Genomic DNA, 60,870 nt, shown 5'->3' with positions numbered 1-60,870 from the left:
CATCTGCTTTCGGGCGAAATTCGACCAGTCAAGAACTGTATAGTTTTATGCAGGAGCAGCTGCATCCCTCCCTGTAACTCCTTGAATATACCTCGCAGATTCATGAAAAATGCGGGGAACTTTAAAAGGATCAGTCATCCGCATTTAATGTTTTTGGACACTCCCCGAACGATAATCTTAATCTGTAACTAATCTAACCGCTGTTATTTAAAATATTCTTTCCCACAGATATCATTTTCCTTATGACAAAATAATATAAGGAAAGAATATTGCTGTTATAGAATAATTGTATGTAAAAGATACACAAAACGAAATATAGGACCGGTTCTGGGCGGGATGGGTCCTGACTCGCTGTCAACCCCGTAAGGAAATAGGTATAATGATATATTGCAGATGTGGATAAATGAGTTTTTGGGGAACAAAAATTGAAATTCTAGAAGTTGGTATTTTCGTTTTTCGACGAGGTTATTACTTTTCTGGATAGGTTTACTTATTTTTAGAAGTAATAAGCTTAAGATTTTAAAAATAATTTTAAATTTTGAAGCTTTTATTTTTTATATTGTTTTTAAAGAAAAATTAGTTTTAATGTAGTACAAAATGTACTGTACCATTCATTCGGAAAATACTACAGAAGTTTCTAAAAATCGATGATTTTAAGAGAATTTCTGCAATGAAAAATGTTTACAAGAAAAACGTTAAGATGTTTATTTACATCATTTATATTACAACAGACTTCACATTCATTAAATTAACAATAACGACAGCCTTATCCGCAGATACACTTCAATTTTGTACATCTAAATCTGCGAATTTTTTTTATAGCAAACAATATACAGTACAAAATTCATATTATTGTTCCATCTTATTAAAACCCACAATAGTTTTTACAAACATCAATCTAAAAATTTACTCTACCCATAAAAATACCGAACATCACGCACAAAACTTTTTTTCCGTCTCATTCTCTTAATATCCAGAACACGAAGAGTATCACAATGTTTATAGTGGAGCTTGACTGACAACTCGATGACAAGTAAAGTGCGTGTGGTATTGGATTGAGATGGTTATCCGAAATATGCCGACATTGTACCAGAGGAAGCTGGTACGAAGTGGGGCGCCTCGATGGACTAGTGGGCCTGAAATCGGTGTCCAACTTCCCTAGATATAACAGTGAATTGCCGTGATGATCTATGTCTATTCTAACAACATTATACTCCAGGCTTGGTATTCGTATGCCGAGGTTCAAGCATCCTCCCGTTGATGTCACATCCTGAGTAACGTTAGCCTCCCAGGAACCGCTTCGACCGCATAGATTTCCACTGTGCCTATTGACACCGGCCACGAAAGAATCTTTTTGAAGAGTCAGAAAACCCCTATAAACGTTAAAGTTATATTCGGTAGCACCCGCGAATTTGTTGGATGGTTGAATCTCTACAAACTTGCCTTCGGCCTCCAGAAGAAAAGTGGGTGTTGCACAGTTCGGATCGGCATAATACTGATAACTACCCTTCCAGTTATCTCTGTTGAACTGTAGCTGACGTGTTAGGAACATTCCCAGTGGACGTATCTCGCATCTGGTACTGATCCATTCTCCATTCAAGTATACAGGCAATCTCGGACGTGCAGGAAGTTGCGGTGGGGATAATTCGTGAGATTTACTGACTAGATGGCATACGTGGCATCCTACACTCTGAAATAAGTAAAACGTATATACATATAAATCAAATTGAAGCCGATATTCGTAGGCTTATGTAAATAAATTGGCATTGGAATTAAAAATGCAGTAAGTGAATTGCAGATAGGTTTAATCATCTACATCGCGGTTTGTCATGTAAGAAGGTAATTATCATCACGTATGACAATCACTCATCCCAACCTGATCATTAATAACGTGAGAAACACAATTTATCCAATTATCGCGTGTCATAAGGTTATTTCGGTTGTCAAAAAACGTATTGTCGGCTTTAAAAGATGGATGTTGACGTCGTCTGGGGACGATGTGGTGATAGAAGTCTCCTATAATCTCCGTGCATATTTAAATAGAAATTTGATCTATCTGACTCGTATCCTGTGATATTAACCTGTTTCTTTGTGTTATGTAAGACTTCTTTAGATAAATTATCGGAAAGTAGGTTAGGGAAATTTATGACAACCTCCAAAACTCGCCCATCTTTTCGAATAATTGAATATTTGCCCGAAACCACTACGGCAGAGGGAAGAAAAAGAGGAACTGCGGGATATTTCAACCAATGATCGTCTTTCTTTCGGGATATAATAAAGATCAGTGGGTGGTCTTCGTAAAACAGTCGGGTAGACAAAAGAACAACTCGCATACTTCAAGTCTCAGCGGGTGAAAAGGACATGTCATAGTAGGTACAGTGCCTCCGGGTATATCAAAAAGTGGATATCTGAAATTTTTTCTTTATAATTATCAGTTTTACATGTTAATTAATTTCATTCAAATACGTTTTTTTTTCTTTACTGGAGGTTTAATAGCCGCAATTTGCGTAAACTTAATTTTTTTCCCTATTGCAACTATCTTTGTCATAAATTATGTTTCCCCCCTCCGTTACAGATTCCAGCACTACTACTTACAGAACTTTTCAGTTTATTTATAAGAGAAACCGGCTGTTTAATGCATCACTTATGACACTTTTTTCTTTTTTTTAAATGTAGTTCTATTAGTATTATTATGGCACATTGTTGGCCCGCCATAAAAGCGGGTGTATAACTACTCAACAGTTAACTAGATGTAGCGCGTCTGGAGGTCCTGTCTCTTGACGGCTTGACGAAGATGCATGACAAACGTCGTCGTCTCTTTTGCCCCTTCTAGAAAACAAGACACGACTTACAGGGCATAGACGACTATCGATGACAGTAAGGTCGAGCATAAACGTAGCCATTTGTCTCTTCCAAACCCTCACACGTCGTAACCCATTTTTTGCGCTTACCTGATGCGAATGAGAGTTTATTTTGAATGGGGCTTTAAGGGGTTAGAGGAGGAAAAACCAGTATGAGCTTCCCGACGAAAGCTTTAAATTAATTCTAAGCCAAGATTCCGTAGATGCGAAGGGGAACAAAATCTTAAAATAACATAGCAAAGACGATGTTATTTTAAATCTAATTTATGACCTCAGTCACATTGTTTTGATCTCGATCGGAATTTTATTGGATGAGATAGCAAACGAGTTCATGTAACACGCGATTTTAGCGTTTTTTATAGTCTAGGGATTAGAAGTAATTCTAAATTCTAATCAGGATCGGATAAGTTGGTTTTTACAGGTGGAGGCAACGCCCTCTTAAATCTTTTGAATCGGATAATAAAACATCCTTCCTCCTTTCAACTTCGTTTCTTCCATCTTTAAATTCACTTAGCGCGACACATCAGAAGTTACTAGGATCTTAAATTATATCGATAATTATTTAAGCCTCATAAATAAGCACCGATTTATATTTATGGAAAAATGTTTAACTTACCTTTGAATTAAGCAACGGTGCTTGATAACTAGTTGGTCTGTAAAAATTTCGTTTGTTCACGTCATTGTGTACGTCACCCAAAAACAGTTCGATTCTAGTAGGATGAGGCTTATGGCGATGGTGCAGAGCTTTTCTATGTTCTACACGCATTAATTGAAGTTCGTTAAAGGTTATGTGTAGAGAACTTAAACAATCGTAATCTTCGATAACGTCGTTCCTACTTCCATTTCCGTTTTCTACGTAGCTATATATTCTGTATCTCTTGTACGGCCGCCAATTCGAACGAATATGATTCGGACAGGAGCGATTGATCCTGTGAGCCAAGCTTTCGGCCACGTCGCTACTGTAGGCGATTAGATTGACCCGAGTGGTGACATAATCGGTTTCCATTGCACCGGGAACGATCCAGGATGCTCTAGAGAGATGATAATGACCCCATGCAATGATGGAATAAGCTGGTAAAGTGCAAGAATCGTCCATATAATAGAACTGATGCAAGACAAATGTTTTGTTTGAGAAAAACTGATAACGTCTCAGGAGAAAATCTGGTCCTGGACGTACTTCACAGCTGAAAAATTAATAGTACCAAATAAGTTTTCTAAATTTTGAATATAGATTTTATTATTTTTTAAATGTAACGCTTACAGGCCTATAATTTTTGTTTAGATTTAAATTTTCTTAGCGATAATCAATATTAAATTTTCTTCATTTTGTATCTTAAAACGCAGTTGCCATATTTTCTAGAATATTTAGAACATTAGTAGCGTGCTACTTGTGTTGTTTGCTTAACTTAAAACACGCTGAAGTGGCATACTACTAGATCATATTAGTGTTTACTGGACACTGAGTCGCCTCGATGTTTCATTAATGGCTTAATGCCACTTCGGAGAAATATACAATAGTATTTTCAAATATATTCTAAGAAAGTTAAGAGTGAATCTTTTAAACGATATCAATAGAGCCACATTCTTCAGATTATATAGTAGAAAAAGGCTTAGACACTGCATAATCGAATGCGTTCGCCCACACTTTATATAAAAATCTCGAGATTTTAAAAGAAGTGAAAAACAAACATCGAGTAGTTTTCCAGCTGTTGGCTAATACATTAGAGTGGAACCACTCCTAGGTTTGGACGGAGGAGGGTGACAGTTGGTCACGTGCTGCCACATCAAGGTCACTTTTGAATAGGGAACGGCATGTAATTACATATACCCACTTCGGCAGCACGTCATCGATACTGCTAAATACGCTTCTGGGGCAATGAAATTAATATGTCTCAATTTTTAAATGGCTTAGCTGTCAATAGGTATCGATTTCTACGCTAATATGCTGTAGTTAAATGCAAACGCCTTTAAAGATCTCTCAGGCACGTTAACTGCGATGGAGCTTTTCTCGTTTTACCTTTTAAATTCGGTTCTGCTTTAGTATAAAGCCCTTTAGGTGAGACAAAGAGCGAATTAGGGAGTAGCGAAACTTTCATTTAAACGCGAAACTTATCTTGTTCACGCCGAATCAATCCTGGAACATGTCTTCTGCAAAAGTGAACTTGTGACATGAACTGTCGACACATCATAGTCATATCTGCTAAACAGGCGTCAGTCTGTTCGTCTACTGCTCGAACGCATCATTCAATAGATCAAAGGTAAATAAACCATCGTCGACGACTCGTTCCAATATATTTTCTCGTCTGCTTAATCTATACTGATCCATGCAAGTCATTTCTATGAAATTAATGAAAATGCGATTATTCCTGGCTTCATTTTTGTTCTGCACAAAAGCACTTCTTCCGGTAGACAGATGACGGACAAAAGAAAAACCTAGCGAGATAGGCATACAATAGGGAATGTGGGTGGTCTCTTCTAAATTGAGTTTCTTTTTTTTCGAAGCTTAATCAAAATTATCTTTCTTAATTTATTCTATTACTAGTAGATATGCTTTTGATATTATTATTTCTTCTTATTTTTGTATTAGATGCTGTTCTTGCAATTCTATACCATAAATGATAAATCTGCAGAAAGGCGGAGAAAATAAGGATCGGTTTTCTGTGTAAACAAAATCCAAGCTGTTCTTTCCTTCCTTGTCAATTTAATTACGTTCATTAACAATTATTTAATCGTCGTTTTCTAACGTCCGATAAAGTAACGATTCCTGAACCGAGATTCAAAGAATAGAATCGTATTTTATAAAAATATAATTCAAAATCGAAGTTTGGCAGAGATATGACTTTATGAAAGAAGCAACTGGTAGGGAGGAGTCTGTGCAGATTCATCCATGTGAAAGATCACGACTTATGAGAAAAGAGGATTTCATGCTCGCTCGATCTCTGCAAACTGACTCCATTGGAGCGATAAAGTCACAGCACCGTGATCAATACTTATCACACTCTTCCATTAAGAGCACAAACCTTCTTCCCTTCTCACTCTCTTAAGACTTAATCCAGCACATTACAGATGTTCCAGGCTTCGATACATTTCTCCCAGTAACATTCTTGGCATAGTTTATGCATAAATATTTTATTATTTCGGTAACGAGCTTATCATCTTTCATCATTCCAAATCGAAAAGCCCAACCCCAACTAATAGCCAGGCTACTCCACCCGCAGTTCCTAGTATAAAACTACACAACGGATAATGAACGGCCTCATTACATCATTAACTCCTCCCCGGTTAAATCATGAAAATTCGCAAACCCACCTACGATAATTACGGTATCCGAGGCGGAACTACCTGAAATTTTTCACCAAATTTTTCTACTTTCTAAGCGCCATTTCTCAGTAATGTAATCTCTCTCCTCTCGCTGTCGTTTAGCGAAACGAAAGTTAAAGCGAGAAGATCGCTTAGGTGTCATTCGATTCCGTTAAGGAGAAGAGCGGGAGGGAGAAACCCCGCTGATTCTGAAAGCAATGTAAACATCGGGTGGATATTTCCTGCATTTAGACACTTGGCAACTCAAACTGTCAAGTGAGAAATACCCCCACCGTGATGAAGTTTAAAGTCCTGACAGGTAGAATAACCTTGCATTGATTTAACATTAGCAGATCCACTCCCCGTTTTAAAAGCGCACAGTTTACAGAAATTCTACTAAAGATTACATCTGCAATGATTAAAAATGTTTAAAACATTGCATAAAGTATAAAAGAAAACGTTATTTAATAAAGATAAACATCGTCTAATTTCAACTTAAGCGAGAATAAAGTACAATTCATAATAAACAAGTAACTTAGACTGTTATGATTTATACCTCTCAACGTTTTCGTTATAATAATAAATGAAAGGTTAGAGTAAAAATGTAAAAGGATCGCGGGGAATTTAAGTGGAAGCTATAAATAGATCTAAGAACTACAGTAAATGGACTAAAGAAGCTTATTGTTGAACTAATGGGAATGTAATTTACCAACCTTAGTGGGCCAAATCCTTGTGTTTAGCTCTAATATGATTGCAGTTTAAGAAGATAACAATAGTCTAGTGTTTAGTTGTAATTTAACTATAATCTAATAATGTAATTTCCGAATTTAAACAGAAATTAAGTCTAAAAATTTAAACAAAATAATACGCTTTTATAACTAAATATACAATATAATAGTCTTTATCCATCTTTCAAAAACACGGAAAGTGATTATACTTGAAATATAAAATACAGTCGAACCTTCGACAACGGTCACCTCTAAACGGAGGCCATTCTCTCAGAAATTTTTCCCTTCAATGGTCGTTTTTCAGAGGTTTGACTGTATATGAGATTAGGTAAAGTGCGTAAAGTATATTATATTAAATACGTATTGCTTAAGATATATTTATATTATAGAAAATAATTTGTACCTCGTATAATAATAGAAAATATAACACTTTATATATACGTTGTCGTATTGTTTTATTATTTGTCATGTTATTAAATAATAAAACAAAATGCTTAAAAGTTATCGATTATATGAAATAGTAAAATATGCACGTTAAATACCTTTTCGGTAAGCGAATCAAATCAAAAACTTAACGAACGTAGAGTAAATAAATAGCAAAAAAAAATGAGTAAAAACATTATTCTGGAGAGGGTTGATCGTATAAAAGCAGCTACTTACCTCTCAGAAACCCATTTTCCTAGGACGTCCGGTGGCACTTTGGATGTGACCGTAGCTTGGTTTCGAGCGAATTCTTCTTTCCACTGATGACATTCGCTATTTTGGCTGCCACTCAGAAAACACTCGGACAAACTCGGATACAAAACTGGAAAAAATACATATAAAATGATTTAAAAACAATAACTGTCGTTGACTTCTCAAAAATCTTTTTTTTTTTTTGTTTCTTACTTAAAAGGAAGCTAAATAACGTCCGGTCCATATTGAAATGCTCAATGTGACATTTTCGACAGAGTTTTAACTCGACACCTGTCTGCGTAACTCTCCATTGGTCATTCTACGAGTTGCTATGGTAACACGTGCTATACGTCTGGTCAATCAGATTTATTTTTCCACCAACGGGCGACAGCACCCTCTGACGGTGTAAACACTTATTCCTCATTGGATAAAATCTGTTACGGGTCGTTCAATTAAAAAGCGTGAATGTATCCCATTGGTTAACAATTATCTCACATTAAATTATTGAGAAATTAATGAATTCGTTACAACCGATATGAAATTTTATCGTGTTTTGTTTTCCTGAATAGGAAGATTTGATTATAATTCTGTATCGTGTGTTAAAAAAAAATAATAATAAATGTGTGGAGTTAATTCTTTAAAAAAAGTACAGTTGAGTTATTTGACGATTGGTCATTTTAGATTTAAAAAATCGCACGTTTCGTTTGAATTTTGTGTGTAAAAAAAGAGGAGGAGAAAACGGGAATTCAGTAAATTTTTTTCTTGGAAACAATGACAGATTCATTATTAGTCTGTAAAATTAAAGTTTACACTCGAAAATAAAAAAAAAATTCTGTTTGCGTGAGAGAATTAAGTGAGAAAGTAAAGATTAAATAATTTGCGTTAAGTATAGGTTTGCTTTAACTCTCGACATTATTATTTTCTATGTTTTTTAAACAAAGATTATCAGATAAAGGCAACGACCCTATTATTTAGATTACCTGAGAAGAAAATTACGTTTAGACCAGTTTTTAATTCTTTTCATCTTAACTGCAAATTTTCGATATTTACTTTATAATTAGCACGCAAACGGGGATTAAGAGAATTTTATTTCCAGCAATAAACCGGACTGAATAGCCATAGAAAGGGAAAAAAACTTAAGACGATATCTCTTTTAAGCGATTTTTCGCAACGAATCCAGCATTTAAATGCGTCGAAATGTTAAGATTATCATCTAATATCGCTTCTCCGGTCAGAAGCAACAACATAAAGGCGACTACTTTCTTTAATTTAACTTTAAATGGCGTCATCGCGTCCGAATAACTTTTTCTTTTTTTTTCCTCTCAGCTTATAGTTCTGCCATTCTAATGCTTGACGAGTTTACCAATTGCGTTATCTTATCTTTATAATAATAAATAAATATATATTAAAATATATATATGTATATTTATAGGACTGTATCACTATATATAACTACAGAGAACAGAACTACACTTCGGGAAAAAAATATTTACAAAATGGAAGTAGTAGAGCGCGAAAAGAAATCCGATCAGTTGCTGCTAGTCCTTTTGCACTTCTACTTCTAAAGCAACTTCTACTTTATGTCAACGAAGGATAGTCTTGTTAACAAGTTCTGAGAAACTCAAAACAGATGACATAGTTTACTTAGTTCGTCCTAATCCTAGGGTAAAGCAGCGATCGCGCCCTTGTAAATCCTAACAGCTGTCCCAATATTACCAAAGCCTGCAGAAACGGATAATTCAGCTCCCACTGGTTCAATGCCCTTTACCAATTTTTTTTTCCTTACATGCTATCTATTAGCATGTTTTTTACGCAGGTTTTTCCGTAGTTACACTAGAAAATAATATTAATCATCGGAAAGAATTTACTTCGTGAAAATTTACAAAATATAAAGTGCATAAAAAGTCGTGTGTATTCAGAATTTTAAACAATACTACTGCTTACTGCCATCTACAGTGAAAATTTATTACTATTTTCAATTCTATCCTCGGTCGGGTGAATTGTTTTAAATATTAATAAATTTATTAAAACAATTGTAAATTTTCGCTTCTGTTGACAAGAAACTTGTTTTAAAATTAAAATAATTTTATACGTTTCTAATGGGCTACAAATGCAAATTATTAATAGAAGAAAATGGATGCTTATTAAGTGACAAGTAGCTACGTAAGTAAACCAATGGTGTTGTTCGTTTCACAAGAAACAGACTATACTATTGGTTAAACAGCTATTTACAAGTTAGAAGCAATCCATCTGTTACTTATTGACTTTTATATTTAAATTCAGATTTTACTTGAGGGAAGCTTAAATTTATATCGTTTAAAATATGTATTAAATAATTAGATTAGCATTTTTGCGACATTAAAGACATTTAAATTTTAATGTATTTAGCTAACATTATTAAGTAATTGTTAATAATAAACACTGAAAAGTATTGTTACTGCTTGAGTATTGTTTGTTTGTTTAACAAAACCAATGAAGAATTTTTAACTATATATATATATATATATATATATATATATAGTTAAATTTATATATATATATAGCTTATATTTATATATATATATAACTTTATATATATATATATAAAGTTTAATCACGAATCATTAATTTGTTTTTTTTAATGTCATGTCTAACCTGATTATAGATTAATGGAAAATCGAGCAATATTGGAATCGATATACCAGATCATTCTAAATACGTATCAAAGGAAATAAGAACAATGATTTTCGAAATGCTTTGAATATTTACAGGAACGAATGTTAACTACATCAAGGTAAATTCCAGTTTCGTATCTACACTCGATTATTAGTCAATCACTTGGTTGGTACGTGTGGAAAGTATACGGCAGCTCATTAGTCGCTGATGTTCTGCTCGAGTTTTATTCCATCCATTATCATTTCACGGATTTATTCGAGTAAACTATGCAGTGCTACACCGATAACTACGAATTTCTCAGTTTTTTTTCAACTATTCTCAGATCAGAATGACTTTTCTGGGTAAAAGGATAGTGGATTTGGGATTGTATCCTAATAATAGAATCCGTCCGTGTGTTTTCGCTATCTGGAATTACAATTCCGATTTACTCTCGCTGCTGTTAGGTTACTGCACTCTTTTGGATCAAAATCAGAATCTCTGTTCGCTATCGATTCAACCAATTTCTGTGGCTGGTATCGCTCTACGTCACCTGTTCGATCCCCTGAGATGCTGGCTGAATGACACCAGACTGTTTCCACAAGTTCCCATTTGCGTCACATATCTCTTACGATGTACAGTACACTTCAACTCGATCTGAGAATTCTAAACATCGGGATACTGTTCGATCACAAAGTATCGAAGAATCATTACGAATTGGTCGAGAAAGCGGAAGAGACGGGTGTCTTACTCCAACTAGTGCAACGATCCTTGCATCCTTCCAAACTGAAGCATCTCTGTTGTTGTGTCATTCGATTATCTCTTCATAAGAACTAACGGTTTCCACAAGGCATTTACACTCTATCTCTTCCAAAGTCAATAAAATCTTATATCTATCTTAAAACAAATTAAAATTTAATATTTGAATTCTGTAGTGCATGTAGTTCATATATCTTTATCATTTACGTTTCATATTGTATAAAACACACACAGGCCATACACGAAATCTTTAACGCCATTAACACTTGCCGCCATCTACCGAAAAATTTAGAAACTTAATATTAAATTTGTATTTTATTTTATCGTAAAAATTTCAAGTTTGTAGCAGTTATAAATAGTGAATTATCTACGTATCGGCGGTTAATTTTATAAAAATTTAAAATATAATCAATTTATACGCAAATTAAAACAAAATATATTCTTATCAACAAGTTTCAGATCACATTATTGATTCAAACGGAATTTTAATAACTTTTTTTTAGGGGAAAAAAGAGGTGTCATTAAACACTTCTGTGTTATTTTATCCAGAAAAGCCGCTAAAACAGAGCGCACAACTTTTTTTTTTTTTTAAACTTTTTCTTTTTATTCTCTAGTGTCCTCAGATGTGTTTGTGACACAAGCAGTCTGGTTTGTTTCATTTTTTTGACATTTTTATTACGAAAATATCATCTTTCGTTATAATAATATACTCGGATTAAAATCTAAATCCTTTAGCGACATCAAAGAAAAAAATTTATCGATTTAATAAATTATTTTTCTGGAATAATAAACGCGAAATTAAGATATGGTTGTTTGCATTTAATGCGTCATTATGTATGATATGCATGCTCACTATTTGGTTTTATTTTGATATATATTAGTAATTACTTTTATTATTCATTAACATGTGAATAGTACGCTAGTAGATTACGAATTATAGCTTTTGATAGGACATTATGGTAGCTAATTAATTATATCCACGCTAACTAATGATAAGATTTTTTTAAATATAATCTATTATTGTGTTGATAACTATACCGGAAAGCGTACGTTAATAAGTGCTTGTGGTGTAGCGGTTATCACGTCCGCCTCACACGCGGAAGGTCCCAGGTTCGATCCCTGGCAAGCACATGTTTTATTAATATCGATTTTTTCGGTTCTCCTTGTTCTGGATTTAATTTCTTAATATAATATTTAAGTTTCGATTGTTACATTTTAACCTCTTTTTAGCTTTCCTGTATTGTTAGAAATGTTTTAAGTATATATATATATATATGTGTTTACTTTTTAAAATTTATTAAATAAACTATTGAATTATTAGTTTTAAATTGTTTTTAGTTAGTATATTCTGAACATATGTTAACTTTTCTTTTTAATTTAATGGCATATTGAATATAAGCCCAACAAAATACGCTGTAACTTGCGAATTATACAAAAATATTTGTCTTAACTAATTAGCAATAAATTCTTCTAATTAGATTAAAACTTTAAATATTTTCTAAACTTTTAATACTGAATTCTTTACTTTTTTACGTAAATTAGGCTATATTTTTCATTGATATATAGAACTTAATTAGTACTAAAGACTGATCTAACGCTACATACAGCATATCTACTATAATGAAAAATCATTATAATCCACTACAAAAAGTTATTTAAAATATTTTATTTATAAAAATAACACATTACATTCAATGAAATGAATAAATATTTTATTTTAAATCTCTAAAAATTCATAAAATAGCTTATAAAAGTAAAATTTTTATAGCAAGAAATACAGTATAGGTAAAAAAAAAAATCGTATAAAAAAGATAAATGTCCATTCTTCATTCCATTTTAAATCATAATCCTGTAAAAGAAAAGAAAAGAAAATAAAGAATTTGATAGAATTTTTTATTAATAAGTTCTTTTATTATTTTATTTTACGAATTATATCAGAAGCTTTCAAACTTAACCATAATAAATTTGTGTGCTGTATGATGCACTCTTCCTTGACCTAAATGCTGATCATTGTGTATAGCATTACATTCGACCACAATAATTCACCATTGTATACGATTCATGAACTGCTACAACTTTTATGAAATCTTATCGATCTTAGCTCCAATTTTAGATTTACTACATTGATATATTATAGTTATACGCTTGTTTATGTCTCTATCGTATTTTAGAACGATTTTTTAAAATATAATTTTAGATATAGAATACTTTAAATATGGCCCAAATTGTTAGCGATTTGATACAAGCGATTTATATATATAAATTGCGATCATTTTATATTACACGTCACGCTTTATACTTACCACGGCATGCATTTAAACATTGAGACTTTGTAGAAAAACTGTTATCGTTTCCACCGCATCCTCCATAAATGAAAAGATGACAAGTTCCCGTCTTGGGATTATAAAAATATTTCGGAAAATACCTATCACACGGTCCAGGTTTTGGAGGCAGATGACATATGGAAGCTGTAATAATTCAATAGTAATTTCGTTATTTCATTAACGATATTAAAATAATAAATTAAAATAATTATAAAAGCCGTATGCGTGTATTTCTGCATACACACTCTTTCCTTCTGTCGAAATCTAAAAATTATAATTGAAATTCTTCTTAAATCAAGGCTCTCATTTACAGACTTTACTGCTTAATTCTAATGAAAAATTGCAAGCGAATCTTTTACACAATGATTTAATTATGCCATTTAGCTCATTATTCTGCTTCAAAATTTTAATGGTTATTATTAAACTGAGAAAGTATCGTAAACGGGAATTCAGAAACGTGATTACGAAAGAATATTTGGTAAATGGAAGTTGTAATTACACAACGTTTTCTTCGCATATTGACAGAAAGTAAAAAAAATAAAAATAAAATAAAGGTCATATTACCAGTATCAGTCGTTCTTAGAAATTAAAGAACAAAAACGTAAATAGAAGGATGTAGATATAAAACTTTGCCCTTTATATCAGGGCAAATATTTAAAAATTTAATTAAAATAAACTCGGCCTTAACACTGGAAATTACTTTAAAAAATTACATTTTGATTACGTAAATAAGTTTAATTATTAAAGTTGAGATGAATGACTTATAGATATAATTAGTTAAGTATAATAATTTTGATTACTGTTAGTAGAAAATTATATATTGATATAAATAACTCAACATACAGTGTAGAAGTAAATTTAATTTTGATTATTTTTCTGTTATATTAGTTTAAATTCTTAATTATTTAATGTAAAATCTTAATGTATGCATTTAAAAGGATAATGAAATGATAGTAAAATATATGCTGCTAATAATAATAAGATAATTACAATATAAAAATTTATATATTTTTAATTTATTTAGTTGTATTAAGTGATAGCATGACATTTATATTAAGGTAAAATGTTTAAATTTTCTTGACTAAAAGGCTAAAATCATATATACACGTTTATTATAATTACACTAATTAATGCAAGACACTTGAAAATGTACAGTACATTTTCAAATGTCTTGGCATCAATTACTATAATTATAATTTTAATATTATATAATTACGTAATTAGTAATTTTATCACTACTTCATTAAATACTATACCTTGAGAGGAAACTTCATAGAAGAATAGCAAACAGAGGATGAGCACAATCCGCATATCTGTAGAGTGATGACGCTTCCCTACTGAAAAAGCGCTGCAGCATTTATTACATTCTCGATGTGTAAATATTCTTCGGAGTATAATTATCGCGAGGAAACCACTCGCGACTTTTTTCCGCAATTTAATATTGCAATGAGTGATAAGCAACGATATAGTGAATTTTACTTATCAGTGTTTTCCGGTTATACAAACCAGAGATTGGCGTCATTATAAATAAGTAAGGCGAAATATTTATATAATACTTAAGCTATCGTATAAATCAAAGTCCCGAAGAGCAATGGCATCATAGATTTACACGTTCGTTGTTTACTTAGAGTAGACTTATGTTGATACTTTTCTTCTCCTTTCTCCTTTTTTTTTCTTAGAATTTTGTTGTCCTCATGAAAGATTTTGTAATAGTAGAACATACAAAGTATTTCGTTTAAAATAAAACAAAAAAGATTAATAACAATATTGTTTAGTTACATTATGTTATAGATCCATTTTACTTAAGATTTATTCGAATTTTCAATGTGTAAATTATAGATCTATAATTTTTAAAGAGATTGTAGATCTATAAATTCCCATCGTCGTCCTTCTGTTTGTCTGTCCTTCCTTAATCTCGATAACTGTGTTAGGTAGATGAAAGTCGCGACCGTATACGGATAGCTTAGGGATATGAGGTCCCGATTAACTATACACGAACTCCGGTCTAGACCGGAAGTCACGTGAATTCAATTCAAAAAATTTCCCCTGAATGAAGTTACATAGATGTGCGGCACGACTCCATTGTTATCAGGAAAAGTATGATGTACAGGGGCGAGACACTACAAATTTGAGATGAGGAACATTTTTTAAATTTAGAATATGATTAAAAATTGCAGCCCGGCATTGTGACGACGTCACAATGAATAATTGCTCGTATATTTTGGATTTATATACAAGTTTATAGGGCTATAGACCAAATTTAATATATGCAATTGTTAATATTGTCCTGTTTCCTTTTCTTCACTGATATTCGGTTATGTTGTTAGTGGCTTCAATATTAAATTATTATTATAAAATTGTATGCTACATTATAGAATATTGTATAAATTTAGTGATAAACAAGCGAGTCTCTTATAAATATTAAAAGTATGGTTTTTGTGGCGAAATAAATCAGTCATCCACTTAGGATTGCACGCGCATGTTTTTTTTTTTTATTAAATAAATACGACAATTTGTTCCATAGAAGTATGAATAGTAGTTATAGGTATATAGTCCAATTAGTATTTTATTTACTGTTTTAGTGTAAAAATTATGAAATACGTAAAAGGAATTTCTCTATCAGGATGCAATCTTCTCTCAGATGAACTCCCAGACCACAAGAACTACTGTAATTTTTAATACTCTGTTAGTTTATTCCTGATTTATAGGACCCCGAAGTCGCTATATTTAGTTAGTTACATAATATATGATCATTTTATTTTGATTTACTTACATCAATCAATGATTTTATCACGTTGACTGTAATTATACCACTCATTTAAATTATTCTTATTGTGTAAACCATATATGTTATATAATTTAAAGCATGTTCATTCTATTCTAATATTTGTCTACAGTCATTGAATAACATATAGATGAATATTGTTCAATATTAAATTAGGATAATTTACGTTTCGTTGTTTTTTTCTTCTACCAATATAACTATCAAATTGGCTATTAACCAGGACTTATCACACACAATCAAAGGTGAAAAAATGAAATTATTTATGGAAAATTTTAAATTAGTTTTAATGAAAGTGGTCTTCTTCAACTGAAAGGGTTAAAAGACCCGAAATGCACTGTACATTTCTTTGTTAATTAAAAAATAAAGTTCTAATCTAGTCACCTTTTTGATTGTGGTGTGATAAGTCCTGATGAATAGCCAAATTGACAGCTATATTGGTAGAAGAAAAAATACAGTATAATAATCAAATGACGAGAAGCACTATATAATAAGTAATAATTACTGTTACACTTTTGCATGTGGAAAAAAATTTACGATTTATAGAAGCTCGCCATCACATTCTTTTGCTCACCATCATTGAACAATGATGGTGAGCAAAAGAATATTCATGCTCTATTAATTTTCTTAACATACGATTTCAATGATATTAATAGCAAAACCTTTCAATTGGTCCATGACCGTATTTGAAAATTATCTATAAAAGATAATTTTTATTAGTTTCGAAGCGATATTTAATTGTTTATATCGTTTTAAATACATGTTTATTTTTATTTAATTGTTTTTAAAGTTGTTATTAAAAACTTTTCCAGTATTAAATTACTAATGGCATTATGGCATGTAATAAAAAAAAACCCATTAAAAATTAGGTTTATTCGTTAGTGTATATTTGATGCAAGAGGGATATATATTATTAAGAAAAGCAAGGATCAGTTTATTAGTTAAAAGTTTATATAACTATAATTATAGATAGAATGTTTATTATAAACATATCTAGAATGATTTTTTTCGAACAAATAAAGATGTTTAAAAAATCTGGAACTAGGTCACATATTTGGTACAGTTATCAGTATAGATACACCGCATTTGACACCGCGTTAATCTGTGTTTTTGTCTTCATTAAATACGTTCTCATTTTTCAGCTACTGAAACTTTCAATTAAACAATTTAAGGAATTAAATTTTGCAAAAAAAAATTATTTTATTAAATAACATCATCATCTACTGACCGACGTCAGTAGATGATGATGTTATTAGGTAGATAATCATAAACGTCAGTAGATGACGTTTATGATTATCTACCTAACGTCAAAACAATAGTTTAATTTTCAATTTTCTAGAATTCTAATGCATTTTAATTCGTTATCATTTTATCAATTTAAATAATAATAATAATAATATATAATATTATTTCCATATATGATTTAGCGTTAGAGATGTAATTTTCGTGCAAATTTCAAGACAGAATTCTAGAAATTAACCTACGTGATTTAATCTTAAAAATGGCAGTTATAGTTTGGAGTTTGGAGTATTGTAAATGATAGTGTAACGTTACATGCAATTATAATTTTCATTCATTCATTAGTTGAGATTGAGTCTTACAACGACATGTAATTGTTTGTAAGCATAAAGTAATTAAGTTTGTTAAAATATGAAAGAAAACATCAATAAAATTCAATATTCTTACATAAAGACATTTTTATGATTTTCTGATTAATAAAAACCAGAAAGAGCTTGAAGGAAAGAATAAAAATTAAGGCTGTCGAGAGGGGAGCTAGTAATTTTGTTTAAGCTCCCCTTTCTCGATGATCCTACCCCTATAAATTTTATTTTTTAACATGAAATAAAACTTTTAAGACTGCTTTTTAAAAGTAAAGAAACATTCTACGTATCTCATTTGTTTACAAAAAAAAAAAAAAAAAAATTAAAGGAAAAAAGACAAAGGAACCCTCTCTATTCCCTGGCTCCATACAAGCTCTTGACAGCTCTGTTGAAAACCGTATATAATATTTTTTTCCTATTTTACAAAGTGGCTGATTACACGACTAAATAGATAACCTTTTTTGTAAACTTTTATAAGTCATATGGTCACCCCCAAAATCAACATATTGACAAAACACACTTTGTCCTCGATAGAAATATGGTTTGTACATTGGCTTTAGATTATTATTTGCTTATTAACAAAATTCAACCAATCGTTTATTACGGGATGGTCCTGTGGAGTTTTCTTTACATATCTAGCACCTAAATAGGACCAGCATTTTATAGAGTTCTCCCGCAAAGCACTCCTGCAAATAGTACTAGGATGCAATAAGACAACGCAACATGTTGCGTTGTCTTGTTGCACCATAATCCTATTTGCAGGAATTTCCGTAAGGATGTTTAACTTGAGATGCTGAAGCGTTCTCTACGTCTACTCCTTCAGATTTTTACTTTTCCGGTTGTAATTTAACAGATGGAAAGTATGACAAATGTAAAAATTTTGGGGGATAATATTTACATAATAAATTGTATAATAAGAACATAGAGGCGTATGAATTAATACCTGATAATATTTTGACCTCAAGATTTTTAATTTTTGGACTCACGGGACCATGAAGCGTCAAAAAATGCAAAATAAGTTGAATTTTTCTGTTTAGCCTATATGGATGTTAGTGTGCGAGGACACGATTTTGTTTACCTACTTTGAAGCTTAATAACTCCTGTGCCTTTTGTCGAAAATTTCTGAAATCTTGCAAGGTGTTTTCTATATTAAGGAGATATGTTTCTTGAAATTTTCAGGAAAATCAGACCATTGGTACAGGAGATGTGGCCCATTTTCTTTAATATCTCCCAAAACAATCTGAAGATTTATAAAGGTAATGGCAGCAATTGTTAGGAATGAAAACAAAGAAAAAACACTGGGAAAGTTCAGCATCAACTTTACCAACATTTTAAAATTTTATTATTGCTTTTATGGTTTCATATTTTCTTTACTATGCTTATCAGCATTTTTTCTTTTGAGCCTTTCATAATTATAGTATTTTATTCGTACAGACTACATTTTTATGCAAATAAGTTGGATATTATATTGCTTATCCTTGGCATATTGAAAAATACAAATTGGATTATCTACGAAGTTTGATAGTTTTATTAAGCTAAAATACGAATAATACTCAAAACAATAGTATAAATGTTATAAACTTTAAATCATTTTTATGTAACAGATCTTGAAGATTTATTTATTTATTTACTGTAATAAGTACAGTAGAGCGTCGATAAGTGGAACCAATTGGGGACTGGGGTCCTTCCAGTTAATGATTTGTTCCAGTTTCCGACTTTGTACGAAAAAATACATTAACCTGTCCGATGTTCAAATTTTTCTCCGTTGCGTATCGCTTCCTGTTGAATTTTTCTCCGTTGCGTGTCGCTTCGTGTTGAATTTTCGTCGATTTTAAGCCTAACGAAAATTTTTATAATAATCATCGAGGCTATCGTATCGTTAAAAATTATTTCTGCATTTTGTACAAACAAAATAAATATATTGAAGAATATAAAAAAACATGAAAATTATACTTTAGAAGTAAATTTAGTATCAAAAACATTCGATTCAGCACGACACAGTCCGACTGAAAATCGTTCCACTTTCCGGCATTCATTACCACGTCCTTATCGACGCTCTACTGTAGATGAAGGGAGACAATAAGAATATATCATAACGATTACGGATAATTACAAATTTAGGTTAATTATTTTAAATATATTTATGATGACAATTAAACTTACATTCGTTTTTTCCGAATAATGTATAGGCTATTATTACATCAATTTGACGTCATTCTTACAATTTTCTTATGTGGGAGTGTGATAATGACGTTAGTTTGACGTAAAAGTGTACGCTAATTAGACAAAATGAATACACCTTAAGTAAACATTTCCAACTACTTTTCAGATTTTGATCTAAATGTTGAAATTTTCGGTCAGACATTTTCATTAGTTCATTTCTTCTGTGTTCAAATGATTTATTTAATTTCTATTATTTAAAAGTAAAATTATATCAACTTTTATAAGTAATTTTAATTTCCATCCTTTAAATTTTATTGAAAGGTATTAACAATGTATTAACAATGAAAGGTATTAACACGTACGGTACATAGAAATTTATTGAAAGGTATTTGTCGTTGTATACGAAACAAAAATGTTTTTTTTTTCTTTTTAATTTATCATTTCAGAATGTAACTCCCCAACTGTTGTCCGAATTGTTCAGCTTTTTCTCTAAGTTTCCATCAACAAGAATATTCTTGTAGCACCCTTCATGCACATTTCAGCATCAAGATACTCATACTCAGTCTTTATTAGCCAGGTTAAGGCCGAAGTTTTAAACGCGAAAACGTGTACGTCGGACGTCCGGCGCCGCTTTCCTGTAAGCCTAGAAGTTTGACAATGGTGTTTGGAAAGTCAGTGGAACCATGCTCGACATTCAAAGGCCATGTATTGAATCTATTGGAATTAAGTTGGGACAGAAATAAGATTCGACTTAGCGAAAATTTCAAGTTATGGAAGTTCGACTTATTGAGAATCGACTGTATTATCTCTTTTTTTTTCTTAAAAAACAAGTTATTACATTATAAAAATTTTTTCGAGATTCAATTGCTGATCTCTTTTTAGGTCTTTTTTTAAAACTCTTTTTGTCTTCCGAGTATTGAGAGGGTTTCCCCTATTGAAAGTTTGACTAGAATTACAATGAGTATGGCCAAATAGTAAGGAATGGGGTTCGACGCATTTGAATTAAATTTGTATCTATGAAAATTTGTGACACTCGAATCAGGGTTCGAATCGGATTTTCTAGAGCGACTCGTTTCCTTTTATTTAGTATAACTAATTAAATTATGCTGAGTTTAAAATTAATGTGAACTGTTTTATCCTTTGATCGTTTTATCCACAACTAACCTAGTCAGTTAACGAAAAATTTATTACTCACGAAAATTGATAGTGTATTCATTATACAAAGATAAGTAATGTATGAAAAATAAATCTTTTAACGAAGAATTTTTGCCTCCGCGCGTTATCTATTCGATATATAAGAATTGAATTGATGTGTTTGCATTTTCTCGTAACTCGTATTATCACAGTTATTCTAGTGTACGACTTCAAATTCAAAAGAAACGAGAAAAATAAACAAACAGTTGAAAAAATTATGGCTTAAAGATAAAATTTAAAAGTTTAGACGCAATAGATATAATTAACTTACTGGGTGACAAGTATTAAGTGAAAAGGTCATCATTTCGAAAGAAGTGTGAAACTGTCTTCACTTCTTTCCTAATCGAATAAATGTAGTTGTTTGGATGTTTAAAATAACTTTAGAAAAATATTATTTTAAGAATAAATAAATAAAAAATATATCTTAAAGTAAAAAATTAAATACGTAACATGGCCGGCGTTTATTTACATTTAACAAATATAAAATATAATTACGACTATACAAAGTTGAAGACTTTGTCTTGTCTTTAATCCGCCGTTCGCACCATCAGCAATCCTTTTAAATTTCACAAACTAGAGGACTAGAGGACGCTTTTTACCTGTTTACATTCTTTTACGGAGATTGAAGCCTCTAAGGAAAGGTCGCCTCTAGGAGTTTGTGAAATTTAAAAGGATTGCTGATGGTGCGAACGGCGGATTAAAGACAAGACAAAGTCTTCAACTTTGTATAGTCGTAATTATATTTTATATTTGTTAAATGTAAATAAACGCCGGCCATGTTACGTATTTAATTTTTTACTTTAAAATGTAATAATTTAACTGTGGCAATAGCACTAGAGGACGCTTTTTACCTGTTTTACATTCTTTTACGGAGATTGAAGCCTCTAAGGAAAGGTCGCCTCCAGGAGTTTGTGAAATTTAAAAGGATTGCTGATGGTGCGAACGGCGGATTAAAGACAAGACAAAGTCTTCAACTTTGTATAGTCGTAATTATATTTTATATTTGTTAAAAAAAATATATCGTAAATTTTAGTCGATATTTATGTAGAATTGCAAACAAAATTAGTCACATATTTCTTAATAAAGGGCTCGTCGCTTATACCGAAAAGGTTGTTTTCAAAAGTGTCAAATACGACTAGATTACTGCACATCTTGAAGGCGGTTTACATCAAAAGGTCAATTATACTTTATGTACAGTACCTAAAGACAACAACAGATTACGGCTTGTCATGTAGTCATAATCACAACAATTAAATCAAGCTAAAGTAAAATCTTATAAATATGCACACTGACTGATTTGTGTTGATAGCGATCTGTTGCACTTGAAACTTTAAAATTAATCGAATAGAATTTAAAAAGTAGCCGAATTGTCGTAAAATTGGCTAGATAATATATATTCAAATTAACTTATACCATACTTTCAACAGTTTGAATATAGCGAAGGAAATCAATATTCGTTTCTAATAGTTTTTATTCTATAATCAATTAAGTTCAAATTAAATAGAAATGTGTATTGCGAGTTGTATTTAAAATTTTATTTCCACTTTCCTTTTGTCTGGAACTAAGACTCATTTTAATAAATTGTTTATTTTGAAGTCGAGTAGATTTGGAGCAGAAATACGTTAATGTATATGTACTTCTTTTCTGATAAATATCTGATTTTTTTATATCAAAACCAAAACAAAACTACAAGTCTAAAAACAAATAAATTTTCTATAAAAGGTATTTTTCCAAATAGAACAGTACTTGCTTACTTTAATTCCGCTTAAAATAGATTAATTCCTTATTATCCACCAATAAAATAACAGCACAAAAATATTAACTTATTCAAGTTAAATTGCAGATAAAGCAAATCCATTTCTATATCACATTATATTTTGTATCATACAGCTTTAATTCGACTTTCGAACGTACAGGCCTACTAATTATTATTATTATTTTTTTTTCTATTTTACCACTCGCAAGTTACATATCCAGGTCGAGCCAAGTTCAAAAAATCTTTCAACGAGTTGCATAACTTTCCCGGCTTTTGAGATTTTATTTAAAAAATAACTTTTATATTATTAATCGTAATGAATAAAATTTCATGTGGCGCCATGTTATGAGATTTTATTATAAAAACTCTTTATATTTATAATTATTATAAAATGAGTTTTATAAGAATTAAAATTGTAAGTGCAAATAACAACTAAAATCATCATTAAGTCCGATACTATTTGAGTTACAACACACGATTCCTCTCTGTCTCCCATTCCCCACCCTTAAACACCAAAATTTAATAGCATTAATGCCCCTTATACACAAACTATTGTGTCAAATTTCGTTTCTTCATCATTACCCCGTCCTGAGATTTTAAACAAAAAAGACACCAACACAAATCCACAAAATTTTTCACTCTTTTTCTTTAAAGTTTTTGGTTCAGGGAATCACAAAACCAGTAGATTTTTAAAAACTCAAAAGGTTAAATTTGACACAATTCCAACACTTTCCTTTGTTATGTATACGAATAATTACTGAAATTTTAATATTTTTGTAATTTTTCTATTAAAACGACTTCATTATAATATAGTTGTTTTAGCTATTGATAGTGGCGGTGATTTGGCTGGATGGCCGAGCGGTCAAGCCTACCGCTCTGGGGGACCCAGGATCGAATTCGGACGGGTCGAAAGATTCCAGGAATTTTTCGGGGGTGGACCGTTCGGATATGTCGGGCCTCGTTCCTCACCACCCGGCCGCCCATTGTTGGCCTGGCCGAACCCATAATGAGCTTGCTAAAAGAAGCCCTCTTAGTGCCCACAGGGCGGAGTTTTAAAAAAGTACTTCTTTTGTTGTGTAGTATTCCTGATTTATCTACCTCGGCTGCTTTAAACACTTTGTTAAATCCGCCTGGGCGGATCGAACAATCAGAGGCCCGTGGGCACAAATACGGTGGGGCCCCCCTTTGAGAGTAGGCAAATGATTTGATGATTTAGAAAATTTACACAAAATACTGTACTTTCAACTAAATTTCAACTAGGAAGTTGTAAATTTCATTTAAAAACAAGGTTATTGTAAACATACATACATTTTATTGTGTAAAACTAATTATTTTAATTTAACTGAAAAATACCTATGTAAAATTTTTTCCCGAAATTTTCCGATGTTTCATAGGTTTTTCCCGGGTTTGGTTTTCTCTGCCTGTGGCCCTCATGATTAGGCCACGCTAGGCTGTCGCGGTAATATTAAAAAAAATTATGTTTAAAAATAGTTTTGTGGGGGCCATGGGCACCGGCCCCAAATGCCCTTATGTAAATCCGGCCCTAGATCCGCACCAAATTTTTTATACTTATTCTCTGGGACTCTGAGGAAAATATAAACTTTCGTGAAATCCGGATACTTCGCTCTTCGCTCTTGCGATAAACATAACAATTGTAAGCTAAAATAACGAAGGCATTTTACTGTTTTGACGGGCAATGCCGGACATATCTGCTGGTTATTAATAAAACAAATAATTACGAACTGTATTAAAAATATAAGCTTTTAAAATATTCTAAACTAATTTGATTATTCCTAAAAACCCGTGAAACATTTTCATTTAGTTCAAGTTCAAGAACGCCTTAGTACCGAGTGTCCACACTGAAGAACAGTTTCACACTTAGTCGAGTGTTCACACCGAGTGCCGGTAGGAACTGTCTCGACACTCGGTGTGGAACCGTTCGTCGTAGTTCCGAATCCGGAACTCCCCACCTCCACTGGCAACACTATTCGCATTTTTCATATAGAGGGCGCTATATTTTTACAAAATGGCTAGTTTATCTGGGTCGCTTGTAACTAGTAATGTAAAATTAATCATATCTTACTGTCCGATATAATGATATATGCTGCTTGTAGCTGTTTATCGAGAAATTTTATAGTAGCAGAACAATTATTGCTAGCGGGATACGTCATTATGTGGTATCGAAGCAAGTGAGCGAGATCGTTCTATACATATTTGTGCCCTTTGTGTTAAAAACATCAGCTTTGACATTGTCCTATCAGGGTTAGATTTACAAGTAAAAAGCTATGTAAATTGTTGCTTAGGCTTCGACTTTCAAGGAGCCTCAAACATTGGTACAAAAAAAAAATTAAGTCGAATTTTGTAATAAACATTTTTTTTACAAACAAACAAAATATACTTTACTTTTTATTTTGTGTAGTATTTTGTTAATTTTTTTTCTAAGAATTAACATAAGGTCTTTTAAAAAAAATGATTTTTAATGGAATGGGTATAAAATTTAATTAAATTCAGTTATAAAACAAGACTAGTGAAACCTTGTATCTTTTTCTTCCAATAACCGTATTAAATCACAGAGATAGTCTGATTTAATTCTTTTCATTTTATGATTGATTTCTAAAATTGTGAAGGGTTGGTAGGAGGACTTACATTCAGCTTAGGGCTTCGAAATGCTTAAATCCGACCCTGTGTCCCACACAAAATAACTGGCATTTTAAACTTTAAGAAAATATCTTTTAAAATTGACAGCATAACTTGTTCGTGTAAAGTTGGACAATCGGGAAACCGCTAATTCTTAAGTCTAATTCACTCTTTCACAATTCGGAGAAGCTCATAAATATAACCGACCGATTTCCGAATAATCATCTGTTTTTCATGGAACGCAACAGAAAGCTTTGCTTTTTCTATTGTTACTCATCTGTACTGCTGATAAGACACAAGAATTAATGAAACGACCCAGATAGAATAGTTTTGTTTTTAAACACCAGAGGGCGAGCATCCGGTGAAAAATGCGAATTAGTTGAGAAGTAAACAACATGATGTAACAAACTCTAAAGATATGTTCAAAAGTAGTTATTTAAATAAAGCTTAAATTAAAAAATGATATTGGCTATTAATCGCAGCATAATATGAAAGTTTATTTATTTATTTTTTAACTCATTAACACGAATTCGAACTTAATGTAAAATTTATATTCGATTTGGTCGTTAAATTTTATTTTAAAAAGTAAATGCACCGTGTCTGAAGGAAATTAAGTTTTTTTTTTAATATTAAAAAGGACCTTTGCACTTGTTAATAATAATCACTTGCAAAATCTGCTGACCTTTTCAAATCGAAACCGAAACCAAAACTAAAACTTGAGTGGGCAACAGCTGTGATAACAGGTAAGATTACTCGCTCCATTTAAACAATGTAAAGGCATCCATTGGATACTTAGTTAAATTTAGTATTATGAATTTCATTTTTATATCATGTAATCATTCCTACGGATATAAAAACGAGTCTCTCAAAGAAAGAAGTATTTAAACACGTGCAGGACTGAACACGTGTGATTATAACACGTGTTCAGCTTTTTTACAATGAAAAGGAGAACACAAATAAATTGAAGGAACAGATGCCATTATTTTCTACGTGAAGTCTTTGGTCGATTTGGTCTATCTGAGATTTTAGTAAGTGATAATTCAAGTATTTTTAAGTCACAAAAGTTTCAAGAGTTTTGTTCGAGAAATGGAATCTATCAAAGTTTAATAGCACCAGGACACCCAGCCACAAATGGCCAGGCCGAAAGATATTGTCACACCTTAAAAACACACCTCAAATATATAAAGCATGAAAGCAGTACTTTACATCAGAAGCTCCATGAACTACTATTCTGATATAGAGTACTACTAGATACTATTCCCTTATCTAACAGGAAAAATCCAGCAGAAAACTTATTAGGGCATACAATAAGAACAAAATTAGATCTGCTCAAACCCCAGGCACAAGCTTCCCAAAACCATAACTAAAAAATCAAAATTCTACAAATTTTATCGCATGGACATCGTGTACAATCCCGAAATTACACGACATCTGGTCCTCGGATCAAATATGATATTGTTGCTGAACAACTAGGATGTACAGTACATTACTTAATTGAACTTGACGATGAATACATAATAAAAAAGGCAGTACAATCAACTATGCCTGTGTGAAATTAACAAACAGACAAATCCTGTTCAGATAATCTTGTCTTTATTTTTAGAATTTACAAATTTTAAGAATATTACTGATCCCATTGTTTAAATTTTATGAATATATTTACAATATTTTTTAAGAATCAGAGAATGGAGATAGAGGATTTACAGCGGCAGATAGATAGACTGAAGATAGATGTAAACTATTTTAAGTGTTTTCTAAGAGAAGAGCACATACCAATAACGTTCCGTTTGCCGGCATCTATATGTTCAAGTAATCAATTAAGTGATGTAAGGAAAATAGAAAAGTTACTTATAAAATCAGCAATTAAAAAGAAAGGTAAAAAAATTTTCTTGATGAAGAGACTCAATGGAAATAATAATATTATAAACAATAATTTAGATCAGTACATTTTAAATAAAAATATTAAATTAAATGAAAAATTTGATTATCCTACTGATGTAGTAAAACAAGAATGGCTGTATAAATTAATAATTAATCTCACAATTGTTGAGATACCACGTTATTACTTGCGGCTGTTGTTCTGGGGCATAATATGAACCTCGCAATATACTCAAAATCGTTCCTGATAGTAGCTGAAATTGAAAATGCAATACAGAAAATTCCTGGAAATAACAAAGAAAAAGTTAAATTAAGGATTACTTTAAGTAAAGACTTGGCAAAATACAAAGGTAAAAATGATATTAAAAGCGGTTATATAGTAGATAAAAACGCAACGAAAGTAATTAATAAATCATAAAGATTAATAAAATTTTTTGAAAGAAATAATCTTTCCTTTATTAAAGCAGATAAATTGCATCAATTAGTTATATTAAAAAGAGAAGAATTATTGTCTAAGAAAATAGAAAGTGTTTCATCTGAGGAATACAAACTTCTACCAAAAGATCCCATAGACGAGATACAAAACAGTCTTACTAAACTAATGAAGAAGTATAAGAAGGAATTTTCAAGCCAACAAGTAAAGAATATTTTAGACTTTAATAATGTAAGAGAGCCTAAATTAAACATAAGACAAAACACACAAACCAGGAAACACTTGTAGACCTTTAGTAGATTTTAAGAAATCTATTTTATATAATCTTGAATGTTATTTAAAAACATACAGGAAATAGATAAATCCATTTATAGCATACAGAATACAGATGAATTGATCAATGGACTATTAAAAGGTAGAATTAAACAAAATTTTTGTATTATGAGTCTCGATGTTAAATCGATGTATCGATCTATTACTTTAGAAGTGATTAAAGAAACTATTAGTAAGTATAAGATGCCTGAACACATATTGAATTTTATAGAATTTGTGTTTAAAAACAATTACTTTAAAATCTCTACAGGCTATTACTGCCAAAGGAAAGGAATTGCTATGGAATTGGTTATTGGACCAAAATTGGCTGACATTTGCATGATAGCAATAGATGAGAAGATATCACATTCAAGGTATTCAATATTATGCAAGATATGTAGACGATATACTGATAATATATGATTCACAAATAATTTCACTTAAAGACCTTGAAGGATATGCAAATAAGTTGGATAGGAATTTAAAATTTACAAGTGAAGAAGAACAAAACCAAGAAATTAATTTTCTGGATGTTGTTATAAAAAGAGAGGATACAAAAATTTTGTTCCGTAAGCATGAAAAACCATGCAATACAAAGAAAACTATTAATTACAATTCATATTGCCCTATAGAAACAAAGAAGAATGTATTTGTAATGGAATTAAAGAAAATACTAAATAGAACAAAGCTACAAGAAGATATAGAAATAGAAACAAGACAACTCTTCAAAAAATATTTATTAAATACACTCAAACCTGTTTTTGTGCGATTTTTTATTTGTGTGATTTGTTTTGTGTGATTTTTTGTGTGCGGTATATGAATTTCAATCAAATTGGTATACTGCACAAAAATAAAAGAACAAAAAAATAATTGCACATATAAAAAATTGCACAAAAAAAGACCGCACAAAAACAGGTTTGAGTGTAATTATCCAAAGAAGACTGCATGTAAGTGGTATAACTGTTACATAAATCATAGATATAAAGTTATAAATTATTCGTTGTTTGATTCTTATGTTAAGTTTTCTTATATAAATAATTTATTTGAAAAATACAAACCAGTTTTTAGGAAATTTTCTGTGTGTTTAGTAGCAAAACAAAAAAACAAGATGATGAATGTAATTAATGTTATAAATAATGAGGATCCAAATATATTAAAAAACCAACTCAAAATTGCAGGTGTTGTTTACAAGCTATCGTGTACTTTCCAAGACTGAAACATTACATAGGAGAAACGGGAAGGAAATTGGAAATATGGTTAAAAGAACATGAAGCTGCTATTAGGTTAAAAAGACAAGAATTGCCGTGGTGTTTACATTAGTATAAATTTAATTGTAAAATAAACAGAAATAATGTTAAAATATTATATAAAATAAAAAACTGTTTAAAAAGAAGAATCATTGAACATTTTTGTATTGTAGCATATGCAAATGTAATAAATCTGAATACCAGAATGAATGTAGATGCATACTGGGAAGAGATCACCCAGCAAAAAAAGAACAGCAACCGGCAGTTCATTGTATTTACTGATGAGGCTTGACTGTATGAAAGCGAAATACATTTGGATTGTATGAACTTATTGAAAATGGAGCTATTGGCGATAAAGGTTTAGTTTTTTCTTTGTTATTTGTTTGTCTGCCTAACTGAATTTCTCGAAGTCAGATAAAAAAGAGTATTTTTACTTGTTTTAGTCTGGAAGTAATCTTGTCTTTATTTTTAGAATTTACAAATTTTCAGATAAGATTTTACTTCAACGAAAAGAAAATTGACAGGTGCAACGGCATAGTAAACAGTACTCATCCCCAGCTAGCGCTAGTCCACACCCAAGCACAATTAGCTACGATGAAGAAACTGTAATGACTCTACTCAACAAAAAGGAAACAATGACGAAAACTGCTTCCGAACAGCCTCCAGAGAAAAAGGAGAGAGAATCTAGCCAAACGATGACAAACTTGAATCAGAGCCTCCACAATCAACATGAATACGAAGACCAGTACAATGCCTAAATCTTTTAAATAAACAAATTTTAAACATTTTATTAACCGTGGGAGAGTTGTTATGTATGTAAACCTCCAGGAGATAACCTACACCAAATTGCCCCTTGACCTTGTTAAGCAACACCGCACCTCTGACCTTTGTTGTGTTTCTTTGTCTTTGGTCAATTGTGCATTAGCTGTGATGACACTTAGACCTGTAGGCACATGTTACATTTGTATTATCACAAAGTTATGTTTGTTTTATAATAAAGTTAATTATATATGTTAACAAGTAATCGTTTATTTTGCGGACACAACACTTATCACCTTGCCCATTCAGCCAGCTAGTAAAACTGTGTGTGTAAATTTAAAAAATGAGATGTTAGTAATTAATAAATAATGTATAAATTGATTAGAGATGGGTAGTAGCTAACTACTCTCAACATAGTTAATTGCTAGTTACAGTTACTGTCCCAATTTAATAATTAAATTACTAGTTTATCACTTGTTTAGTTTCAGCAACTCTAGCAATTTTTTTAATTTGCTATAATTTTCCCTTATTGTAATCTATTGTCCTAAGCAGAGTGAACACATTGTGGCCGCCACGCCAGTGCCAGAGATCCCAAACACTGCCTGGCAACACTTGCCAACGAGATGTTGGCTGGCAACTTGTAGAAAAAGAAGCGCAAAAGTTTGCGGGTTTTTGCCTGGTGTTGGCCGAGGATGTCGATGACAGTTCTCACGTTTTTAATAAAGTTTTTTGTTACTGTTCGTGTTTGTCTGCTTAGTTCTAAAGATCAGTAGGATCGAATGACAAAGTGGTGACCCGAACGTGATACGATTAACGAACTACCTGGACTTTCGACTGAATTGGATAGTGAACAACTCTGTGTCTATGAAGGAACATTTTTAACAGGACATGCAGGTATGATCAGTTTCTGAATCGTAAATTCAATAAGACGACTAAGAGTGCGTGACTCGGGCTAAGCCTAATCAAAGACTATCCCGCTTTCCTTGTACCCGCATAGTTAGGCGCCCGAAATGGCGGAACAGAACGAGTTGGAAATCGAATGTGTACAGGCAAAAATGCCTATCTTCACTAAAACCAACATCAAATTATTTTTTGTGCAGCTAGACGCAGCTTTTGCCATTAATCGGATTACAAGTGAGAACACTAAGTACAACTATTTAATCAATTCCCTGGATGCGGAGATTCTATCTAACGTCAGTGACTTAGTATTTGACCGTCCAGCCGAGGCTCCGTTTACTAAACTCAAAGATTGACTCCTCGAAATTTTTCAGAACTCCGCTGCCAAAGAGGCTAAAATTCTGCTTGAAGATCTGGCGCTAGGGGATCAGAAACCCAGCGTTTTACTCCGTAAAATGAGGGAGCTTTCAGCGGGCAAGATTACCAAAGAATTTCTTAGAAACTTGTGGCTCCAACGTCTCCCCAAAAATATTCAGACAGTTCTGGCTGTTAGCGGTGATGAACTAGACAAGCTAGCCATCCTTGCTGACAAGGTTGCTGAACTTACAGAACCAACCCAACTGGCCAGCATCAACTTAGAAGCTGGAAATCCCATAATCAAAAATCTCGAAATGCAGATATTAGAACTCACAACGAAGGTTGCAGAACTTAATGTATCGCGTACTGCTCGTCCCCGTTATCGTAGTAGGGAGAGAAACCGACATGACCCGAATTCGAGGTATCGCATTAGTTCATGCCCTCGAGGAAGAAGCCTCAATCATCAGGGATATTGTTACTACCATGATAAGTTTGGATCAGCCACTAGGAAATGTCGTTCGCCGTGTTCCTTCGACCGAACTGCTGATCAGGGAAACGAGCGCAGCCAGCCGCAGTAACGGCCTGTGGGTCCAGCCTGGCTCCTAAATATAGCCGTCTGTTTGTGTATGACAACAAAACTGGCCTAAATTTCTTAATTGATTGGGCAGATTTATCGATCATTCCCAATCGCACTAAGAATCAGCCTACAAAGGTTGAATTGTATGCTGCCAACGACTCTAAAATCTCAACGTATGGAACAAAGGTGCTAGAACTTGACCTGAACTTAAGACGTTCTTTCAGATGGGAATTTACCATAGCTGATGTGCAGAAGCCTATAATCGGTGCAGACTTTTTGGCCAACTTTGGACTCATTCTCGACATACGAAACAGATTACTGGTCGACCCCCTGACTTCCCTTACTACACGAGGAAGATATTATACAGGACCACCTACTTCTATCAAAACTATAATCAGCAATTCCCCAATGCAGGATATCCTTAAGGACTTTCCACATCTCACTCGTCCTCGACCGTTTTCAGATAAAGTCAGGCACAACACAGTGCATTATATCGAGACACACGGTCCACCCGTATTTGCTAAACCCCGTAGATTGCATCTGGCTCAGCTGCAAGTAGCAAAGCAAGAATTCCAGCACATGATGGAGTTAGGTATATGCAGACCATCAAAGTCCAACTGGGCTTCTCCCCTCCATATGGTGCCGAAGGGTCGTAACGATTGGAGACCTACTGGAGACTATCGTGCCCTGAATAGGATAACTGTTCCCGATCACTATCCAGTGCCACACATCCATGATTTTGGTCAAAGTCTACACGGAGCCCGAATATTTTCCAAGATCGATTTGGTTAGAGCCTTCCATCATATACCAGTTAACCCAGATGATGTGCCAAAGACAGCCATTACAACGCCATTTGGGCTATTTGAATTCGTTTTCCTTCCTTTTGGTCTCTGCAACGCAGCCCAATCATTCCAACGATTCATGCACGAAGTTCTGAAAGGCTTAAACTTTTGTTTTTCATACCTAGATGACATCCTCATTGCTAGCACTTCGTGGGAGGAACATAAGATGCACATGCGGCAAGTGTTTCAACGCCTTGACAAGTACGGTCTGCAAATCAATGCATCCAAGTGTACTTTTGCTGCTCCACATGTATCATTCTTAGGATACATGGTGTCTTCCCATGGCGTTATGCCACTTCCAGAACGTGTATCTGCCATAACTCAACAGAAGCGACCACAGACCCTCAAACAACTGAGAAGGTTCTTAGGCATCTTGAACTTCTATCGTAGGTTCCTACCCCATGCGGCCCATCACCAAGCTCCTTTACACGACCTACTTAAAGGAGCAAAGAAAAACGACCAGCGCGAGATTAAATGGACTGACAATTCGATTCAGGCATTTGAGTCATGTAAGTCACAATTAGCAGATGCCACCTTACTACATCATCCTTCACCAAGTGCTACCCTTGCACTTCACGTCGATGCATCCGATTCTGCTGTGGGCGCTGCCCTTCATCAAGTTACAGCACAAGGTCTCCAGCCACTGGCGTTCTTTTCCCGCAAACTGAGTAACTCTCAGCGTCAGTATTCTGCATACGACCGAGAACTTTTGGCTGTGTATTTGGCTGTGAAACATTTCCGGTTTATGCTGGAAGCACGACAGTTCACCATTTACACAGACCATAAACCATTAACGTTTGCCTTCCAGCAACGACACGATAAGTGTACACCCCGTCAGTTGAGACATCTTGATTTTATAGGACAATTCTCAACAGACATCAGACACATAAAGGGGATCGATAACGTTCCAGCTGATGCTCTTTCCCGTATTGAATCAATTAGTAGCCCATCTATAGATTATAGCAAAATTGCAAAAGACCAACAGCAAGATCCTGAGCTCCAGTCTCTCCTGACTTCAAGTGACTCATCACTTGTACTTAAGAAGTTTAAACTTCCTGATAGTGATGTCGAAATTTACTGTGATGTATCGACAGGTCGCATTCGTCCATACATTCCGCCTAGTTATCGTCGCACTGCTTTCAACACTGTCCATAACCTGTCCCATCCAGGTGTAAGGAGCTCAACAAGATTGGTAAAAGCAAAATTTGTTTGGCCATCCATCAGTAAAGACTGCCAGACATGGTCTCGCACCTGCATTTCTTGTCAACGGTCGAAGATCCAGAGACATGTCGCTAGCCCTTTGGGAACCTTTCCTGTTCCAGACGCTAGATTTTTAAATATTCATATTGACATTGTTGGTCCATTGCCACCTTCCAACGGCTCAACATATTGCCTCACAATCATCGATAGATTTTCTCGTTGGCCTGAAGCAATCCGTTGCCAGATATAGCAGCTGAAACAGTAGCTTCAGCCCTGTACTCAGGCTGGATATCTCGCTTTGGAGTGCCTGCCCAAATAACATCTGATCAAGGACGGCAATTCGAATCTGGCTTATTTAAATCCCTCACTCAACTTCTTGGTACCCAAAGAGTTAGGACAACAGCATACCATCCAATTGCAAATGGCATTGTTGAACGCTTTCATCGTTCACTTAAAACTGCCATCAAGTGTCACTCTACTGAAAGATGGACGGAAGTGCTACCTACAGTTTTGTTAGGATTGCGAACTGCGCTCCGTGAAGACACCAATACTACCGCGGCTGAGATGCTCTATGGCACCAGCCTCTGACTGCCTGGAGAGTTTTTCGTTCCAGGTTCTCAGGACGTCAATCCATGTTCTTTCGTCGAAAAACTCAGGACGATGATGGCAAACTTAAAACCAGTGCCTGTGGTGCACCACTCCTACTGCAACCCATTTATCCACAAAGAACTGCAGTCATGTTCCCACGTATTTTTTCGCAATGATGCTGTACGGAAGCCCTTGCAGCCTCCATACGATGGACCCTACGAAGTCGTGTCACGTGGTAGCAAGACATTCACTCTATGCATAAAAGGAAAAGAAACTGTAGTTTCTATTGATCGACTGAAACCGGCTTTTATTCTCGCAGCGAGTGAGTCGGACCAGTCACCCCCAACGTCTCCAATGCCAAGACCAGCGCCAACTAAACGTACCACAGACAATCCAGCCCCAACGCGACAAACTACCACACGCTCTGGCCGACATGTAACCTTTCCCGCTCGTTTCGTGTCGCAGACACTGGTGGGGGAGTAGCTGTGGCCGCCACGCCAGCGCCAGAGATCCTGAACACTGCCTGGCAACACTTGCCAACGAGATGTTGGCTGGCAACTTGTAGAAAAAGAAGCGCGAAAGTTCGCGGGTTTTTGCCTGGGTGTTGGCCGAGGATGTCGATGACAGTTCTCACGTTTTTAATAAAGTTTTTTGTTACTGTTCGTGTTTGTCTGCTTAGTTCTAAAGATCAGTAGGATCGAATGACAAAACATCTTGAGTTTTATGAAGATTAGTTCAATTTCTTTTGTTGTTTTTTGAGATATTGTTGGAGTAGAAATTTTTATAATGCTAGTTGATAAAAGTCAAATTAAAATGAGCAATTATTTATTGTGATATGGTTACAATGCTGGGCTGCAATTTTTAATAATATTTTTAAAATTTATTCAATTTAAAATATATGCTTTCCACTCAAATTAGTAGTGTTTTATCCCATACATCATATTTTTCCTTTAACAATAGAATCATGCCGGTCATCTATCTAACACCTTTCACGGGAAAATATTTGAATTGAAATAATTTGATGTCCAGTTTTCATCAGAAGTTCATGTATAGTTAATTGGGGCCTCCTGTCCCAAAGGTTTCTGTAGAGAACCTGATCTGAATTACAGATTCCGTCCCACTGGTTCGTCACCAGAACTGGAACAACCAAATATCGTAACACAAAAAAAAATCTTTAATTCCACTTTCGGACTTCACCATTCTTCCTCTCTCTCTCGTCCTCTCACCTACTCTGACTGTCCTTTTTCCCACCTTTCCTCTCTGCTTTTTTATGGCCCTTTGTCTACATTTTCTTATTACCCTTTACAACTCATGCAACTGGATTGCACATGGACCGACAAAACTGCAGTTGAGGTAGAATGAGGAGGTCCGATATCACTACAGTTTCCATAGCTGGTCTCATCTTTCATCTATCTAACTCTGTTCTCGAGATTAAGGAAAGACAGACAGACAACAGTGGGAATTTATAGATCTACAATTTTTTCAGATTGCAGTCCAACAAAAACGATTACTCAGGTATCAGTGTTTTGCCATGCACACGTATAAGAAAATATATTATATGGCTTGTTATATATTTTTATATTGTACTTGCACTGAGTTATTTTGTATTAATCTATTCCTTAAATTAAAATGGTTGGCAAGAATTTTCATGTAAAATTGGAAATTTAGAGAAAAATTAATGTTAGTTCAGTGGTCAACCAGTGGCTAAAACCATTGAACATCAGTAATTGGTCATAGGTTTGTGCCTCACCAGTGAGCTGGCCATGTGGAGTTTTTCAGGTTTTCTTCATGTCTCTAAAACCTAAATAAGGGCCAGTTTCCCCATAGTCTTTCCAGTATGTATTAAAAGTAAAAGTATTAATTTTTTTTCAGAATGTCAAGTACAAGACAACTAGCTGAGCTGAAGTTAATTGAACTGATTGATCAAGAACTAAACAACTCTAATTGCGTATCTATGGAATATATTTTGCAAAAACTGAAATCAGAATCTGCTGCTACAGAAAAGAAGTGTTTAAAACAATTTCAATGTGAAAAATGTGTGGAAGCAGCTCTTCAAAAATTTCCAGATTGTTTTTACATCAGTAAAAGCAACAATATTCTTAGAACTAATTCTATAAATCTTCCAAATAACTATTATGATAGATATGACAATTGTTTTAATATAGGCAAGTATAATATGAAAGTAAAATACATTTCAGAGCTCTCAACCTGTAATTTTCCAAAAAAAGCTGACAGCAAAATTTTAATTGAAATGTGATGATTTTGTCAAATTTGATGGTATTTTCTAGTGCAAGGCTTACAGAAATGATAATCCAAATAAAAACATCTGAGATGTAAAAAACTTACACCAAGTAAAAAATTATGAGAATTTAGATGACAATCAAGGCCCATAAATTTCAAAGATTAGCAACACCCTCCCTCTAGCACGAAGTCCAGAAATAAATACTATGTGTAACATCAACAACTAATTAGATGATTACTCTTCCTTTAAATTATGGCATTCTTTTTTGAATATATTTAACCCAATCATGATAGCTAGTTATCAAAAATGTTTGTTTAGCATTAAATATTTTTCATTTCTTTAATATTATTATTATTCAGTTTCTGTACTGTTTAAAAAAAAAAAACAGTGTAGAAACTGAATAAATTTTTTCCAAAGTTTATTATTATTAAAACAAAGTATAAAATGAAACAATGCTTTTCTTCTTTCTCATCTGTCTAAGGATGAGTTAAGTCGGGGATGGGCAGTCCACAGCTTGCATAAAATATGAATAAATATATCAATTTGCCAACTTAAGAAAGTATGCAGGAAAAATTCAAACGTTATTTTCTATGTATGTGAATAGTTTTCATGCAATGAATTTAGTAAAAATTAAAACAAGAAACCGACTAACAGACGCATCAAAACTAATTTAAAACCAGCAGTGACTAATATTTAACCAAATATTTCCAATATATTACATTTACATCAATTCCAGAAGCTAAATTAAGTATACTTATGCTAATTTATAATAATATATAGGTCTACAGTGTAAATAAATAATTGCAATTACTGGCGTTTTTTACCTCTTTTCTCTTGTATGCGACCTGCATCAGTTCAAAAGTTTTGAAGTGCACCTTACATAGAAAAAGGTTGTCCATCCCTGGGTTAAGTCATGGATTGCTCTTTATGCATTTGTCCATATTTGGTAGAATTCAGAAAAGGTTGTTCAATGCTTTTAAAGATTAATAATTTGGAAACATTGATGAAAGAAGTGGACAAATTTCAATATAGCAGACACATGGACATCACCCCTTGAAAAGTTAATTGTCTACACAAAAAGTGGACAGTTGAGAGCTCTGCATTGATATTGAAAATTAAACAAGTACTGTTGTTTATTCAGATGTAATTTTATTTAATTATCAGTAATTTTTTATAATGCTAAATTTCTTATTGTGTAAATAGTTTTTACTTAGATTAACTAATACTGATTATAAGCTTAGTTTAAAATTATATCACAAAATTGATGATAATTTACCATAATAATAGTTACAATACAGAAATTAAAGTTATTTTAATATTGATATAAAATTTTAGTTTGAAAATTTTAATTTTGAAATGTTAAACTGAAACAAGTAGCATCTTTTTAGATTTGATTCCCATAATCTGCCAAAATGTGGGGAATGAGGAGGAATAAAGTACCAGCTTATACCTTGATTACAAATTGAAATAACTTCCTGTTTAGTACTATCTTTATTCAAAAATTGAAGTAACTCCTGAAGCTCATTGTTAGCAAAGTTTGTACCGTTATCACTAAATATATCAGTGGGCTTACTTCTTCTTGAAGTAAACCTTCTCAAAGCTGCTATAAAAGCTGCAGTTGTCAAGTCACTTACGACCTCAAGATGGACTACCTTTTCAAAATTATGTTATGTAATAAATGATCGTTGTGTTTATGCTTCTTGTTTCTGCTAAAAAAGACACGACAAAATTTGCTTTAACTAACAGTCACCATACTAAGTTCTCATTCTTGCCTTTTCTCATGAGAGTTATGAGACCCATTTATTAATAATTTAACAGTGGTTACAGTTGTAGAAAATGTATAAAAATTAGTTAAAATTAAATTATCGAGCATTCAAACAGTAGTAAATTTACAAAACATAAATGTGAGAAAATAACAAAAAAAACACAATATCTGCAGGGTGGTGACATCCATCACCACACCATTCAATATTTAAATAATCAATTTGACACTGCTTTATTTATTGTTTAAAAAATATTATAGTGTGTCTTAACATTTTCAATATATATATCTTTGGAATTTATAATGAGATATCAATTTCAATTTAAATTTCTAACATAAAAATTTCAGAACACACAACTATTTTCTAGTTTATTGCCATAAATAAAACATTCTGAAAATTGGATGGCTGAGATAGTTAAGATATCATCTTACCACTCTGAGGACCTAATCAAATCTAAGCAAGCAATATTTGGAATATTTCAAGGATGGTCTAACTGGTTATGCTGGATATGTCTCCTCGTCACCTGAATATCCTCATTGTGGACCTGGCCAAACTAGAATTGGTATGATTAAAAACAATTCTTTCTGCCCTGTAGACACTAAGAGGGAGAAAAATAAAAAATGAAAATAGAACATTCCAGTTATTGTATAATGATGACAATGAGTTTCAAACAAGTTATAAGTTTAGTAGATAAGTGGTTTTATTAATTGTTTATGAATTCTCATGAAATGCACATTATTCTAATTATAATTAGAATAATTTTTAAATAATTATTAAAAAATGTTTAATAAGGAAAACTCTCGATATAGCAGGAAAACCTCTGATTCTCAGCAACTGTTTAAATCACATCTTAAAATCATGTTAAAATCACAAATTATAAACAATATACAAGCAGTAAAAATAGAAATCAATTACATTGAATTATCATTTATTTTATCTTATTTAAGTCATATTCATTTTAATATAATGTTTCATTACATTTTTTGCTCCATTGTGATACTTTGTTTATTGATAAAAATTTTATTTTAGATTTTAAATTTATTTATTTAGCTATTACAATTATAAATATTAATTAACAACTCAAAACTGGATATAATTAATAAACAAGGCAAATGAAACCAAATTTCAGCACACAATTGTATGACAGCAAATGATTGAAAATGTTTGCTGTCTTACAATTTTGAGTTAATGTTACCCTAGGTATACAAAATGGTGGCTCATTTCCGATTCCAGCAATCAGAAGACGGAAAAGTGGGGACACATGTTCTAACTTAACCTATTCTAATAATTTGGTTGCTAATAATTATGGTAATTTATTAAAATAGGTTAGGTTAGGTTAGAACGTGCGTCCCCACTTTTCCGTCTTCTGATTGCTGGAATTGGAGATGAGTCACCATTTTGTATACCTAGGGTAACATTAACCCAATTTGGTGCTGGAATTTGGTTTCATTCTCTTTGTTTATAAATATTAAATATTATTAGATGCAAACATCTCTTATGTCCCACAAGGTTGGACAACAAATTAAGTAATAATTATTGTTAAATTTCTATATGTTTTAATGATTTTTTTTTAACCATTGCTATTGATATATTTTTATAAATTTTTAATGTTTAACTTTTTAAACAGTTTGACTATAAGGAAGATAATTGCTGTTTAATATCATTCTAGGCTCAGCTGTTAATGAAGTTTTAACAGTTTTAGAATGTTTACTAGCAAAATTGCAACTGTATGAATTTTTAATTGAAGTTGTGGGTCCACAGAAAGAGCATTATCTGGATTATATTGAAAATGAATTTTTCAAGAAATATGATAATTTCAGAAATATTTTTAAATGCCAACATTTTCTAATAGAAGCAATAAAAGAATTTCATGATATTTTTCTAATTAAATTTTATGATAAAATTCAAAAGTATTCTATTTATTCAAAATATACTGTAGAATACAGTGAAGGAGGATTATGGAAAGTATTTAATTCAGGTAATTATTTAGTAATATATTTTAAATCTGTTTATTAAAATAGGTAATCTATCTTGGTCAGATCAAAAAGATATCCAGATTGATTTTATAGGCTATACAATAATGAAACATTTTTAAATGTTACTTCACATTTTCCTATATGTTTGTACCACATACTAATGCCAATTCTTCATGTATGGTCATTGCGTTGCACACAGCATTGCTTGTTGATATTGAATTTACTGCATTTTCTAGATTCAAATATGTTGTGTATAAACATATTTGAGTTTTGAAAAAACATTTAGGTAAAACAAGTAGTGAAAATATATCATATGATTAAATTTGTTTATAGGGAAATTTTATGAGCTATTCTTATGAATAATTTTGCTACTTGAAAGATGAAGGGCGAAACAATCACAGAATAAACTCTAATTATCTCAGTGAAAATTTCTTTTATTACCACATCAAAGAAAACTTACATTAATTGAAGTTTTTATTGTATAGTTTTAACTTGTTTTTGGAGTTGATAATTCTGATAACATTAAACAATTGATAACAATATCCATAATTATAGTAATGAGAGTCTACTGTATATTTAAATATGTCCTCCAAAAGGCCAAACAATCAGAATATTTTTGTGACATCTCTGAATAAATATGCCACAAATTAACCAGAAAAATGGCACTCTTACTGAAGAGACAATATCATAAAATAAAATAAACAACCATTCAAACTTCAGCAAAAATTCTTTAATCTTAAGAACGTTTTCAAACGCATTAAGCGTCCATCTTAAGTTACTTCGTTTGAAATCAAATATGCTTAAGATTAAAGAATTTTTGCTGAAGTTTGAATCGTTGTTTATTTTATTTTATTTTATTTAATGGCACTCTCTTAGTTGGCTCATTTGTTATGGAAATGTATCTTTACTCTCAGCCATCAGTTGTATCACTGGTGTTGGCTATTTTACATTAGATTCTTCCCAAGAATCTAAGATGTAGTAATGTATCAGTATAGAATATATGCATACCAAGCAATACATTTGTAATTGACTGATGGTGATTTTTCCAATTTTCAGATCTTCTAAGTGCTTGCATAAATGTTTGGAATAGCACCTAGTGTGTTGATGACCACTGGTGCCACAACTGCTAGTTTGTGGTATCGCGGGATAATAAGGTAAAAATCGCGCACAGAAGAGGGAAAAATCGTAATGATATCGAAGTCCTATCCAGACTGGAGGTCAGGAGCAACCTGGAACCTCCAGATCATACAGACAAGGCAGTTTAATTTTGGTATTAAGTTTTTCGGATAGATGTAATCAGTATCTACCAGGCGATTCTGAATGCAATGTGACGGGACAATTTGCCGAAAATTGTATTGACTTTGTAAATGTTTTTTTTTTCTGTAAAATATTAAATATTGTATGTTGTTAGTATAGTTTATAATCTGTAGTAACTTGATCCTTGTAATAGAAAAGGAGGAAATGTAGCGTGACAAAACAATTTGTACGGTAAAGATTGTTGTATGTCGTGGTAGTATTGTTTAGGTCAAACCGGCTTTTGTGAAGCGCAGTTTGAACCTTGTCGGTGGGAGGTGTAAAGGTCGCTTTTAGCGTCCTGAGTCGAAAAGCCGCACGACAGGATAATTAGTCCCACCTGGAGCTGGGGCCATAAACGGCCGGAAGGATCAAAGGAGTAGCATCTCCGCTTAAGGGTCATGTGTTGGCCACGTGCCGGCCGGCTTGGGAAAAAAATGTAAATAAAGCACGGACGCAAATGTAAGCTACGTCGGCGGGAAATAGGGCGGATGTCTTTGAAAGCTCTAAGAAAGGGAAGGAACTGATTGGTCGCAGGAGGTAGTAGCAGGATCCCTTAAATTGGTAGGGTGGCGAGCAAAACGGAGAGAAAGGGCGAGAGACCGGATACGTGGTGATCTCTGACACTAGGTAAGCCTTTGAGGTGTATAGAGAGAGCGTTCTCCTCTTGGAAAGTCCTCCGGAAAAAGGTTAGTGTAGAGACGGACGGCCACGCGGTTGAGCCATCTCCGGAAAAGCGACTTGAGTTCCCTGGACAGACAAGCCGACGTGCGGCATCACAGCTTTGTTACAGTAGCGTATGTAATGTTGTTGAACATTGTACAGACTTTGTAAATATTTGTAGTGTAAATAAACTGTATATAACTACTTGTTGAGTGTGGAGGTGTAGCTTTCCTCGAACCATCTAACGGACATTCTCGAGTCGTAAAGAACAACTCGAGACAGAACATTCGTAAAGATCTGGACGGATAATAAGGATCTTCACTGTATAACCTTTGAATTCAAATTTTAGATTTTGATATTTTATCTTTTCTTGTTCATTTTCTTCAACTCAGGAATCTCCTGGTATGACAATGTTTATGATCCACACTTTCTTTTTCTCTACAACAGTTCTATCTGGTGTATTATGTGCTAAACCTTCGTCCATTTGTATTCTGAAGTTCCACAGGAACTTAACTTCATTGATTTTTCATTGTCATGATCCCACTATTTTTTTGTAGTCTATACAAGGTAGTTTTGGAAGATGTTCCAGTGGATCATTTTAGCAACTGTATTATGGCATTGCTTATAGTCAGTTTGTGTGAGGAGCTAAGAATATGGTCCACAGTTTCTTCTGTTTTTGCATAATCTGCACTTTAAGTCTGTTGTTGATTTTTCAATTTTTCCTTTGATTGCATTGTTCATATAGCCTGTTCTTGGGCAGTTGGTATCAAGTCCTCAGTTCCTGATATTAACCATCTTCAACATTTTTCTATATCCACTTTTCCTTTGATCATTATTATTTATTATTACATAATTCTTATCTCACTGTCTCAATCATTAATGTCATTTAGAAAAACAATGTTTAAAATATAGAATATTTTGTTAATAAATAATTTTGCTAATTTTGAAAAGTTAATTTTGTTAATAAATAATATTTTGTGGTCTGAAGACCACGTGTTCTGTTACTTAACCGACTCGTAACCAATCCCTTGGGTGGTTCACAGTGTAAAGAAGGGAGAGGCACTCATAGCGTAAAAGCTTCCTGTCGTAAAAGTTAATGGGAGAAGAGGAGATATGTGGTCCAAAGATCACGTGTTCTATTGCGTGATCCTTGGGTGGGCTGCAGGGTAAAGAAAGGATGGGCCGCGTTTTCGGAAGAAAAACAGAGAGGGGGAAGGAGATCGCGCATGCTCAAGGGAAGAAGAAGGACTTTTTCGGAAGAAAGAATAGAGAGTAGACGTGTAGACGATAGAGTCGCGAGATTGTTTTTTTTGTGTGTGTTGTTTCTTTTGTTTTAGTGTCTGTTATAGCGAAGGGACAGAGTAGTGATTGGAAGGACTGAAATAAACTTTAAGTTCCTTGCATTGGAGTCATAGAGTGAGTGATTTATTTCATTGAAGTTTCTTTTTATTTTGTTCCTGCACGGGGAATACTCTAAAGATCGAGTACTTCCCCACAATTTCATTATTTAATGTATGTTTATTTTTTCTATATATTAGTAATAAAAATTAGCAATATATAGAATTTAATCACTTCAAAAAACAAGGGAACAAATTTTATTTTTTGTACATTAGTAGTACCAAGTAATCATACAGATGTTTAGTAATAGTATCCATCTATCTCCATAGAATTTGGTTCAGTTGTAAGGAGATACATTAATCCAATCTTAATATAGTTCATGTCTAAAGAAATTCATTAATTAATATTGTTGAGTTTACCATAAAATTACACTACTAATGTACAGATAATTGCTTATCATCTATTTTTCATTTTTCTGAAGACAGATCAGATTTGTCAATAAAAAAGTTTATAGTTATGTAAGTCAACAAACTAACTTTTTGTCATAAAATGCATAATTATATATTGTGATTTCATGAACAAATTAACTAAAATTAATTCATAACAATGATAATTATTGTAGTAAGAAAAAATAGTTTTTATTCAGACTTGTTGATATTTAAAAATTAGGTGTGTATATAAAATTTTAAGTCAATACTTAGCAAAATACAGTCAGACAATTGATACCATAAGACTAATGCTGTTTTTTAATTATTGTATGCAGTTTTTGTGAAACTTTGAATATTCATGTTATAAGAATTCTACAGGATAGAAGTTTATTTTGTAGTTTGACTTTGGTGTGAAAACATGATTATTTTATTTCTTTAAGATTTTTATCTGATTATTGTATGTTTATCTATATAGTTTTCAAATCTATTATTTAAACATTTTATAAATATGCAAAATTAATGACTAATTCTCTAAATAGTAAGAATTAGTAGGATATATTTAACACATTAAACACCACAGTAGTGGGCCATAGTCCTTTTTTTGAACAAAATAGCATAAATACATTGGCTATTTAATATAATTTTATCTGTATTGTTAAAAAACATTTTTTTTCTCAATTTTTAGGCATGTGGCAAAACTGCAACATGTGGCCTGAATGATTTTTTTTTTGATCATGTTATGTCATTTTGTATGATCACCAGCTTTGAATTCAACAAAACTTCTATCACATTCATGGTTGCTTAAATGGACTGATACAAATCCAGGAAAATAGAATAATCGCTGAAATAATATACAGTGGAACCTCGCATAACGAGCAAAACAAATTTAAAAATTTGTCTCACTTAACGAGCAATGTTTCGCATAACAAGTGACGAGGAGAGGGGAAGTCCTGAATTGTGCGCATGCTCCATCAGTCTGTGTTTAGCACTCGTTCTGCTAGCATCTTAGAGTCACTTGTAATCTCACATTTTTCCAAACTTGTGTTCACACATATTACTTATAAACATCAACAACCAAAGCCCATTATATAATAAACATCCCAAATGATATGCTAAATTCTTAGGCTACATAAAGGCTATAATTAAATAATAGAAATTAATTAATTTGACTAGAGGTAGGCAGTTATGCTGCCATCTCTTATTAAATTTTAGAATTGTCTGAATTAAAAATTAACTACTTATAATTATTAAATTTAATATGAGATGGAAACATAACTGCCTATCTCTAGTCAAATTAATTCATTTCTATTATTTAATTATAGCCTTTACGTAGCCCAAGAATTTGGCATATCGTCTGGAGTGCTTATCAAACATATTATCTGTGAGTTTTTTTTTGTCTTCTGCAAATTGAATTCTCATATCAGGTTGGTTCATTTCGCACTAGAAGAAAAGATGATGGTGATTCACGCTTATTAACAATGCATATTGTATAAATTTCTTTGGATAAACATTATACATAAAACATTTAAGTATTTTTTTCCAGTGTGGAATGTATTATCGTATTTTACATTAATTTCTATGGGAAAATTTGTTTTGCTTAATGAGTGTTTCGCATTATGAGTACGACTCTGGAACGAATTATGCTCATTAAGCGAGGTCCCACTGTACCATTTGTATTTTTATTACTGTTTATGTTCACTGAGAGATAATGAAGTCTGTTTCTTGTATATTTGTTTGTGTGTTTTATATTTTTACAATATTGTACTTATTCATGTTCATTGTAAAAGAAAAACATTAGAAAGACAAATTTTGCTTATTTTTCATATTTTTTGGGAGAAAAAAATTAAATTCCTATTAGTATTCTATCATTAAAAAATGTACTGGGCCAAGTGCACTTTTTATTCCCACGGGCTATGCTTTAACTATTTCCAATATTTTTATATGGCTAGCATTTTGCAACAATGTAACACAACTTAGATTTCAGTGTATAGTGTGTATTGCATTTCTGCAATGCACAACTTGGGTGAATTGCTGGGCAACATATCATGTGTTGCCCAGCAAAATGTGTTAAATAAATACAGATAGAGTAACTTCCTTCATAGTAATTCCTAATTTTTTGACTGAAGTACTTTGTATTTTATTTTTCAGATTGTTTATTACAAATTATATGTTCAACATTTCTACAGTTGACAGCTGAGATAGAAATAATTATAATTTTAAAAGAACATTCCTTTAAAGAGCCACTTCATTTTCCAGATTTATATAAAGCAAGAAAGACAGTATCACAGTCATTTTGTGATTATTTTACCAATATAAATATATTGAAAACGTTTATTTCACTTTTGCCAGATTTATTTTATATTAGCAGAAGAAACAGAGTTTTCCTAAATGAAAAAGTTTCTAATCCAAAAACATATTGGTATAATAGTAATAGGAGTAGAATTGGATTATTTGGTAAGAAAGTTTAATGATTACAAAATTTACATTTTTGATTAATATTTTGTTATACCATAATTTCCTGCTTATAACCCTCCCTTGAATAAATGCTGAAAAAGTTGCCAAAATGGAAATGAAACTTTCAAATAACCTGTGCTATCATACCCACACCTGTAAAACAAGCATTGAAAATAAGACACTTACTTATATGCAGTTTAGAAAGTATCAGTGGCATGCGGTAACATTTGATGATAGGGAAGCTGTGCCGGCTCTGGATAGAATCATAGGAAGCGTTATACGATATTTTGGTGTGTTTCATCCAAGAGCTAAACCGTGTGAGGTTGGTGCTCTGTAAAGTGCATGTGCAAATGCGTATAATTTGGCTACTTTACATGATTCAAATATTTTCTCTGTGGAAGCTGTCTCGTATTTAACAATACAGTGCTTCCCATTGGGAATATGCATATACGAATTTATATTCGAATATACAATAGCAATCTTATCATTTTTTTTTCACATGTAGTGTAGAAATTTGTAATAAGATACATATATTATAATAAAATATTAATTTTAATTAATTCAAAGTACGTTAAAACATGAAAATAATTGCACAATATGTATTTATATTTTAGAAAATACAAGGGAAGCAGCACTTCCACAGCTACCATGGACACTGGAAAGTATCAACCCAATTTTTTATTTACATTGGCATTTCATTGTACTATACATCTAATTATAAAATAAGTGAAATGGAATAAACAGAATTTTTGGGATAGAATTACCTAAACCAGTGATTCTCAAAGTGGGGGTCGCTGAAAAATTGATGCAAGATCAATTTTTTCAAATATTTTATAAATTTACTTTGGATTCATGTTTAGAAATAATTGAAATAAAAAATATATAAAATAATTTTTACTTAAATAAATTGCACATATAAATAATAAAAATAATATAAATATTTAAATACGAGCCTAACCCCCTCCCTCCGGGATGTTTTTTGACACATACTTATTCTTCGAGGGTCCTTTGAAATTTTTTAGTGCATAAGGGGGGTCGCGGTCCAAAAAGTTTGAGAACACTGACCTAAACTATATTAAAAGTCAAAAATACAAAAAGGCAGCTGAGTGACAAAATTTTATTATTTGTTTAATTTCTGTTTTATTTATATAATAACGCAATAATGATAATTGCAAAAATAAACTTTAAATTTTGTTTAGTTAATTTTTTTGTATCATTAATATCCACAGACAGATTTGAGTTATTGCTTAACTCTTTCTTTGTTGTAAACAACCAAAATATGATAAAATCATGTTAACTTCTAAATAGTTTTCTGAGAATTATTATGTAGAGAGAGGATTATCAGCTTTTAAGATAAAAGTAGAAGTGTTTAATAATGTTAATTAAAGCATGAATATAAAAATTAAAGCAAGTATAGAAAATGAACAAGAAAGAACTAAATTGAAGCATGTGTATTGTATGCTTGTTGATTTTTGGAAAAGTTGCAATGACAGATGAATATATCTAAGTGCATAAAGAAATGTTTAACACAGGAGTTCCCAAAGTGGTCAATATTTATTAACCCAAAGGGATAAGACATTTTTTGAGGATTGATTGAAAATGGATCATTAAAAATTATTAGTCTAATGGGTTATGTATATATAATAGGTTCAGGATGATGTAAATTTGCATACTGTAAACAGATCTTTTCTATGAAAATGGTGTGTGGACAAATACTGGCTTGCCAGATTTATTATTAATTGTATTAGCAAGAAAAAGATTGAGAGTTGATAAGAAGTCAAGGAATCCTTGAAGGGGCCAACAGAAAAAATGTTTGAGGAGCCCTTGGATCTAAAAGTATATTTGATAGCTTTGTCTTTCAAATTTACTTTTAGATACAGATGACCTGTGAGCTATTTGCAGGAAATTATGGTATATTTAATCTTTTGTAAAACATTAACATACAGAATTAATTATTGCTTTGTGATAATTAATTCTGTGTGTTAATGTTACCTTAGGTAGCCAAGATGGCGGCTCGTCTCTAATTCCAGCAAGGAAACAGTGGGATGCACGTTCTAACCTATTCTAATAATTTGGTTGCTAATAATTATGGTAATTTATTAGAATAGGTTAGGTTAGGTTAGAATGTGCATCCCACTGTTTCCTTGCTGGAATCAGAGATGAGCTGCCATCTTGGCTACCTAAGGTAACATTAACCATCACTTTTAGTACCATATTGCATGAAATAATTTTTTACTAGTAAAATATTTTAATTTTGAACATTTTTTAGAGAGAGAATATTAGAGATAATTTTAATTATTTTAAAAATAAAATATTTATCATTCAAAATTAAATTCTTATTTGCATATATTTCTAACCATATAAAGTATCTATTGAATAGTTAAAAATTATTTAAGAATTTCTGATGAAAGCATTCAGTATTTAATAATCATACTTAATATTTAAGTTGTTCAATAATTCTAATTCTTTATTCATAATGCCATTAATAATAATCTTTAATCACAAATATTATAATTTCTTATTTTATTGATATGACTAATAACAGTCTGTTTTTCTATAGATTGTTTATTACAAGAATTAATGAAAATTTTCAATAATCAACTATCGCTTTATAATTTGGCTCAATCTCTAAAATTAAAATTGCAGAAAAAAATTCATATACCATTGAAAGAATTTGATATTAAGAAGCTATATTGTTACTGCAATGATTTAAAGGAAGCTGAACATTTGAGAAAAGATATTTTAGAATTAACTGGAATTTTTCACTTAAGTGCTGTCAAAAATGTATTATTGGTGGAAAATAATTGGAATAATAATGGTATTCAATTACATCACAAACCAAAATCAGGTAATCACTGAACAGTAAGTTTTGCCATTCAGTAGTCTAGTTTATTCTAGCTGTACACTAGGTTAGTTTCTATTGGTAATGATATCAAGTTAAAAATAAACTGACATTCTAACTCATCATCTTAGGCCAGCCTCATGCAGTCTGTTTTTAAATGTGTGTGGACACTACTTCTAACAACTGATTTGGATTTAAGTTTCAGTCATTTGTCTTTTAGTGACAGTCAAATGATAATCCTATGATCTTCTGATGATGATCATGTCCTTCTGATAGATTCTGTGCTGGACTTCTCAGTTTGAATGTCTTCCTCATTCCATCACTCTCCTATTTGAGATCAGTTATTGCACTGTGACCAATTCCATTAGAAATATCATGGAAGAATATAGTCATCTCATTGATTCCATTAATTTGAACTTTCTCAAAGCCTGATAAATGTTTGTAAAGAGCTCTGACTTTATACCATGGAATAACACTTTATAAACAACTTAAAAACAGAGTATGAAAACATAAGTATAAATAAAAAATTATCTACTACATCACTACATTATTTACTACAAAAATGTTCTCTTCATTAGATATATCATTTTTCTGTATATTGCATAAATGAGAAATTGTCATTATCATAATTATCAACTGATACATTCCATAAAATGTTAAGTCTATAGACCAATGATTTTCAACTGATGTGCTGCAAAGAGGATTATAGTTGTGCTGCGAAAATTTTTGAAGGTTATTAAACAAATTATTTTCGAAAGAAGCCCAAAGAATAATAAGTGTATGTGTCAAAATTAAAACCTCTTTAAATTGATTATAGGAGTTTTTCATTGTTATGGTAAATAAACGTATATACACAATGTAGTAGAAAATATATATTCATAAGCAAATTTATATGTACGTAACACTGGGTTATTCCAATTAAAGTGCAATTTTCTTTTAATAAAAACCATATCTATAATTGCCTATTTAGTTCAAATTATTTTAACTGAGAAATAGTGAGACATTGGGCAGGTTTATAAAGGCAGTTATCATGCCACTTTTAAATGCAAATTAAGACTTATGTGCTTGCTTTTCTTATGTAAATGAAAATTATTAAATTAAATAACTATTATAGTAACCTGCTGCTATTTTAAGGAAGAACAATACTGTTTTATTTAATTCACAAAATCAATTAGGTTAAGTGGTAAGTAAGATGACAATAGAATGTTTACAAACACAACTTTAAATCACATGATTTTTTCCTGAGGAAGTTTTTGCCGTGCAACCTAAAATAATTTAATTATAGGTTCAAGTGTGCTGTGAGATAGAAAAGGTTGAAAAACATTGCTATAGACTATCATAAAAATCATTCAATGTTTCTATGATGTAACATTTCCCATTTCTGTCAGTGTAATTATAATCTGAAAAGTAATTTGTATTTGCTGTTTAGGTAATTTCTATTAATAATATTTAATAATTTATGATTAATAGGTATTTTTATACCTATTAATTATGAATAGATATAAAAATTATACCTATAAAAGGAATACCTTTCTATTATATAAATTTAAAATATAAATTTATATTGTAAACCATTGAATAATTAGTAGGCCTATAATTAAACATTTCACTTAGTTTAAAAATTTATTATTGTAATTGAAATAATATCAATTTTATTAGATATTTTGCTTTGGTTTACTAGTCATAAAAAGCAGCCTATATTCATTAATAGTCAATAATATGCTTTAAAATTTTTAATAATAAAATTTAATTCTTGTTTTTCAAAATTCACCCAATTAAATGCAGTAAATTCTTCTTTTGTGGTTAATTCATTTGAAGGTTTCTCTGCAAGTTGAAAAACTATCTCAAATGGTGATTAAATACAATGTATTTGTTTCAGAGGATAGGTAAATCATCTGCTTATAAAAAGAAAACATTGAAAAAGTAATAACTTTTATTTTTCAGTTTTAACCATGTTTGTTCAAAATAGTACTAGATACATGCTTTTGATAATTGTAAATCAAAATATCACAACATATCTACAAATCTATGTAACTCAAATTCACATAAGTCAAGAACTTACTACATAAAAAATTTTAGTATATGACATATGAGGGACATCCAGAAAATAAAGAATGTTTGCCTATAAAAAAAGGAAATAAACAATAATGAAAGGAAAAAGTTTTATTAAGTAATTAGTACAAGACCAGTTGCTTTTCTACATGCATTGATTAAAGCATTTGTCATAGTGTGACATTAATTTTTGGATTCCTTTGTCATAGATTTCCACTGCCAATTCTTTCAGCCAGTTAGTGACATTTCTTTCACTTCTCATCCATTCTAAAACTTTCCAAATCCACCCTAAAAACTCTTTCAGCTTGGGAAAGGTGAAAGTCACTGGGGGCTAGGTTGGATCAGTATGGCAGATAGTTGAAAACATTCCAGCCAAAGTTCTGAATCACAGCTTGAATGACTGCAGTAGAGTGTGATTGCACATTATCTTTCTTGATTAAACATTAAACACATTTTGTTTACATTTGCTTTGTGCATAATGTGATTACCTTAGACTTCCATGATTTGTTTATGAATTTCTATAGGATGAACTCTTTACATGTTTAGAAAAATAATAATAATTCACATTTGGCAGGATCTTTGTATTTTAACCCTTGACAAAACAGTAGCAAAAAACCTGCTATTATCAAAACTCTACATAAGCTAAGCTAGCACTTCAGAGAATAAATTGACCTTGAATCGATGGCAGTAATTTACCTGCACAGAGTCCTATGTGCAAATGTTCTTTATTTTCTGGATGCCCCTCATAGAAATAGCTATATATAATTAAAAATAACGAACATTATTTTATTTGAATATTTAAAATTAATCTATTTCTTATTTTTATTTTCTAGAAAATTTTTTAGTTTATGCTAGCAGATCCTGTAGAAAAATACTGTCAGAAGTCCATTTATATTGTGCAATGGTTCATATTCTTTCCATCAGCTATTGCATAAAGCCCAATGATTTTTTATTATTAGAACCCAGTTTATGCCTAAACTATTCAATTACAGAAGAAACTGTACTTGAAATCATCCAAAAATATTCTGATGTGTTTTATATAAATGATAAGAATTTAATTTATTTTAAGTGTTATGACAAAAATACTGAAAATAACAATACACCAAAGGATAACTTTACAAGCCTTTCAGGTAAATTTTCATTGATTACCCTTTTGCAAGCTGTATATTAAAATTAAGTTTATAAAAATTTTATTTGAATATAGCTCATTAATGAACTAAATTTGTTACTTTTATATATTAAAGTACCCTATATATATGATATCAATTTACACAATTTCAAAAAATCAAAAGAAACATGAAATTAAATCACCAATCATTTGTATTTATGATTAAACCACCATACACACAACATTGTGTTCAGATTTTCACAGTTGCAGAATTCAAATATTTCAGATGATTTTGTCATCTTAACGTTTTTTAATTACAGTATACATGGATTTTTAGGACAATTTATTTAAGAGAATTGAAAATTGCCAACTCATTGAGACAGAATCTACTCAAAAGAGTAAAGAAAAGATGATCCAAATTTTTGTGTCAGTTGATACAGATTCTGATTAAATTGTTAGTTACTAATGATGCAATGAATATTCGGTTACTATTTGGTATTCGGCCTATTTTTTGCTATTTGGCCAAATACCGAATACCTAAAAACAGGAGTAAGAAATAATAAAAACACAGTAAATTAACATTTTGGTATTTAGATTATAATGTTATCAGGTTAGTGTTGTTTGTTTATATTTATTTATAACTTATAACCGCACAAAATAAAAAACAAAATAATATTAGTCACATGTATTCACAATTTATAATTACGAAGATCAACACACGTACACACCTATTCATTCGAGAATCATTGCACATCTGAGGGTCTGACCCTGCCTATCTTTCTTTTTAAGCGTTCGTCTTTGCTCTTCCTTTTCTCTTTCCTCTATTGCTCTAGTCCACGTACGCCTATGCATACATCATAATGTGCGTGCACAATACTTTGATTCATCACTTTTCCGTTGTAGATTTCCCATTTTACAATTACATGACTCGTAGCCTGGTGATAACGGAGAAAAGAGACAGATAGGACGTCGGTATAAGTCACAGTTATGATTTCACAGATTCAAGACAGCTTGGTAGCCTGAATGGCCCCAGGCTTTCGTCCATGCATGCTAAGTGACTTTCATTACAAGCATTTAGCATGAGAACAATTATTTGGCATTGACAACCGCAAATTTTATGCCAATAAGCTGCCTCGACTTGTTCGATTATGTTATCAACTCAATTTCATATTTATTTTCACATTTTCACTTTGCGGTCTTTTTTCCGTTATTTACACATGTAGGTCATTTCATTGTTATCCACATTTGATATCATCACTTATCACATACTGCCATGACACTCCTGTCTGTCTGCTACAACTGTCAAGAATTAATGCGATTGGCGAAGCGTAGTGACAGCGGGCCAATAGAGAGCAGGGTCCTTGCCATAATGTAGTTTGCGTGCCAATTTTCGTACGTGTGCTAATCAAGCTGAATAGTTCAGCCGAATATACTATTCGTTGCAACATTACTAGTTACAGATGTTGGAAAAATAATTCTTTCTAAAATTTCTTGCACTTGCTGCTTCTTGGTCATTCCAGGCTATTATAGTCTACAAGGTCATTCATATATTATTAGTTATTTGTACATATTATCAGTATTGATTTTATATTAAGCAAATTGTTGTTATATATTAACAAGCATTAAGGTCTGAGAAAATTCCAGAAATACTCAAACAAAATTTATTAATGATAATTAAATGATAACAGCAGATTCATTATCAGGCTAACCAAATATGTAGATATTGTGTAATTTGGACTAAAGATAGGTGATTAAGTTGCCATCTTGTATTAAATTTAATATTTAAAATTTATATTCTGGAAGAAAAGATTGACCCACAGCAGGATTCAAACCCTCAACTTCTACTTACCATACAGATATTTCACTCATCTGCATGGTAAGCAGAATTTGCAGGTTAGGAGCAAGGGTTAGTGGATTGATTCCACATAAATCAAAGGTTAGATGTATCATTTGGTATTGTATTAAAAATTCATATAGAAAATTATTAGTGTTATAAATTGTTATAAATTCAGACTATGAACTTTTTGCAATGACTTATCATTTTGTTCTAGAAATGCATTACACAATTAATAATTCAGTAATTATGCTTAGGAGATAGAAATGAAGGGGAGGAGAAAAGATACAGGAAAGTTGTTTAGATTTATTAGATACAAATATAGATTCAAATTTTATCAGTTATATTGTCTGAAATATTTAATAAGTTCAATTTGTTCCAATATTTTTATAATGAGTTGTAAAGGACAAAAAAAATTTAACAAATGAAAATTTGGTTTTTTAAACTAATTATGTATTGCTAAATATTATCATTTTTATAATAATAATAAATTTGTATTCATATAGAATCATCACATTCACCATCATCATCTCCTCAGAGGTGTCATCATCTCCTCGGAGGTATCATCAGTCAACAGTATCTTAAGTTCAGTCAGCAGTGAAAATTCTTCCATTAAGTCAGAACCAACAGGAAGTACAAAATCAGATATTACAATTCATTCAGAAGAAAATACAAAATCAGATATTACAATTCATTCAGAAGAAAATACAAAATCAGATATTACAATTCATTCAGAAGAAAATACCAAACTTGATTTTGATAACGAATGTAAAGAAAGTGAAAGTAACAGAAATGACACAGACAACAGTATGGATGAACCTGAAGTCTTCAAATTAAAAGAAAAGTATGAAAGTGCTATTTTAAATATTAAAAAACAACCACTACAGATAAATAATGATTGTAATTCTGATATTGTAGTGTCGGAAACAACGTATTATGATCAAAACAATGATCTTAAAAAAGGAATTTTTACTGTTCTGACAAGTTGTGGAACACTGTCTGTTTTTGCAAAATCTGAAGGTTACATTGAAACAGATGATGGTAAAACTGTGTGGATTATTGTTGATATTGTATATGAACATGGTAAACATGTAGAAAATTTATTTAATTTGCAAAACAGGCATGTAAATTTTATTGCAATAGAAGAGCCTGGAGTGATAGAAGATAACTGGAAGGCAATTCTTGTCTGGATTGGAAGAAGACCTACTAATGTTTCTTGTGCCATTACTTCAAGATGTGCTTGGGATAATATTAAATTATTATATGAAAAACGATACAAAGAAATTTCTTCTGATTTTCCTATTAGGGACTTGAATCCAAAATGTGAAAAAGTCAAGTTAGATTGAAATGATTCTGAAAACTTAACAAATCTTTCGAAAAAATTCTTTAAAAACAACGAATTACTAAATATTTTTTAAGTATTACTGGAAAGTTTTATAACAATAGCAATATTCACAGAATTTAATAACTAAATGTATGTATAAAGTTAATATATATTTGAATCTGGTTATTCCCCAAAATACCTTTACATCTAAGAATATTTATGGAATTTTACAATAATACATGATGCTACTACAATTTTGAATAAGATTCAAATTCTAATTCATAATGAAAATGTAATTAAGTTTAATTTGTTTCAAACATTAATCACAAGTTGAAAGATATGCAGTTTTCCTCTTGAGGATAAAAATGGCTATAAAAATTTCATATAATTCAGAGAAAAAAAATTTAATCTTATTATTATTCTGATGAATCTATTTTAATAAATGCAAGATAATGATCTGTGATATTTATGTGATAGTAAAAATAGAGATCATATGTATTAAATATAGTTTTATATATAAGATCAATTATTTATATATTAATATATTAATGTTTGAATTCTAACATAATGAATGTTAAATTTTCAATATTTAGAGTTTATATTGTTAAAAAAATATTTCTGTGCAATTTGTTGTACAGTTAATATTTTAGATTCTTTCAAGAAACAATATTATTATTATCAAGAAAATATATTTCACTTGTAGACAATACATATAAAATGTGTCTTTACACCATACGTCCTTTCTCACCAAATTCCATGGTGGAGTCGACCTTTTATTTGAGACTTCTGGAATTTGTCTTGTCCCTCATTAGCATGAGAAAGGACGTATGGTGTAAAGACACATTTTATATGTATTGTCTACAAGTGAAATATATTTTCTTGATTGTAATTCATCGTCCTGGTTTATTTTGAAAAAATATTATTATTATTAAATATTTTGTGGAACTTATACTTACAAGTACTGTCGAGTTTTAAATATTTGAATTGTTACTTCCAGAATAATAATTTAGATATTGGCTTTTCTTAAATAATAATCAGTTTTTTTAAATACAACTATACAAATTTGCAGATTGAGGAGATAATCCAAATTGATAAAATTTAATTTTTCCAAAAAATTTTATAGGTTTTTGAATTTTAGTGTTGATGAAATCATTTTAATATTTTATATAAATTTTTATGCATAAAATTAAATTCAACTGCACTATGACTAAAAGCAATTGTTAATATTGCCTGTATTGTTACAATATTTGATAAAAATTTTGTAATTTTTACAGTTTAATGAAAAAATACAGTATATTTGCATTTGAAGGTTTCTGTACGAAAAATTAGAATTATTGTTTTAGCATTTGAATATGATTTCCTGGAAAAAGGGCAAAAACACTTTTGTTCTATTCTAATTTGTTATTAAAGTGTTAAATTTTAATGTTCTGAGGTTATGTTGTTTATAAATTTAATAACATGAACACTAGATTATTAAAAACTTTATATAGAAATATTAGTTAATTTAATTTGCATGTATCATGAGGAATAAAAATAGATTTAAGAATGAAATTATAAAATATTAGAACATAACAGAATGACACAAAAGAACGTTTTGCAAAACAAGAAAGATTTCATAGAAACTTAACACATCACTGCCCTCATATTATATGGTAGTTATGGACAAAAAAGGCAATTGCCTGAAAACCCCACTAGCTGGGGTCCAAAACCAATCTTTTCTAAGAAAATATTTCCCCAAAACATTCCTTCCCAAAAAGAAAAAAATGTCTTTAGTCAACACTACGTGGGATGCTCTACGTTCAACTGTATGAGGAACACCTGTATGTATAAGTTGTTAAAATGTAAATTATTAGTGAGTTTGCCAGGTGGCGATCGTTGCTGATGCATCACGGGAACGGTACCTGAGCGCTCACTTTGATTGTAACGAGAAGGCAATAAACATAAGTGAGAAAACAATATGTAAAAATCGTTCAATTGCAAATAAGAACTAATTCTAAAAGGAGAGTTGCATTTCAAAAGGTAACTAATAAGATATAGATTGGTGTTTATCAATATTTTTTCCGATTTTTTTTTTTTGAATATTTTGCCACCGTAATCAGTAGTGCACTTCCCCTTCAAATTTTTTAAGGGTAAGGAAGGACACGTGTTTTTCTGACGAATCGGCAGCTAAAATACTAAGCGATTCACGGCAAAGTAACTGATACCATGTTAATCGTAGGAACAAAGGCTGTAAGCATTTTTTCAAACGATTCGGCAACACATTCATCTATCATACTTATTGTATGAAAAACAACTAAATGCTTTGCCCTATACCAGTAGTAGTGTTTTTTCATACAATAGACTATTTCTTTTATTGTATTCTTCTTAAACAGTTCATGAATTCTTTGATATTCTAACAAAATTTTGCATCAATTTTTATTTCACTAAATATAGTGTAAAATAAATTCTTTACGTTTTGTAATAATTAAGGTGGCCAACTTTTTTACAATGAAAAGGGGGACACAAATAAATCGAAGGAAAAAATATTGTAAATAAAAGAAACATTTTATTCATTGCAACAATAATACACTATACAGTAGAGAATGGAAAATCGGAATCAATTGGGGACTCGGGTTGTTCCGATTACCCATTATGTACGAAAAAATACATTAACCTGTCCGATGTTCAAATTTTTCTCCGTTGCGTGTCGCTTCCTGTTGAATTTTTCTCCGTTGCGTGTCGCTTCGTGTTGAATTTTCGTCGATTTTAAGCCTAAGGAAAATTTTTATTATAATAATCGAGGCTATCGTATCGTTAAAAATTATTTCTGCATTTTGTACAAACAAAATAAATATATTGAAGAATATAAAAACATGAAAATTATACTTTAGAAGTAAATTTAGTATCAAAAACGTTCGATTCAGCACGACACAGTCCGACTGAAAATCGTGCCGATTACCGGCGATTCCGATTACCAGTGTTCCGATTAACGACTCTCTACTGTAATAATCTCTACTGCATGCGTTTGTGCCGTGTTGTGTTTCGGTGAGAAGTAAACAAAGCTACTTGCATGCAGCGCACCTTTCTCAAGGTCTCCTGTGCAGAGAGCACATGCGTTTCATAATCGCGTCTTGCTGCATTTTATCAAGCCTTGATAAACCGTCATGTCAAATACAAACACATCACATCACATTACAACGGATCGGCTCGGCATCAATCGAATATGAAGATTTACAGATTAGTCTTCAAATATCAAAAAGGAGGACACTTTTCGAAGGAGGACAGAACTTACAAAAGGAGGACAGTTGGTCACCTTAATAATAAAGCCTGTGTTGTACAGGGACGGACTGGCCATGTGGAAAATTCCACATGGGCCGTGTTTTCTAAATATGTACATAATGTACCGTTTAGTTAAGTTTAATTTTTAAAAAAATTCATTTATTTTTTCGTTAAGTAAGGTAAATTTCAATTTTTAAGTGTAATATAGGTATATGTGTTCTGTATCATTTTATCCGGCCCTACCCGTAACCGAAGTTAAATTAGTTCGGCCGACCTGAGTCAAACACTACATTAGCCCGATTCGGCCCAAACAGAAAGCATCCTAGGAGAAAAATAATCAAAACTACCTTCTAAACAGAGAAAATTGGTCATTTGTTTACGTTGCTATAAACTAGTCACCACTCCTATGAATCTTAATGCTAAACTATGGAAACACGAGTTATTAGTTTTGTACCTAGCCGCCAAAGCGATGATTGTAGTTATAACAAATTTAATGGCCACTTATATTATTTTCTTTATTTTAGGTAAGTAAAAAATGTTATTCAATAATAATTTCTATATATTCCAAACGATTTAATTAAAAATAATCTATTTTGTAGTGTGAGGCCGGGACCTCACCCCCTCTCCGATGGGAAACTGGTTGTCCAGCTAAAGCCAATAAATCGGTGATTTATTTCGTAAACAGGAACAGAGTGTAAGACGATTTAATTGTCGCATTCCCGGACCAAATTGACACGTCCCCGATCGTAGATCGTGGAAGGTGGGAGAGAGAGCGACCGGGGAAAGTTCGACGGTCATCTTACACCGAGTTCAAAGCACATTAGATCAAAATTTACGGGACCGTCAAATATTCCTGAAAACTCATTTCAAAAATTAAGCATTATTTTAATACAGTTTAATCCAGAAGCAACTCAACACAACATTATTTCAAAATTGCAACATTTTAAATCGTCATGGAATATTTTAAAGGAAAATGTCAGTGAAACTTATATAAAATTAAACGAAAATGAACATTCTACTGATGATCAAGTAAAAAACGATAAAAATGCGATTTTATCCTCTTACTGCAAAGCTTGCAAAAATTGCCCTATTTGTTGTTATAATATATTATTCAGGTATAACATGTTAAGTGGCGCTTATTCTATACTTAGTCAAGCATACAATATCTATGTCTGTAACACAAGTGTCCTGTGAACACAAGCTTTCCTACGTTAAAATTCGTCACAAGCAGGCTAAGATTAAGTATCTCGCAAGAAAATCCAGAAGCCTTCACGTTAATGTCAGTGGAGAAGGATTTTTTAAACGAAATACTTTCTGATGATTCCATTAATATTATTGCTCAACAAAGCAAACTTATAAATGAAAAATTAATGTTGTAGAATGTAAACTTTTGCTTATTGTAATTTTTGTCAATGTTGTATTTTGAATATATTTAAATATAAATAGAAAAAATACATTTTTTTAATTATTATTATTATTTATGGGCTGGACGGGTAATAAATTTTCCACACAAAAATTTTAGGGCCAGTCCGCCCCTGGTGTCGTATTAATTGAATAGAAATGCACTAATCGACTACTTAAATACACAGCCGAAGTGCCGTTTTAATCGTTATTTAACTTCAACGACAAATTATTTGTGGTTTCCATCTATTTAGATGGTCGACTCTTTCGTTGAACGAAGGGATTTCTTTTAATGGGTGTCCAGTAGGGTTTCTCAAACGTAATCCCGGTTGTTTTTTTAACCCCGGAAATTCTTTTCATCCTGGGAAATCCCGCAAATTTCTTAAAAGTTTA

The 60,870-nt window shown here is 31.8% G+C and overlaps 3 protein-coding genes, 1 long non-coding RNA gene and 1 other non-coding gene across 5 annotated transcripts; 3 read left to right on the top strand and 2 right to left on the bottom strand.

Moving 5' to 3' along the window:
• Positions 1-680: 680 nt before the first annotated feature.
• On the bottom strand, positions 681-7,909 carry LOC136973406 (protein APCDD1-like). The gene is made up of 4 exons (XM_067268130.1): positions 7,778-7,909; positions 7,550-7,694; positions 3,478-4,045; positions 681-1,690 (listed from the first exon to the last, which is right to left on the bottom strand). Exons 1-4 carry the CDS (start codon positions 7,806-7,808, stop codon positions 959-961), a joined length of 1,476 nt encoding a protein of 491 aa, XP_067124231.1. The 5' UTR covers positions 7,809-7,909; the 3' UTR covers positions 681-958.
• Positions 7,910-12,012: 4,103 nt separating this feature from the next.
• TRNAV-CAC (transfer RNA valine (anticodon CAC)) lies at positions 12,013-12,085 on the top strand. The gene has a single exon. It is a non-coding gene; the product is annotated as a tRNA-Val (tRNA).
• A 520-nt stretch (positions 12,086-12,605) lies between these two features.
• On the bottom strand, positions 12,606-14,783 carry LOC136973037 (mambaquaretin-2-like). Its single transcript, XM_067267725.1, has 3 exons — positions 14,535-14,783; positions 13,258-13,422; positions 12,606-12,803 (listed from the first exon to the last, which is right to left on the bottom strand). Exons 1-3 carry the CDS (start codon positions 14,587-14,589, stop codon positions 12,796-12,798), a joined length of 228 nt encoding a protein of 75 aa, XP_067123826.1. The 5' UTR covers positions 14,590-14,783; the 3' UTR covers positions 12,606-12,795.
• A 14,355-nt stretch (positions 14,784-29,138) lies between these two features.
• LOC136973030 (uncharacterized) lies at positions 29,139-30,301 on the top strand. The gene is made up of 3 exons (XR_010880430.1): positions 29,139-29,341; positions 29,455-29,639; positions 29,771-30,301. It is a non-coding gene; the product is annotated as an uncharacterized lncRNA (long non-coding RNA).
• Positions 30,302-36,347: 6,046 nt separating this feature from the next.
• Positions 36,348-56,067, top strand: LOC136973396 (uncharacterized). The gene is made up of 6 exons (XM_067268120.1): positions 36,348-36,666; positions 40,176-40,484; positions 46,353-46,658; positions 49,219-49,506; positions 52,386-52,682; positions 55,001-56,067. Exons 1-6 carry the CDS (start codon positions 36,375-36,377, stop codon positions 55,093-55,095), a joined length of 1,587 nt encoding a protein of 528 aa, XP_067124221.1. The 5' UTR covers positions 36,348-36,374; the 3' UTR covers positions 55,096-56,067.
• Positions 56,068-60,870: the final 4,803 nt, after the last annotated feature.

This window comes from Centruroides vittatus, unplaced genomic scaffold, assembly GCF_030686945.1.
Source record: "Centruroides vittatus isolate TY-2023 unplaced genomic scaffold, ASM3068694v2 contig_1074, whole genome shotgun sequence".
In the NCBI taxonomy this organism is placed as follows: Eukaryota; Metazoa; Arthropoda; class Arachnida; order Scorpiones; family Buthidae; genus Centruroides; species Centruroides vittatus.
This window is presented reverse-complemented; position numbering and strand designations above follow the sequence as displayed.

Bases quoted from the DNA above. Each gene is read 5' to 3' on its own strand.
- LOC136973037 (XM_067267725.1), bottom strand. From the start codon at position 14,589: ATGCGGATTGTGCTCATCCTCTGTTTGCTATTCTTCTATGAAGTTTCC. The intron at 13,423-14,534 runs GTATAGTATTTA...GAATTATTACAG, and splicing joins CTATGAAGTTTCCTCTCAAG to CTTCCATATGTCATCTGCCT.
- LOC136973406 (XM_067268130.1), bottom strand. From the start codon at position 7,808: ATGGACCGGACGTTATTTAGCTTCCTTTTAA. The intron at 4,046-7,549 runs GTAAGTAGCTGC...TTAATTTTTCAG, and splicing joins GGAAAATGGGTTTCTGAGAG to CTGTGAAGTACGTCCAGGAC. The intron at 1,691-3,477 runs GTAAGTTAAACA...TACTTATTTCAG, and splicing joins CACCGTTGCTTAATTCAAAG to AGTGTAGGATGCCACGTATG.
- LOC136973396 (XM_067268120.1), top strand. From the start codon at position 36,375: ATGTCAAGTACAAGACAACTAGCTGAGCTGAAGTTAATTGAACTGATT. The intron at 36,667-40,175 runs GCAAGTATAATA...ATATCATTCTAG, and splicing joins TGACAATTGTTTTAATATAG to GCTCAGCTGTTAATGAAGTT. The intron at 46,659-49,218 runs GTAAGAAAGTTT...GTTTTTCTATAG, and splicing joins GAGTAGAATTGGATTATTTG to ATTGTTTATTACAAGAATTA.